Raw genomic sequence first — 72089 nt, forward strand, 5'->3', positions numbered from 1 at the left:
GCCAGCCTGTCCGCGCGGCCCCACTCTGGCGGCGCCTCCTGCTGCCGCCGCGGCCACGCCGGTGCCGTCCCTTGCCCGCTGCCGCTGCTCCACTCGAAGCGGCGCCTCTGCCGAGCCCGCCCACCGTTCCGGCCATCACCGGAGATGGCCGCGCCAGCTTGCCTCGCTCGGGTGCCCAGCCGGGTCCCGGCGCCCACCCGCGCCGGTGTGCCCGCAAGGCCCTGGACCACTTACACGCGGGCCCCAGCGCCCAGAACGTTTATAAAAAAAAAGGAGAATTAAAAATATAAATTATAAATAAAAATAAAAATGATTTAATAAAATTAATTATTAATTACTTAATTATCTAATGAATTAATTAAGTTAATTAATCCGGTTTAATTAATTTAATTAACTAGTTAGGTTAATTAAATAGTAATTAAATGAACTAATCTCTAGTTGACCTAAACAGTGTATGACAGGTAGGTCCCACTAGACCCACTGGTCAGGTTGACCAAGTCAACTCTGTTGACTGTTGATGTCAACATGACATCATGCTGATGTCATAATTCCATTTTCGAATTAATTTAAATAATTAATTAAATTCCAGAAATTAATAAAATCTTTAGAAAATCATATCTTTTAATCCGTAACTCGGATTAAAATATTTTCAACATGAAAGTTGCTTAGAACGACGAGACGAATCCGGATACACAGCCCGTTCGTCCGCCACACACCCCTAACATATCAAACTCGCAACTTTCCCCCTCCGGCTCCTCTGCCCGAAAACACGGAATACCGGGAATACTTTTCTGGATGTTTTCCCCCTTCGCCGGCATCACCTCATACTGCGTTAGGACACACCTAGCACCGCTCTTTGTCATGTCTTGCGTCGTCTTGCTTATGTTTGCACTGTATTTATTGTTTCTTCCCCCTCTTCTCTTTGGTAGACTACGAGACCGACGCTGCTGCTGCCCAGTTCGACTACGGAGTTGACGACCCCTCTCTCTTGCCAGACCAACCAGGCAAGCCCCCCCCCTTTGATCACCATATATCACCTATTCTTCTCTATACTGCTTGCATTAGAGTAGTGTAGCATGTTACTGTTCGGTTACTCCTATTCTGTTGCATAGCCTGTCATTGTTGCTACAGTCATTGATACCTTACCCGCAATCCTAAATGCTTAGTATAGGATGCTAGTTTATCATCATTGGCCCTACATTCTTGTCAGTCTTCCTCGCTATACTATTGGGCCGTGATCACTCGGGAGGTGATCACGGGTATATACTTTACATACATACATACTATACAGATGGTGACTAAAGTCGGGTCAGCTTGATGAGTACCGGCAAGTGATTCTGATGAGGGGGCTGAAAGGACAGGTGGCTCCATCCCGGTAGAGGTGGGCCTGGGTTCCCGACGGCCCGCGACTGTTACTTTGTGGCAGAGCGACAGGGCAGGTTGAGACCACCTAGGAGACAGGTGGGCCTGGCCCTGTTCGGCGTTCGCGGATACTTAACACGCTTAACGAGATCTTGGATTTGATCTGATTCTGGCCATTTGGTCTATACGCACTAACCATCTACGCGGGAGTAGTTATGGGTATCCCGGCGTCGTGGTATCAGCCGAAGCCTTCTAGACGTCAACGACTGAGCGGCGCGCGCCGGATTGGAACGTAAGCCTGCTCTTGTATTAAGGGGGCTAGTTCTGCTTTCGGCCACCCACGCAACATGCAGGTGTGCAATGGGCGATGGGCCCCCTGCGCAATAGGAGTTAGACCGGCGTGCTGACCTCTCTGTTAGGCCTAGGTGGGGCTGCGACGTGTTGATCTTCCGAGGCCGGGCATGACCCAGGAAAGTGTGTCCAGCCAAATGGGATCAAGCGTGTTGGGTTATGTGGTGCACCCCTGCAGGGAAGTTAATCTATTCGAATAGCCATGATCTTTGGTAACAGGACGGCTTGGAGTTGTACCTTGACCTTATGACAACTAGAACCGGATACTTAATAAAACACACCCTTCCAAGTGCCAGATACAACTCGGTGATCGCTTTTCCATAGGGCGATGAGGGGAGGATCTCCGGGTAGGATTATGCTATGCGATGCTACTGGAGGTGCTACTTGGAGATGCTACTTGGAGATGCTACTTGGAGGACTTCAGTCTACTCTCTTCTACATGCTGCAAGACGGAGTCTGCCAGAAGCGTAGTCTTCGATAGGACTAGCTATCCCCCTCTTATTCTGGCATTCTGCAGTTCAGTCCACTGATATGGCCTCCTTAGACTTATACCCATGCATATGTAGTGTAGTTCCTTGCTTGCGAGTACTTTGGATGAGTACTCACGGTTGCTTTCTCCCCCCTTTTTCCCCCTTTCCTTTCTTTCTAGTTGTCGCAACCAGATGCTGGAGTCCAGGAGCCAGGCGCCACCGTAGACGACGACCCCTACTACACCGGAGGTGCCTACTACTACTGGCAGCCCGCTGATGACGACCAGGAGTAGTTAGGAGGATCCCAGGCAGGAGGCTTGCGCCTCTTTCGATCTGTATCCCAGTTTGTGCTAGCCTTCTTAAGGCAAACTTGTTTAACTTATGTCTGTACTCAGATATTGTTGCTTCCACTGACTCGTCTATGATCAAGCACTTGTATTCGAGCCCTCGAGGCCCATGGCTTGTATTATGATGCTTGTATGACTTATTTATGTTTTAGAGTTGTGTTGTGATATCTTCCCGTGAGTCCCTGATCTTGATCGTACACGGTTGCGTGCATGATTAGTGTACGATTGAATCGGGGGCGTCACAAGTTGGTATCAGGGCCGACTGCCTGTAGGAATCCCCTTTCCAACTCTTTGGCCAAAGTCGAGTCTAGACTTTACAAAACTTTTACTAACATGGCTGTGCGGCCCATGGGCCCACGTCGCCATTGGGTGGTAGTAGGATCTTTTATTCCTCGACCTATACTCTGGGACTCTGACATCTCTTCTATTCGGGTTAAACGATTTTACTAACTTGGACTCTAGGTTCTCGATATTACTTTCTCCCGGAGAGCCCCTTATTCAGATGATCGTCTACTGCACCAGAAGGATCCGAAGATACTCTCCAATGTTCTCTTGAGACTTTATGGCATCACTTTTGCAATTCCCCTCCATCGATAAACCCCTATGGATAACCACGCATACTCGCCATTCATACAATGCTTCCTAGTCGATCTTGTTATTACAAGATACCTCGAAATTCTCTCTAATGTTCCGAGAATACTTTGTGCCTACTGCGATGCAGTTCTTTGCTACATGAATACCCCTACGGATAATTTCTCGCACTGACTGAGTATCCACTCATCCCCAGTTGATTCATGTATGTCACCAATCCTCGAAATATCATTCGATCTTTCGAAAATCTTGAGCATCCTATTGCTCTTGAAATTCTTGATCGCTTGCATTATGGTTGATCCCATAAGTCTAGAAATCTTATTGGCATCCTTTGTCACTATCATTTTGTGTCCGTTGATTCTATATGTGTGCGAATGCACGCAATCTTTAGTTGATCCTTATAAATTATATTTTCGGCTACTTTCGAACATGAGCTGGTTCTCGACCAAACTATCTATCGTCGATTGTGCCTCTGGTATATTCAAGTGATCCATCCTTGATCAGAACGTCTGCTTCTGATCCCTTGTTTTGGAAATCATAATTCCTTTGCATTTAAGCTTTGAACTATTCAGATGAATCCATAATCTGTTGCATTTGCATTCTTTTTTCCTCTGATTGGGTATCGATACTCACCTCAGCTCCACTGTGGATCGCCATATCCACTGTTGGATTATTATATCCGATAGTGTCCTTAATAATTAATCATCTTGTGAGCCTTTCCTCTGATACATAATGCCTTTGGTAAATTGTATCCTCTGCTTTCTCAACTATGCTCTGCCTTTGAGCTTGAGTTAATTACTTCTAAAGATTCTGGTATATGATTCTAAGATGCCCCGATGGGTTGAATCTATGCCTTCCTTGAACACTACAACTTCATTGAACGCGAGAAGTGAATGGAAGGTTGTGCATTGGAGAAGTGGGAGTCGACCTTGAACTTTGTGTTCATGCCTATGGACACGATGTACATCTTCTCATCGAAGCTTCTTTTAAGATTAATTATTCCCTTGGTATAAGTTCATCTTATATCTGAGATCTGGCCTATTTGCACTCATGGTTCCGACCATGTTCTCCTTTAAATACCATTTCTCGCGCAAGTTTAAGCACTTGTCTTCTGCAGAGCAATGCCCCAGTCCAACCTCTACTTTGATCTGTCATCGAGTATTAACCCCTGGTATCTCCAGATTATCATGGAACTGCATAACTTCTTAGGAGTTATTCATCAAGTTCTACCTTCCCACTGATTCCAATTTTTCACGGGCTCTGAGTTATTAAACACTCAAGGACACCGATAACTGAACCAATTCCGCACTACGGTTCAACAACTCTTCAGTAAGCTTCTATAAGTACGAGTTTGTACCCAATCACGCCATTCCTAGCCTATTTGACTATATCATTATCATGATGATTTTAAATGTGCTACTTGGTCCTTATTCCAGGAGCACAACTTTCAACGATAAGCTAAGCTTGCGTCGATTTTCGTCGTCATATAATTTCGCCTTGGATAACAAGCTTGATATCAAGTTTGTGTCCTACCCATGGTTCCAATAACCTTCCGCTTCATCATTCCTTTGACTTGATGTCGTCGCTGATTGATTACATCTTCATGAAATCTATCGACAAATGGGTCGTGATCATCATCAACCTTATGAGATCTTCCAGGATATCAATTGAGTTCATGATGAGAAATACCATCCTTGCCCCGATGATTTGTGTTATCTTTGACCACTTTATTTCCTTCCGTTCAACACAAACTTGTTTGTGTTTTGTGTTATACCTGAGTTCCTTGCTACCCAGCATTGTTCTTCTTTACCTTGGAATATTACCACCTTTTATGTCAAGAATGTCGTGAGAATTTCACCAACTCTTGAGAATTTGTGATACAGTGATACTTCTCACCGTCACCATTCCTTCTTGGCCCCGTGTTGTTTCCAATCAAAAAACCGACAATTGAACTTGGATGTGCGAATCAAAACTTCTAGCGGTCCTATTGCTTTGAAGTTAATGGTCGACATTTCATTCTTAGACCATTGGTTATCGAATCACCATTCTAAACATTGATCATGCTACACATCCCATATTTCGGGTGCACCTTCCAACCAATGTTTAAATGTGTATGTTTTCCTAGAGCATACATCATTATATCATTTGATCTGACTAATGTTATCTCCTTGTTCACATAGTTATGGAAATCCATCTTTTTGGATATCTTGTTGAATTATCACTGAGCCCATCAGCCACCTCCTCATCCTCTCCTTGGCTTAATGGTGAACCCTTCTTCGGAACTCGCTTCCATAGTTCACTTCCCGAGAATCATATATTGTCGTCATAAAATGTGTCGCACCTTTTTCTTCTCACGCATCCTGAGTCTGAGGTATCCTGACCCCAACCAGATCTGAAACTCGGTCAGATATGATGGTTCGGATATTTTCCAAGACTCATAACATTGGCCCTTATATGAACCGGTAAGGTGATTTCATGCCTAGCACACCTGGCCGGAGGACCTATTGTTATAGTTTCCTTTTTGGCAAGGTTAGTCATTCTTCCAAGAGCAAATTGTAAAACTTATTCTATAAGTTGTTCCTGATGGATCCTTTTTGATTCCAAAGTCTGATCTTCACCTATCGACCATGTCAATGCTATCTCGAAGCATGTCTATGGTACTCCGATTTTCAACAGGAACATTTGAAGCCCAATGCTAAATGTTTCTTGCTCAATTATCCAAACACCGTTGTATGGGTAATGTCATGAAAATTTCTCTTCCCTTTCCTAAAGGGGTTTTCTACGTTATATCCCGTCATGAATATCATGCTTTGCTTGCCCTTGGGAAGGATATACCCCCTGATATATGTGTTTTAACACATTTTTCTTTCCATTGTTTTGATTAAATCTGATAACCACTTTTCCTTTCCATTGGTTTGTTTAAACCTTCTTGTGATCTATATGATATAAGCATTAATATTTCCCTGCTTATGTAAACACCTCGTGTACAATTCTGTCAGTAAGACCCTATTACTTTTGTTGATGACATTCCGGTAGCCACCGAGGGACGAGAACTTTGCCTAATGGTCTGCCTTGTTCAACTAGCAGGAGAATGGTTCTCTTCGTCCCTCGCACTTGGTATCGACGTTGTTGCCGACATAACTAACAGACTACCCTCTGACATGCCTTGCTATCGTGACCGTGCGAGATGTCAGCCACCTTCCTACTTTTAACCCACGTGGTGGGCCCATAACCCACAGTTCCACAGGATCAAAACCTGACTGTCCTGTACACCCCCCTATTCCCAAAGTTATTCCTCGCGCGTGGCCTCGTATGTAATTCACGGGCCACCGTCCTAGTGATCTATTCTGGTATCAGACGCAATACTTACTCTCGCTACTTTGAACCCCTTTCTCACTCTGGTTCAGGCTTCGAGCAACTATCTATCCGCTTGGAGCCTCTTATGGTACCTTCGTACCTTACTCTCGAGGTATTTCATATGTTCAACTCGAGAGATAATCGTATACTCATTCATGGGTTAACCCCAGATTGTTTCCCTTAGAAGCATTATGTCGTAGTGAGCTGCCCCTTATCCTTTCGTAAGTACGATGGAGTTCCCGAAGAAATGATGACAAGTTTATCATGATGCATTGGAATAAAGAATTGAAGACATCAACGAAAGGGATTAACTTCTTCGAGAAGATCCGTTAGAATATCGTCACCAGAACTTTCCCCCTTACTCCCCTCTTAAATCTCGGGACGAGATTTCTTGTAGTGGAGGAGAATTGTGACACCCGGATAATTAAGCTACAGTGATCCCACACTAATGCTGCCACGTCACCACGATTACTGCTGCTAAGCTATCGTTAGGACAAAACCGGTCCAAAATTCAAAATTCAAATTAATGATAACAATAAAAGTTTTCAAAAATTAAAACAAAAATGCTTGGATTGTACTAAATATTACAAAGGTAATTATGGTGCAACAAACCCATTTTTATAAAATGCCTAAGTAATTTAAAACGATTTAAAACAGAAAAGTAAAATAAATAAAAAGTATATAAAAAAGGAACCCCACTGGCCCAGCTGGCCCATCCGTTGGCCAGGCCGGCCCAACTGGCCCAACCGGGCACCCCCACTCCCCATATCCCCACTACCCAAACCCTAACCGGCCGCTACCCCCCACTCCCCTGAAAATATCCCCTCCCTCTCCCCCGATTGGATCGGGATCGAGAGGAGGGCGCTCACCTCGCTGCGACGACTGTGCCAGGACGGCGACGATGCCCGAGCCCGATGCCACCTCCTCCGCCACCTCGCCTCCCCGCGTCGGCCTCCCCCACCCCGGCCTGAACCACCACCCGCAGCCCCGTCACCGGATCGCCGCCGCCCGGAGCTGCCCTCACCCTGGAACCACCACGCCATCGCCGGACCACCCTACCGTCGCCTCCGCCACGTCGCGCCAGCCCCGACTCCTACTCGAGCAGGCTTTGCTCAACTACAGGGCTCGGTGAGCCCCGTCTTCCCCCTCTCCCCTCGTTCTCTGTCGCCGGCGCTGTCCACCGCACGCCGACCGCGCTCGGCCCTGCGCCTCACCATGGTCCTTCGCGCCCCTGTATACGCACGCCGTGTCCACGTCTTCCTGCGCCCCCGACCAACCCCATGCGCACCTCTCCATCTCCTTGCGCGCCCCGTGCCGCTACTCCTGCTGGCCACAGCCCGCGCGCCCACGCCCTCCCATTGCTGCAGCTACCGTGGCCTCGCCCCTCACGCCAGCCTGTCCGCGCGGCCCCACTCTGGCGGCGCCTCCTGCTGCCGCTGCGGCCACGCCGGTGCCGTCCCTTGCCCGCTGCCGATGCTCCACTCGAAGCGGCGCCTCTGCCGAGCCCGCCCACCGTTCCGGCCATCACCGGAGATGGCCGCGCCGGCTTGCCTCGCTCGGGTGCCCAGCCGGGTCCCGGCGCCCACCCGCGCCCGTGTGCCCGCAAGGCCCTGGACCACTTACACGCGGGCCCCCGCGCCCAGAACGTTTATAAAAAAAGGAGAATTAAAAATAGAAATAATAAATAAAAATAAAAATGAATTAATTAAGTTAATTAATCCGGTTTAATTAATTTAATTAACTAGTTAGGTTAATTAAATAGTAATTAAATGAACTAATCTCTAGTTAACCTAAACAGTGTATGACAGGTAGGTCCCACTGGACCCACTGGTCAGTTTGACCAAGTCAACTCTGTTGACTGTTGATGTCAGCATGACATCATGCTGATGTCATAATTCCATTTTCGAATTAATTTAAATAATTAATTAAATTCCAGAAATTAATAAAATCTTTAGAAAATCATATCTTTTAATCCGTAACTCGGATTAAAGTATTTTCAACATGAAAGTTGCTTAGAACGACGAGACGAATCCGGATACACAGCATGTTCGTCCGCCACACACCCCTAACATATCAAACTCGCAACTTTCCCCCTCCGGCTCCTCTGCCCGAAAACACGGAACACCGGTAATACTTTCCCGGATGTTTTCCCCCTTCGCCGGCATCACCTCATACTGCGTTAGGACACACCTAGCACCGCTCTTTGTCATGTCTTGCGTTGTCTTGCTTATGTTTGCACTGTATTTATTGTTTCTTCCCCCTCTTCTCTTTGGTAGACTACGAGACCGATGCTGCTGCTGCCCAGTTCGACTACGGAGTTGACGACCCCTCTCTCTTGCCAGACCAACCAGGCAATCCCCCCCCCCTTTGATCACCAGATATTGCCTATTCTTCTCTATACTTCTTGCATTAGAGTAGTGTAGCATGTTACTGTTCAGTTACTCCTATTCTGTTGCATAGCCTGTCATTGTTGCTACAGTCATTGATACCTTACCCGCAATCCTAAATGCTTAGTATAGGATGCTAGTTTATCATCATTGGCCCTACATTCTTGTCAGTCTGCCTCGCTATACTATTGGGTCGTGATCACTCGGGAGGTGATCATGGGTATATACTTTACATACATACATACTATACAGATGGTGACTAAAGTCGGGTCAGCTCGATGAGTACCCGCAAGTGATTCTGATGAAGGGGCTGAAAGGACAGGTGGCTCCATCCCGGTAGAGGTGGGCCTGGGTTCCCGACGGCCCCCAACTATTACTTTGTGGTAGAGCGACAGGGCAGGTTGAGACCACCTAGGAGACAGGTGGGCCTGGCCCTGTTCGGCGTTCGCGGATACTTAACACGCTTAACGAGATCTTGGTATTTGATCTGATTCTGGCCATTTGGTCTATACGCACTAACCATCTACGCGGGAGTAGTTATGGGTATCCCGGCGTCGTGGTATCAGCCGAAGCCTTCTAGACGTCAGCGACTGAGCGGCGCGCGCCGGATTGGAACGTAAGCCTGCTCTTGTATTAAGGGGGCTAGTTCTGCTTTCGGCCGCCCACGCAACGTGCAGGTGTGCAAAGGACGATGGGCCCAGACCCCTGCGCCATAGGAGTTAGACCGGCGTGCTGACCTCTCTGTTAGGCCTAGGTGGGGCTGCGACGTGTTGATCTTCCGAGGCCGGGCATGACCCAGGAAAGTGTGTCCGGCCAAATCGGATCAAGCGTGTTGGGTTATGTGGTTCACCCCTGCAGGGAAGTTAATCTATTCGAATAGTCGTGATCTTCGGTAACAGGACAGCTTGGAGTTGTACCTTGACCTTATGACAACTAGAACCAGATACTTAATAAAACACACCCTTCCAAGTGCCAGATACAACCCGGTGATCGCTTTTCCACAGGGCGACGAGGGGAGGATCGCCGGGTTGGATTATGCTATGCGATGCTACTGGAGGTGCTACTTGGAGATGCTACTTGGAGATGCTACTTGGAGATGCTACTTGGAGGACTTCAGTCTACTCTCTTCTACATGCTGCAAGACGGAGTCTGCCAGAAGCGTAGTCTTCGATAGGACTAGCTATCCCCCTCTTATTCTGGCATTCTGCAGTTCAGTCCACTGATATGGCCTCCTTACACTTATACCCATGCATATGTAGTGTAGTTCCTTGCTTGCGAGTACTTTGGATGAGTACTCACGGTTGCTTTCTCCCCCCTTTTTCCTCCTTTCCTTTCTTTCCGGTTGTCGCAACCAGATGCTGGAGTCCAGGAGCCAGGCGCCACCGTCGACGACGACCCCTACTACACCGGAGGTGCCTACTACTACGTGCAGCCCGCTGACGACGACCAGGAGTAGTTAGGAGGATCCCAGGCAGGAGGCCTGCGCCTCTTTCGATCTGTATCCCAGTTTGTGCTAGCCTTCTTAAGGCAAACTTGTTTAAATTATGTCTGTACTCAGATATTGTTGCTTCCACTGACTCGTCTATGATCAAGCACTTGTATTCGAGCCCTCGAGGCCCATGGCTTGTATTATGATGCTTGTATGACTTATTTATGTTTTAGAGTTGTGTTGTGATATCTTCCCGTGAGTCCCTGATCTTGATCGTACACGGTTGCGTGCATGATTAGTGTACGATTGAATCGGGGGCGTCACAAGTTGGTATCGGAGCCGACTGTCTGTAGGAATCCCCTTTCCAACTCTTTGGCCGAAGTTGAATCTAGACTTTACAAAACTTTTACTAACATGGCTGTGCGGCCCATGGGCCCACGTCGCCATTGGGTGGTAGTAGGATCTTTTATTCCTCGACCTATACTCTGGGACTCTGACATCTCTTCTATTCGGGCTAAACGATTTTACTAACTCGGACTCTAGGTTCTCGATATTACTTTCTCCCGGAGAGCCCCTTATTCAGATGATCGTCTACTGCACCAGAAGGATCCGAAGATACTCTCCAATGTTCTCTTGAGACTTTATGGCATCACTTTTGCAATTCCCCTCCATCGATAAACCCCTATGGATAACCACGCATACTCACCATTCATACAATGCTTCCTAGTCGATCTTGTTATTACAAGATACCTCGAAATTCTCTCTAATGTTCCGAGAATACTTTGTGCCTACTGCGATGCAGTTCTTTGCTACATGAATACCCCTACGGATAATTTCTCGCACTTACCGAGTATCCACTCATCCCCAGTTGATTCATGTATGTCACCAATCCTCGAAATATCATTCGATCTTTCAAAAATCTTGAGCATCCTATTGCTCTTGAAATTCTTGATCGCTTGCATTATGGTTGATCCCATAAGTCTAGAAATCTTATTGGCATCCTTTGTCACTATCATTTTGTGTCTGTTGATTCTATATGTGTGCGAATGCACGCAATCTTCAGTTGATCCTTATAAATTATATTTTCGGCTACTTTCGAACATGAGCTGGTTCTCGACCAAACTATCTATCGTCGATTGTGCCTCTGGTATATTCAAGTGATCCATCCTTGATCAGAACGTCTGCTTCTGATCCCTTGTTTTGGAAATCATAATTCCTTTGCATTTAAGCTTTGAACTATTCAGATGAATCCATAATCTGTTGCATTTGCATTCTTTTTTCCTCTGATTGGGTATCGTTACTCACCTCAGCTCCACTGTGGATCGCCATATCCACTGTTAGATTATTATATCCGACAGTGTCCTTAATAATTAATCATCTTGTGAGACTTTCCTCTGATACATAATGCCTTTGGTAAATTGTATCCTCTGCTTTCTCAACTATGCTCTGCCTTTGAGCTTGAGTTAATTACTTCTAAAGATTCTGGTATATGATTCTAAGATGCCCCGATGGTTGAATCTATGCCTTCCTTAATATGTGTGAACTCGAAAGTTTTCACGAGTCGTACTCTTCTGGTATTTTGCCAGATAAAATTTCAACACTACAACTTCATTGAACGCGAGAAGTGAATGGAAGGTTGTGCATTGGAGAAGTGGGAGTCGACCTTGAACTTTGTGTTCATGCCCATGGACACGATGTACATCTTCTCATCGAAGCGTCTTTTAAGATTAATTATTCCCTTGGTATAAGTTCATCTTATATCTGAGATCTAGCCTATTTGCAATCGTGGTTCCGACCATGTTCTCCTTTAAATACCATTTCTCGCGCAAGTTTAAGCACTTGTCTTCTGCAGAGCAATGCCCCAGTCCAACCTCTACTTTGCTCTGTCATCGAGTATTACCCCCTGGTATCTCTAGATTATCATGGAACTTCATAACTTCTTAGGAGTTATTCATCAAGTTCTACCTTCCCCCTAATTCCAATTTTTCACGGGCTCTGAGTTATTAAACACTCAAGGACACCGATAACTGAACCAAGTCCGCACTACGGTTCAACAACTCTTCAGTAAGCTTCTATAAGTACGAGTTTGTACCCAATCACGCCATTCCTAGCCTATTTGACTATATCATTATCATGATGATTTTAAATGTGCTACTTGGTCCTTATTCCGGGAGCACAACTTTCAACTATAAGCTCATCTTGCGTCGATTTTCGTCGTCATATAATTTCGCCTTGGATAACAAGCTTGATATCAAGTTTGTGTCCTACCCATGGTTCCAATAACCTTCCGCTTCATCATTCCTTTGACTTGATGTCGTCGCTGATTGATTACATCTTCATGAAATCTATCGACAAATGTGTCGTGATCATCATCAACCTTATGAGATCTTCCAGGATATCAATTGAGTTCATGATGAGAAATACCATCCTTGCCCCGATGATTTGTGTTATCTTTGACCACTTTATTGCCTTCCGTTCAACACAAACTTGTTTGTGTTTTGTGTTATATCTGAGTTCCTTGCTACCCAACATTGTTCTTCTTTACCTTGGAATATTACCACCTTTTATGTCAAGAATGTCATGAGAATTTCACCACCTCTTGAGAATTTGTGATACAGTGATACTTCTCACCGTCACCATTCCTTCTTCGCCCCGTGTTGTTTCCAATCGAAAAACCGACAATTGAACTTGGATGTGTGAATTCAAAACTTCTAGCGGTCCTATTGCTTTGAAGTTAATGGTCGACATTTCATTCTTAGACCATTGGTTATCGAATCACCATTCTAAACATTGATCATGCTACACATCCCATATTTCGGGTGCACCTTCCAACCAATGTTTAATTGTGTATGTTTTCCTAGAGCATACATCATTATATCATTTGATCTGACTAATGTTATCTCCTTGTTCACATAGTTATGGAAATCCATCTTTTTGGATATCTTGTTGAATTATCGCTGAGCCCATCAGCCACCTCCTCATCCTCTCCTTGGCTTAATGGTGAACCCTTCTTTGGAACTCGCTTCCATAGTTCACTTCCCGAGAATCATATATTGTCGTCATAAAATGTGTCGCACCTTTTTCTTCTCACGCATCCTGAGTCTGAGGTATCCTGACCCCAACCAGATCTGAAACGCGGTCAGATACGATGGTTCGGATATTTTCCAAGACTCATAACATTGGCCCTTATATGAACCGGTAAGGTGCTTTCATGCCTAGCACACCTGGCCGGAGGACCTATTGTTATAGTTTCCTTTTTGGCAAGGTTAGTCATTCTTCCATGAGCAAATTGTAAAACTTATTCTATAAGTTGTTCCTGATGGATCCTTTTTGATTCCAAAGTCTGATCTTCACCTATTGACCATGTCAATGCTATCTCGAAGCATGTCTATGGTACTCCGATTTTCAACAGGAACATTTGAAGCCCAATGCTAAATGTTTCTTGCTCAATTATCCAAACACCGTTGTATGGGTAATGTCATGAAAATTTCTCTTCCCTTTCCTAAAGGGGTTTTCTACGTTATATCCCCTCATGAATATCATGCTTTGCTTGCCCTTGGGAAGGATATACCCCCTGATATATGTGTTTTAACACATTTTTCATTCCATTGTTTTGTTTAAATCTGATAACCACTTTTCCTTTCCATTGGTTTGTTTAAACCTTCTTGTGATCTATATGATATAAGCAGTAATATTTCCCTGCTTATGTAAACGCCTCGTGTACAATTCTGTCAGTAAGACCCTGTTACTTTTGTTGATGACATTCCGGTAGCCACCGAGGGACGAGAACTTTGCCTAATGGTCTGCCTCGTTCAACTAGCAGGAGAATGGTTCTCTTCGTCCCTCGCACTTGGTATCGACGTTGTTGCCGACATAACTAACAGACTACCCTCTGACATGCCTTGCTATCGTGACCGTGCGAGATGTCAGCCACCTTCCTACTTTTAACCCACGTGGTGGGCCCATAACCCACAGTTCCACAGGATCAAAACCTGACTGTCCTGTACACCCCCCTATTCCCAAAGTTATTCCTCGCGCGTGGCCTCGTATGTAATTCACGGGCCACCGTCCTAGTGATCTATTCTGGTATCAGACGCAATACTTACTCTCGCTACTCTGAACCCCTTTCTCACTCTGGTTCAGGCTTCGAGCAACTATCTATCCGCTTGGAGCCTCTTATGGTACCTTCGTACCTTACTCTCGAGGTATTTCATATGTTCAACTCGAGAGATAATCTTATACTCATTCATGGGTTAACCCCAGATTGTTTCCCTCAGAAGCATTATGTCGTAGTGAGCTGCCCCTTATCCTTTCGTAAGTACGATGGAGTTCCCGAAGAAATGATGACAAGTTTATCATGATGCATTGGAATAAAGAATTGAAGACATCAACGAAAGGGATTAACTTCTTCGAGAAGATCCGTTAGAATATCGTAACCAGAACTTTCCCCCTTACCCCCCTCTTAAATCTCGGGACGAGATTTCTTGTAGTGGAGGAGAATTGTGACGCCCGGATAATTAAGCTACAGTGATCCCACGCTAATGATGCCACGTCACCACGATTACTGCTACTAAGCTATCGTTAGGACAAAACCGGTCCAAAATTCAAAATTCAAATTAATGATAACAATAAAAGTTTTCAAAAATTAAAACAAAAATGTTTGGATTGTACTAAATATTACAAAGGTAATTATGGTGCAACAAACCCATTTTTATAAAATGCCTACGTAATTTAAAACGATTTAAAACAGAAAAGTAAAATAAATAAAAAAGTATATAAAAAAAGGAACCCCCACTGGCCCAGCTGGCCCATCCGTTGGCCAGGCCGGCCCAACTGGCCCAACCGGGCACCCCCACTCCCCATATCCCCACTACCCAAACCCTAACCGGCCGCTACCCCCCACTCCCTTGAAAATATCCCCTCCCTTTCCCCCGATTGGATCGGGATCGAGAGAAGGGCGCTCACCTCGCCGCGACGACTGTGCCAGGATGGCGACGATGCCCGAGCCCGATGCCACCTCCTCCACCAACTCGCCTCCCCGCGTCGGCCTCCACCACCCCAGCCTGAACCACCACCCGCGGCCCCGTCACCGGATCACCGCCGCCCGGAGCTGCCCTCACCCTGGAACCACCACGCCATCGCCGGACCACCCTACCGTCGCTGCTCGTCGCCAAGAACTCCTCCGCCACGTCGCGCCAGCCCCGACTCCTCCTCGAGCAGGCTTTGCTCAACTACAGGGCTCGGTGAGCCCCGTCCTCCCCCTCTCCCCTCGTTCTCTGTCGCCGGCGCCGTCCACCGCACGCCGACCGCGCTCGGCCCTGCGCCTCACCATGGTCCTTCGCGCCCCTGTACACGCACGCCGTGTCCACGTCTTCCCGCGCCCCCGACCAACCCCATGCGCACCTCTCCATCCCCCTGCGCGCCCCATGCCGCTATTCCTGCCGGCCACGGCCCGCGCGGCCATGCCCTCCCACTGCTGCAGCTGCCGTGGCCTCGCCCCTCACGCCAGCCTGTTCGCGCGGCCCCACTCTGGCGGCGCCTCCTGCTGCCGCCGCGGCCACGCCGGCGCCGTCCCTTGCCCGCTGCTGCTGCTCCACTCGAAGCGGCGCCTCTGCCGAGCCCGCTCATCGTTTCGGCCATCGCCGGAGATGGCCGCGCCGGCTTGCCTCGCTCGGGTGCCCAGCCGGGTCCCAGCGCCCACCCGCGCCCGTGTGCCCGCATGGCCCTGGACCACTTACACGCGGGCCCCAGCGCCCAGAACGTTTATAAAAAAAAGGAGAATTAAAGATACAAATAATAAATAAAAATAAAAATGATTTAATAAAATTAATTATTAATTAATTAATTATCTAATGAATTAATTAAGTTAATTAATCCGGTTTAATTAATTTAATTAACTAGTTAGGTTAATTAAATAGTAATTAAATGAACTAATCTCTAGTTAACCTAAACAGTGAATGACAGGTAGGTCCCACTGGACCAACTGGTCAGGTTGACCAAGTCAACTCTGTTGACTGTTGATGTCAGCATGACATCATGCTGATGTCATAATTCCATTTTCGAATTAATTTAAATAATTAATTAAATTCCAGAAATTAATAAAATCTTTAGAAAATCATATCTTTTAATCCGTAACTCGGATTAAAATATTTTCAACATGAAAGTTGCTTAGAACGACGAGACAAATCCGGATACGCAGCCCGTTCGTCCGCCACACACCCCTAACATATCAAACTCGCAACTTTCCCCCTCCGGCTCCTCTGCCCGAAAACACGGAACACCGGGAATACTTTCTCGGATGTTTTCCCCCTTCGCCGGCATCACCTCATACTGCGTTAGGACACACCTAACACCGCTCTTTGTCATGTCTTGCGTCGTCTTGCTTATGTTTGCACTGTATTTATTGTTTCTTCCCCCTCTTCTCTTTGGTAGACTACGAGACCGACGCTGCTGCTGCCTAGTTCGACTACGGAGTTGACGACCCCTCTCTCTTGCCAGACCAACCAGGCAAGCCCCCCCCTTTGATCACCAGATATCGCCTATTCTTCTCTATACTGCTTGTATTAGAGTAGTGTAGCATGTTACTGTTCGGTTACTCCTATTATGTTGCATAGCCTGTCATTGTTGCTACAGTCATTGGTACCTTACCCGCAATCCTAAATGCTTAGTATAGGATGCTAGTTTATCATCATTGGCCCTACATTCTTGTCAGTCTGCCTCGCTATACTATTGGGCCGTGATCACTCGGGAGGTGATCACGGGTATATACTTTACATACATACATAATATACAGATGGTGACTAAAGTCGGGTCAGCTCGATGAGTACCTGCAAGTGATTCTGATGAGGGGGCTGAAAGGATAGGTGGCTCCATCCCGGTAGAGGTGGGCCTGGGTTCCCGACGGCCCTCGACTGTTACTTTGTGGCGGAGCGACAGGGCAGGTTGAGACCACTTAGGACACAGGTGGGCCTGGCCCTGTTCGGCGTTCGCGGATACTTAACACGCTTAACGAGATCTTGGATTTGATCTGAGTCTGGCCATTTGGTCTATACGCACTAACCATCTACGCGGGAGTAGTTATGGGTATCCCGGCGTCGTGGTATCAGCCGAAGCCTTCTAGACGTCAGCGACTGAGCGATGCGCGCCGGATTGGAACGTAAGCCTGCTCTTGTATTAAGGGGGCTAGTTCTGCTTTCGGCCGCCCATGCAACATGCAGGTGTGTAATGGGCGATGGGCCCAGACCCCTGCGCCATAGGAGTTAGACCAGCGTGCTGACCTCTCTGTTAGGCCTAGGTGGGGCTGCGGCGTGTTGATCTTTCGAGGCTGGGCATGACCCAGGAAAGTGTGTCCGGCCAAATGGGATCAAGCGTGTTGGGTTATGTGGTGCACCCCTGCAGGGAAGTTAATCTATTCGAATAGTCATGATCTTCGGTAACAGGACGGCTTGGAGTTGTACCTTGACCTTATGACAACTAGAACCGGATACTTAATAAAACACACCCTTCCAAGTGCCAGATACAACCCGGTGATCGCATTTCCAAAGGGCGACGAGGGGAGGATCGCCGGGTAGGACTATGCTATGCGATGCTACTGGAGGTGCTACTTGGAGATGCTACTTGGAGATGCTACTTGGAGGACTTTAGTCTACTCTCTTCTACATGCTGCAAGACGGAGTCTGCGAGAAGCGTAGTCTTCGATAGGACTAGCTATCCCCCTCTTATTCTGGCATTCAGCAGTTCAGTCCACTGATATGGCCTCCTTACACTTATACCCATGCATATGTAGTGTAGTTCCTTGCTTGCGAGTACTTTGGATGAGTACTCACTGTTGCTTTCTCCCCCTTTTCCCCCTTTCCTTTCTTTCTGGTTGTCGCAACCAGATGCTGGAGTCCAGGAACCAGGCGCCACCGTCGACGACGACCCCTACTACACCGGAGGTGCCTACTACTACTTGCAGCCCGCTGACGGCGACCAGGAGTAGTTAGGAGGATCCCAGGCAGGAGGCATGTGCCTCTTTCGATCTGTTTTCCAGTTTGTGCTAGCCTTCTTAAGGCAAACTTGTTTAACTTATGTCTGTACTCAGATATTGTTGCTTCCACTGACTCATCTATGATCGAGCACTTGTATTCGAGCACTCGAGGCCCATGGCTTGTATTATGATGCTTGTATGACTTATTTATGTTTTAGAGTTGTGTTGTGATATCTTCCCGTGAGTCCCTGATCTTGATCATACACTGTTGCGTGCATGATTAGTGTACGATTGAATCGGGGGCGTCACAACAGTCGCAGGTGGAGGCTGGAGGAGGTCGGCGGTCGATGAACAATAGCCCGTGGAGGCTGGAGGAGGTCGACGGCGGAGATGAACAGTATCTCGTGGAGTCCCGTTTCGCGGTACGCTGCACCCCTCCCGATGAACAGGACCCCCGTTTTGACCGTAGGAGGTCCAACAGAAGTCTGTTTCCTCTCTTTTGCGATACGCCAGACCCCTCCCAATGAATAGGATCCCGTTTCGAACGTGGCCGGCCGTTTCCTCTGTTCTGCGGTATGCTAGGCCTCGTTTCCATCGGTTGTTCCATCGGAGCCCTCCCGATGAACACGACGATGCTTTTCGTTCCGACCCAGCCGGTTGGCTCCCCATGAACATGACGACAACGCAGTTTCTCCGTTCCGACCCAGCCATGTACACGAGCCCTGGCCGTACGTATGCACGAGTAGGTGTTCGAGACCCCGCCTGTATGTACGTACGTGGCTGTATTTACTTTCTTGCACCCTGGCCGTTGTACGTACGTGTATATGCTATGTGCGTGCCTCTACTACGACACGTGCGCGCCTCTACTATGACACGTGTGCGCCTCTACATCGACCAGTATGTACGTACATGTTCACGACCAGAATGACAATGCTACGTATGCTTTGACCAGGTGGGTCCCGACTGTCACGCACTTCCTTGCGTGTGAAGATGTAGCTGGTGGGTCCCAGCAGTCAGGGAGGCGAATAATTTTTTTTGCCCGTAATATGGACGCACTTCCTTGCGTGCGAAGATGTAGCTGGTGGGTCCCAGCAGTCGAGGGGAAAGGTTTTTTTTTGCGGAATACGTTGGCCCGTCCGGTGGGTCCCTGCTGTCAGGTGGAGGAATAATTATTTTGCGCGTAATAAGGAGGAACTTCCTTGCGACCGCCGTGGACCCAGCTGTCAGCCTATCCACGTACATTACTCTTCTGATGGAAGTCGTTCGTTGACCATGTCACGCTGAGAGCACCAGGGCAGTGGACAACGGCGAGGCCTAGGAAGGGGACGACGCACAGCCAGGGAAGATGCGGCACTGGAAGCCCGCGCAGAGAGGAGTACGAGGGTTCCCTGGTTCGGCTGCGGTGTGAGGCTGCCGTCGGTGTAGAATAACAGGGGGTGTGGGTGAGTAGAGGGATGCCATGGCCAGCGGTGGGAGTAGTAGGGGTGGTGAGGCCTGTGCGGCAGAACAGCTGGCCACGGGAGGCGGGAGCAGGCGGTCCCACCGGCACTGGATTTGGCGGCTGGAGCAAGAAGATCAGAGATTAAAGAAACGTGGCGACCGTTGGACTGACATCCAACGGTTACGTCTGCTAGAATTGTTTGTTGATGTATATAATAAATAAAAAATCTTGCATACGGTCAACTTAATAGGCCCACAAGTCAGACCATTCCCTCTTTTTTTAATAATTTATATATAGCTCATTGCAACTTCTTATGCAGTTTATTGCAGTCCGTTTTTTTGTTGTCCAGGGCCAGGGTTAAAAATTTAAACGAAATTTCGCATATTCTGTGGTTTCCAAACTATTTTTAATACCAAAATATCGAGCCAGATTTAAAGTACTTTGAAGATATATTTAAATTAGGTTAAAGCCCAGTGAAATAGGAATCTAAAAATGTGAAAAAATTCAAAAATTATAAAGTAATTGCCAATTTGTCATCTGTTTTTATATTTACAACCCATTTCATATTACTTTCAAGATTTCCAGGCGTCTTGAAAGAGTTGCAGCCCATCAGGGCATAGAAAAATAAGTAGGCCTAGATTGGGTATTCTTCAGAAACAATAAACTGGGCTCATTTTCACAAAGAAAAAATAGCTGGGTTGGTCACATGGTGAACATAAAATATAAGCCTGGGCTAGACGGGCCACATCCCAGTTCAAACCCTGCACCGTCTCAACAATAACAAAAAAATACTGCTCGAGCAGCTACGTCCCATGTGCCAGCCGATCTTGTGATGTTCTCTTGTCTATTGACTATATACGCTCACAATGTCATCGGTCCCAGATGTCTGGAAACCACTAGGAGGAAGCATTTTCTTTTTCCATACACTGACATGGTGGGCCCCTACTGTCATTCTCTGTCACATCCCTAGCTTCTGGTAATGCTCTAGGCTAGCTTCGTGTGTGCATCATGTTTAAATTCTGAAATTTGAACTGAAGGAAATTGGAAGCCTCAAAACCCTAAATAAAAGAAGGGCAAAAACCCTAAAAATCTCATTCATTGTTCCAAAATGTTCTTCTTAGATGTTTAATATTTTTGGCAAGGGTTTTGATCCAAACCAAAAATAATGAACATTTTAAAAGGATTTATTTTGAGACTTTGAATTTAAATCAATACTATTTTGAATTTGAACTTATATCCAAATATTACTGAATATATGTTCAAATAACTGAAACATTTTTTATGTGCTTTGGTATAATTCCATTGTGCTAAATAAAATGTTCAGGGGAATTTTGTCACTGTCTTTGAATTTGTTTTATTTCAAAACAGTGGCAAAAGATTAAATAAAAACAAAACAGAAGGAAAAAAATAATAAAAAGAGCAAAGCTTACCTAGCGCTTACCTGCCCAGCCCAGCCGGCCCAGCTCCCCCAGCGGCCCAGCCCGCCACCGCTACCCCCCTGTCGCCTTCCTCCTCTGCCAGGAGGACGGGCACGCGCCCGGCGCGCGTGGCCGCCCCGCGCCGGCCACCTCCTCCCTCCCTGCCTGCCTGGCTCTTCCCCGGCCCCTCCTAGCGACGCCACGCACCTCCGTGCCTCTCTCCCTCACTCTCCCGCGTCCTCATCCTCTCCCCTGTACCTCTCTCTCTCACTCGCCCGAACGGAGCCCCGTCGCCACCGACGCCGTTCGCCGCGGCCACCACCACCCTCTCGCCTCCCCGACGCCTCCCAGAGCTCCGCTGTTCCGCCCTCGTCCACCTCATCGTCTCACGCCACCAGAAGGGCCCCGAGCAGCCGCCATCAACATCGTCTTCAAGCTTCGGCCCCGGCGCCCTTCTCCGTCAATTCGGCCACTCCGGCCCGCCCCCGAGCCCACTAACCCTCCCTACAGCTCCGCGGTGAGCCTCCGTGCAGAACCCCTCTCTTTCCCCTCGCGTTTGCGAGCTCTAGGCCATAGCTCCGCCGCGGCCGAACTCCGGCCGCCGCTGACCTCGTCGCCGCCGTCACTGCAGCCACTGGAGCTCCCACCCGAGTGCACCATCGTGCTCAGAACGTTTCCACGAGCCCGTTGCCTGCCGCAGCTCGCCCTCTCGCGCTCCCTAGTGGTCGCCCATGTCTTACCCGAGCTCCGGCGGCCGCAACCGAGCTCGCCGTCGTCAGCTCCGGCCTCCCCACGACCCAGCAACCGCACCGCTCGACGCGCGGGAGCAAGGGCTCTCCAACGAGCCCAAGCACGGCCTCGTCCGTGCCCTGTAGCATGTTTCCGACGGTCGCCACCGTCCCGGACCTCGCCGGCGTCGAGACGCCGGTGGGGTTGACCCACTTGACCACGGCGGAACCCCCCCTGGGTCGATGACAGGTGGAGCCAGCCCCTGTTAATTAGTTTAGGAGTTAGATTAGTTAACACTAATTAAGTTAGTTAATTATTTAAGCCACTGACATGTGGGCCCAGCCCTGCTGACATTTTCGTTAGTATTAGTTTAACCCTAATCAACCCGGTTAACTAACCTGTGTCACTGACGTGTTGACCTGCTGACGTCACGGTGACGCACTGCTGACGCAGTAAATGTTTCTGGAATTTAGATAATTCTTAAATGATTTATTAATTCCAGAAAATGCCTAAAACTTCTAAAATTCATAGAAATTCAACCGCAACTCCAAATTAAATAATTTATATATGAAAAATTATCAGAAAAATTCAAGGAATCCATCTGTACCATTTTCATGCATGTTAGAACAACTTATAGCTGCTGTTTAGCACAAATCAATTAAATGGCATTTGAATAATCACATATGGAGTTTGAATTTGAATCTTGTATTCAAACCAACTTCATTTAATCTGTTGCTAGTTGCATTAGCCCAAAACACATTCATTTTGCCATGTCATGATCATGCATCATATTGTGCATTGCATTGATTGTGTTCCCTTCTGTGTTGCCGGTATTTGTCCCCTCTCGATAGACGTGATACCGATGATGTGATCGTTGACACTGATGAAGACTCAATGTTATCTTCAGAAGTGCCAGGCAAGCAAAACCCCCTTGTTCATTCCGATAAAATCCCACTCTCTCGCTCCTGCTCTCTTTTACTGCATTAGGACAACAACGACATATTTGTTACTTGCTGCGGTAGCTGAACCCCTTTATCCTTTGCATGACCTGTCATTGCCACAGTAAATAGATGAAACCCACTAGCATGAGTAGGAGTTGTTTGAGCCCTAATGTGCCTACTCATTCATGCTTGTTTGTTATGCCTGCTACTGCTTAGAGTTGAGTCAGGTCTGATTCATCGAGGATGAATCAGAGGTGTGTGAACATGTCCTACTGTGTGTGAGCTAAGTGTGTGAACACGATTTGGTAAAGGTAGCGGTGAGAGGCCATGTAGGAGTACATGGTGGGTTGTCTCATTGCAGCCGTCCTCAGGAACTGAGTTCTGTGTTTGTGATCCATGATTCAGCTACTACCACGCATTGGGCCCGAAACCAATGGACCCTCTCGGCTTCTTAATCACCCTTGTCCTCTGTCCAGGAGTTGCAAGTAGTTTCTGGTGTTTGTAGTATGCTGGAGGCCGTGCGCAGCGCTGACCGTAGGGGTGGGCTGTGATGCGGTAGGCACGTGGCCGGGTAAACCGGGCGCCCGTTTGGTGTCTCGGGAACCCTGTTCACATCGTTTGGGGCTGTGAGCGAAACTCCGGCCGGATCTCCTCATGGATGGAACCCGAATAGGCGATAAACCTGGACTAGAGACTTGAGTGTTTAGGCAGGCCGTGGCCGACACCCACGTTGGGCTTCCGCTTGAAGGTTGCCGAGTACATGTCGTGTAAACGGCGGTAAGTGGTGAGAGCATGTGTGAAGAAGTACACCCCTGCAGGGTTAATATGATCTATTCGAATAGCCGTGTCCGCGGAAAAGGACTTCTGGGTTGCTTATATCAGTTCATAGACAAGTGAAAGTGGATACTCTAAAATACGCAAGATAAGCGTAAGTGCTATGGATGGCGTTCTCGTAGGGAGACGGGAGCGGATCCATAGTGGTGTATTGATATGGTGAATATGTGGACTCGTGTGCGCCACCTCAAAAGAGTCGCTTGCAGTCGTAGTTCAGGATAGCCACCGAGTCAAAGCTGGCTTGCTACAGTTAAACCCCACCATCCCCTTGTTGAAAATGATGCATATGTAGTTAGTTCGGATGTAAGTCTTGCTGGGTACATTTGTACTCACGTTTGCCTATTTTATGTTTTTGCAGAGAGACTTCAGTCTCACTAGTAGTTCCACGTGGACTTCGACGTTTAGCTTGTTACCTCAGCTACGATCTTGTGCCTCGGCAGGATTTGGTAGATAGTCAGGCTTCTCAGCCTTTTTCAGTTATAGATGTCTGTACCCAGACATGATAGCTTCCGCTTGTGCTTTGACTTGTATGCTCTGATTGTTGGGTCATGAGACCCATGTTTGTAATATCTCGCTCCTCGGAGCCTATTGAATAAAATACTTGAGTCGTAGAGTCATGATGTGATGCCATGTTGTGATCGCACATATCGAGCATATTGTGTGTATGTTATTGAAATGCTTGGTATGTGTGGGATCTGACTATCTAGTTGTTTATCTTTAGTAGCCTCTCTTACCGGGAAATGTCTCCTAGTGTTTCCACCGAGCCATGGTAGCTTGCTACTGCTCCGGAACACTTAGGCTGGCCGGCATGTGTCCTTCTTCGTTCCGGTGTCTGTCCCTTCGGGGAAATGTCACGCGATGAATACCGGAGTCCTGTTAGCCTGCTATAGCCCGGTTCACCAGAGTCCTGCTAGCCCAGTGCTACAGCCTGGATTCACTCGTTGATGACCGACACGTTCGATGCTGGGTCATGGATGCCTGTCCCTGTAAGTCTGTGCCACTTTGGGTTTACGACTAGCCATGTCAGCCCGGGCTCCTTATCATATGGATGCTAGCGACACTGTCATATACGTGTGCCAAAAGGCGCAAACGGTCCCGGGCTAAGGTAAGACGACACCCGTGGGAATACCGTGCGTGAGGCCGCAAAGTGATATGAGGTGTTACATGCTAGATCGATGTGGCATTGAGTCGGGGTCCTGACAGCGTTGGTATCAGAGCTTGACTGCCTGTAGGATTACCAAGCCAAACTGGTCGAAGTTGAGTCTAGAAATTCTTTAGTTATATGTAGAGGAATTGATTGTGGGATGGAACGTAAGGCTCTTTTTACTCCTTATACTTTATGCCCTTCTGATCTGAGTCATCTTATCTTTCCTACGGGGATTAAGAACTAGGCTATCTCTTCTTTCTATTAGGATCACGTGTTACTAATCAGTGGACTTATAAGATTGTTGGATTTAAGTCTCAGTTCAGTTCCTACTACTTCCGTATGTTAATTGTTGATCTCGGAACCTTGGTATTGTGCTTCTGAGTGGTTATGCCACCATTTTTGTGAATGTCTCAAATCTTTTCCGAGCATTTACAGCCGTTATGCTGTCCGAGTCATCCCAGGTTTCTAAGTAGTCTGATGCAATTGCAAATCCTTTCTTCCCGTTTCAATGTTCCCATGGGCCAGATTAACCACACTAATCAGTGAGTTGAGGTACTTCGTTACCTTGACATTATGTTGGAGTTACTATTATGACCCTAGGTATTTAGGGAGTCACCTAGAAATCTAGCAACGTTTTGTGTTCCCAGTGTGATGATTCTGGCCTTTGTTCTCGAAAGCATCCCGTGATGCTACTTAGTAGTAGGTATTCTACTCCTGGGTTCTGAACCCGAGATTCACTCTACTTACTTCATGTTGATAGTGTTGCTAGTTCCTTAGGATATTAGTAACTTTGCGATAGTTCTCGAGGTTCGTGGTACATCCTTCTTCCAATTACCATGAACCATTCTTGGCAGAAGTTCTTCTGAACCAAAAGATGACAACAAGAGTGCTCTCGATGAGTTCTCCAATATATATTCTGGCTCTGCCAGTTCTACCTTTCTGCATGGGTTATCCGGAAGAAATATGTTGAACTTCGTTCGACATGCTAATCCATGCATCCACAACTCAGAAAATCATATGTTCCTTTGAGTTGTCCCTCTTTAGTTGTCTACTGACCTTCGTCTATCAATTGATAGTCAAGAGTATGCATGCATTCGTTTATTGATGCCTATTGCTCTTGTGGTCCGTCAAGCCATTCTATCGCGGAATGACTAGGAGAAACAAACTCCAGTAACTCTTCCATATCTAGGATTGGGTCAAAACAATTGTACTTCGCAGATCAAAATGCCAATCCAGCTTTTGCTCTGTTCTACCTTGGAGTATTACCATCTTTATATCAAGAATGTCATGGGAATTGCACACCATCCTATGAACTCTTGACACAGTGATACTTCTCACCATCATTGTTCATTCCTCGGTTCCTGTGTTATCGTAACCGGAATGTCGACAAGTGAATCGTGGTGTGTGAAATCAATACTGCTAGCAACTCCGTTGTTTGGTAGTTAAAGGACAATAATTTCATTCTTAGCATGTTGGTTAGTGAATCATCATTCTAAGATTGATCGTGCTACCTAGTCCTTGTTCTCGGTGCACTCCTCGATCGATGAGTTAGGGTTATTTCAAATCTTCGCTCCATTGATCATATCGTCTTGCCTCAAAAAGCAAGATTGTTCTCGAGCATAGTAACATATCGGTGGTTCGTGATTTCCCGAAGATCTTCTCGGAAGTATTACCAGGTTGTCACCTGACCGCTGTGTTGAGCTCGTGATCAAGTTGGTTCCTTCTGAACCATCCTTCTCCAAGGATCTGTGTTGGATATCCCGGAGCTAGTTGGTTAAGCTAGACAACAACTTGGAGAGTTGGAAGATAAAAGCTTGTCTGACTTAGTTCATGTTAAGAGATATCTTTCTGTGTATGTGTGTGTGTTGAAGAAAGATGATATCTTCCTCAATTGGTCCCTCTGATCAGTTGCTGGATCTATTGTCTTACCCAAACCTTTGATTGAGTATGGGCTATCATCCAATCAGACCAGAACCAACGATATTCGTAATGTTGTCTTACTCGTAGTTGATCCCTCGAGTATACACCATTACATCTTTTGGTCTGACCAATGCTATCACCGTGTTCACTTAACTATGGAATTCCTTTTAAAAGGAAACCCGGATGAATTGTTGTTGAGCCCATTGACAACATCCTTATTCCCTCCATGATTTATTGAACATTAACCTAGTGTTGGAAACTTTTGAAAGCATTTCTTCATGCTAGTTCATGAAGCATATGTTCGGATGAAAGAAGTGACTTCCTCCAGTCCATGTGCATTTGATGCAAGTTGCCGCCGTGGATTCGAGAAAGTCAATGTTGTTTCCTTTGGGATCATCTCAAATCAGTCATGCATACGTGCGAAGTATTCTGTGGTTCGGAGACTTGCAACCTCCATTCCATATGGGTCCCTAGCACACCAAGCCACTGATTGATTTGTTCAAGATTAATAAGTTCTAAGTGCTAGTCCCGAAGGTACCAGACGGATTTGTACAAAACTTCGATATCCTCGCTGATGGTTCCCCCTCCTGAACTCGGTAGTGTTTTATTATAAGACTACTTTGTGGTCATGCTTGTCTGGGACAACGTGTTCACATGTTTGTAGCAGAACCAGCTCATGTTTTGGAGCTTACTATCGTAGTTCATTTCCCGAGAATCTCGCAACGTCATCTCGTCGATTTGTGTTGCAAACTTTCATTTTTCTTCCTAGACTCGATGAGTCTGGAATATCCTGACACCAACCAGATCTGAATCTCAGGCAGATATGATGGTTGGAATATTTCCCAAGAATTATAATATCGGTCCCTCGAAAACCGGTAAAGTGGATGTCGTGGCCAACACACCCAGCCGGAAGACCTGTTATTATAATATCTTGATTGAGGAAGTTGGCCACCTCCCCATAGGGATTTCGTAGGATTTACTCCCTAGTTGCCCCTATGGATTTTGAGATCCCGAAGTCCGACCTTTTTACTTGATGTTCTAGTTATCAAACCATATCTATGAATGGGATACACTAGCATATCAAGGAGAACATTAGAAGTGGAGTGCTAAATGTCTCTCGGTCGATCATCCAGATTTTCTTTCCTTGGCATTGCTAGGGTGAAATCTGAGAAGGTGTTATCTTCCTTTGCATCTGCATCCTCCATCACCATTCATCATGGTAGTAAGTTGTGTTGCCAGGATTCTTGACACGGATGTTGGTAAAACCTTGATGAATATGGAAATGCTCAAGTTCTTGAGAGCACGCACAAGCGCTAGGTGTTATCTTCGGCACTAACTGGGGATCCTCTCCGTTTCCTCGGCAATGCTATGACCTCTTCAAACAGTGAATTCACTCCCTATTGTTGGGCTCTTCCCCAGTTACCAGAATCATTCCCAGCATTTGCATTTTGTTCCCAGCTTGCACCACCAATGTGCCATTCTACCATGGGTCTCTTCCATTTCCGGTGATAAGCAAATTCATCCATTGCGTTGTCTTCAACAAGGTAATCCACATCATCCAAGTTTGAGTATGCCATTCTACCGACCCCCTCCAAACAATCGCTTGAGAATTGTCTTAGGCTGGTTTAAAGAGTTTCAATGATCTCTGAATCAAAAGTAATTCTTTTTGCCACTTAAGATAATAATCTACGAATCACCCTTCTCCAGGATGTTTTGTCGTGGTGTCATGGCAATTCAACTCCTCGCTACGTTGACAACCGATCGCCACCTTCTTAAGTCTGGAATTGTTGTCTACCTAGTGAACCTTCGTCATCTGCCTCACTCCATTCTTATGGATGTGTGCTTCGTCCCGCAGCTCGAGAGATGTTGCTATGTCTCATTCCATGAGTTAATCCTGAGTTGTTCGACCTTCGAGAAGAACGATTCTTTTAGAGTTTTTCCTTTCCTCTCGTTGTCATGTTAGTTGGAGTTCTCAGAACAAGACGACAAGACAAAGATGGTGATTGAATCAACGCTCTTATAAAGTGCACCCTGAATCGTGAAGATTATACTAGTCTGCGTTACCCTTCACCTTACCCTACGCTTGAATCTCGAGACGAGATTCTTGTTTAGTGGGGGTGAGTTGTCACATCCCTAGCTTCTGGTAATGCTCTAGGCTAGCTTCGTGTGTGCATCATGTTTAAATTCTGAAATTTGAACTGAAGGAAATTGGAAGCCTCAAAACCCTAAATAAAAGAAGGGCAAAAACCCTAAAAATCTCATTCATTGTTCCAAAATGTTCTTCTTAGATGTTTAATATTTTTGGCAAGGGTTTTGATCCAAACCAAAAATAATGAACATTTTAAAAGGATTTATTTTGAGACTTTGAATTTAAATCAATACTATTTTGAATTTGAACTTATATCCAAATATTACTAAATATATGTTCAAATAATTGAAACATTTTTTATGTGCTTTGGTATAATTCCATTGTGCTAAATAAAATGTTCAGGGGAATTTTGTCACTGTCTTTGAATTTGTTTTATTTCAAAACAGTGGCAAAAGATTAAATAAAAACAAAACAGAAGGAAAAATAATAATAAAAAGAGCAAAGCTTACCTGGCGCTTACCTGCCCAGCCCAGCCGGCCCAGCTCCCCCAGCGGCCCAGCCCGCCACCGCTACCCCCTTGTCGCCTTCCTCCTCTGCCAGGAGGACGGGCACGCGCCCGGCGCGCGTGGCCGCCCCGCGCCGGCCACCTCCTCCCTCCCTGCCTGCCTGGCTCTTCCCCGGCCCCTCCTAGCGACGCCACGCACCTCCCTGCCTCTCTCCCTCACTCTCCCGCGTCCTCATCCTCTCCCCTGGACCTCTCTCTCTCACTCGCCCGAACGGAGCCCCGTCGCCACCGACGCCGTTCGCCGCGGCCACCACCACCCTCTCGCCTTCCCGACGCCTCCCAGAGCTCCGCTGTTCCTCCCTCGTCCTCCTCATCGTCTCACGCGACCAGAAGGGCCCCGAGCAGCCGCCATCAACATCGTCTTCAAGCTTCGGCCCCGGCGCCCTTCTCCGTCAATTCGGCCACTCCGGCGCGCCCCCGAGCCCACTAACCCTCCCTACAGCTCCGCGGTGAGCCTCCGTGCAGAACCCCTCTCTTTCCCCTCGCATTTGCGAGCTCTAGGGCATAGCTCCACCGCGGCCGAACTCCGGCCGCCGCTGACCTCGTCGCCGCCGTCACTGCAGCCACTGGAGCTCCCACCCGAGTGCACCATCGTGCTCAGAACGTTTCCATGAGCCCGTTGCCTGCCGCAGCTCGCCCTCTCGCGCTCCCTAGTGGTCGCCCGTGTCTTACCCGAGCTCCGGCGGCCGCAACCGAGCTCGCCGTCGTCAGCTCCGGCCTCCCCACGACCCAGCAACCGCACCGCTCGACGCGCGGGAGCAAGGGCTCTCCAACGAGCCCAAGCACGGCCTCGTCCGTGCCCTGTAGCATGTTTCCGACGGTCGCCACCGTCCCGGACCTCGCCGGTGTCGAGACGCCGGTGGGGTTGACCCACTTGACCACGGCGGAACCCCCCCCTGGGTCGATGACAGGTGGGGCCAGCCCCTGTTAATTAGTTTAGGTGTTAGATTAGTTAACACTAATTAAGTTAGTTAATTATTTAAGCCACTGACATGTGGGCCCAGCCCTGCTGACATTTTCGTTAGTATTAGTTAAACCCTAATCAACCCGGTTAACTAACCTGTGTCACTGACGTGTGGACCCCACACGTCAGGTTTGACCAGCAGCAGCGTCTATTGACCTGCTGACGTCACGGTGACGCACTGCTGACGCAGTAAATGTTTCTGGAATTTAGATAATTCTTAAATGATTTATTAATTCCAGAAAATGCCTAAAACTTCTAAAATTCATAGAAATTCAACCGCAACTCCAAATTAAATAATTTATATATGAAAAATTATCAGAAAAATTCAAGGAATCCATCTGTACCATTTTCATGCATGTTAGAACAACTTATAGCTGCTGTTTAGCACAAATCAATTAAATGGCATTTGAATAATCACATATGGAGTTTGAATTTGAATCTTGTATTCAAACCAACTTCATTTAATCTGTTGCTAGTTGCATTAGCCCAAAACACATTCATTTTGCCATGTCATGATCATGCATCATATTGTGCATTGCATTGCTTGTGTTCCCTTCTGTGTTGCCGGTATTTGTCCCCTCTCGATAGACGTGATACCGATGATGTGATCGTTGACACTGATGAAGACTCAATGTTATCTTCAGAAGTGCCAGGCAAGCAAAACCCCCTTGTTCATTCCGATAAAATCCCACTCTCTCGCTCCTGCTCTCTTTTACTGCATTAGGACAACAACGACATATTTGTTACTTGCTGCGGTAGCTGAACCCCTTTATCCTTTGCATGACCTGTCATTGCCACAGTAAATAGATGAAACCCACTAGCATGAGTAGGAGTTGTTTGAGCCCTAATGTGCCTACTCATTCATGCTTGTTTGTTATGACTGCTACTGCTTAGAGTTGAGTCAGGTCTGATTCATCGAGGATGAATCAGAGGTGTGTGAACATGTCCTACTGTGTGTGAGCTAAGTGTGTGAACACGATTTGGTAAAGGTAGCGGTGAGAGGCCATGTAGGAGTACATGGTGGGTTGTCTCATTGCAGCCGTCCTCAGGAACTGAGTTCTGTGTTTGTGATCCATGATTCAGCTACTACCACGCATTGGGCCCGAAACCAATGGACCCTCTCGGCTTCTTAATCACCCTTGTCCTCTGTCCAGGAGTTGCAAGTAGTTTCTGGTGTTTGTAGTATGCTGGAGGCCGTGCACAGCGCTGACCGTAGGGGTGGGCTGTGATGCGGTAGGCACGTGGTCGGGTAAACCGGGCGCCCGTTTGGTGTCTCGGGAACCCTGTTCACATCGTTTGGGGCTGTGAGCGAAACTCCGGCCGGATCTCCTCATGGATGGAACCCGAATAGGCGATAAACCTGGACTAGAGACTTGAGTGTTTAGGCAGGCCGTGGCCGACACCCATGTTGGGCTTCCGCTTGAAGGTTACCGAGTACATGTCGTGTAAACGGCGGTAAGTGGTGAGAGCATGTGTGAAGAAGTACACCCCTGCAGGGTTAATATGATCTATTCGAATAGCCGTGTCCGCGGAAAAGGACTTCTGGGTTGCTTATATCAGTTCATAGACAAGTGAAAGTGGATACTCTAAAATACGCAAGATAAGCGTGAGTGCTATGGATGGCGTTCTCGTAGGGAGACGGGAGCGGATCCATAGTGGTGTATTGATATGGTGAATATGTGGACTCGTGTGCGCCACCTCAAAAGAGTCGCTTGCAGTCGTAGTTCAGGATAGCCACCGAGTCAAAGCTGGCTTGCTGCAGTTAAACCCCACCATCCCCTTGTTGAAAATGATGCATATGTAGTTAGTTCGGATGTAAGTCTTGCTGGGTACATTTGTACTCACGTTTGCCTATTTTATGTTTTTGCAGAGAGACTTCAGTCTCACTAGTAGTTCCACGTGGACTTCGACGTTTAGCTTGTTACCTCAGCTACGATCTTGTGCCTCGGCAGGATTTGGTAGATAGTCAGGCTTCTCAGCCTTTTTCAGTTATAGATGTCTGTACCCAGACATGATAGCTTCCGCTTGTGCTTTGACTTGTATGCTCTGATTGTTGGGTCATGAGACCCATGTTTGTAATATCTCGCTCCTCGGAGCCTATTGAATAAAATACTTGAGTCGTAGAGTCATGATGTGATGCCATGTTGTGATCGCACATATCGAGCATATTGTGTGTATGTTATTGAAATGCTTGGTATGTGTGGGATCTGACTATCTAGTTGTTTATCTTTAGTAGCCTCTCTTACCGGGAAATGTCTCCTAGTGTTTCCACCGAGCCATGGTAGCTTGCTACTGCTCCGGAACACTTAGGCTGGCCGGCATGTGTCCTTCTTCGTTCCGGTGTCTGTCCCTTCGGGGAAATGTCACGCGATGAATACCGGAGTCCTGTTAGCCTGCTACAGCCCGGTTCACCGGAGTCCTGCTAGCCCAGTGCTACAGCCTGGATTCACTCGCTGATGACCGACACGTTCGATGCTGGGTCATGGATGCCTGTCCCTGTAAGTCTGTGCCACTTTGGGTTTACGACTAGCCATGTCAGCCCAGGCTCCTTATCATATGGATGCTAGCGACACTGTCATATACGTGTGCCAAAAGGCGCAAACGGTCTCGGGCTAAGGTAAGACGACACCCGTGGGAATACCGTGCGTGAGGCCGCAAAGTGATATGAGGTGTTACATGCTAGATCGATGTGGCATTGAGTCGGGGTCCTGACATTCTCTCCATGTACTTTTGTCGATTCCGGTTTTTTGTTGACCATGTTTACAACGCAAGAGGACGGTGCCGCAGCGAGCACACCAAAGCGCGCGGAGGATGCCGGCAAGGCCTCGGACGTCGGCGTTAACGATTTAGGAGACAGTGGGGCAGCGATGCATGCACTGAGGCACAGCCAGCCATGGGAGGCGGAAGCAGGCGGCCCCGCCGGCGCTGGTTTGGTTTTGGCGGCTAGAGGAAGACAGGATTGAAGAAACATGACAGACTGTAAAAGCAGCAGGAGTACTTAACAACCTTAACTGAAACCAGCAGGGGCACTTAACAACCATAGCTGAAAGCAGTATGAGTACTTATACAGGTTCAACCGTACAAAGCACGCCTCGAGCAGTGCTACTTTGCCTATAGTTAACCAAGGGTGAGCCCGCCAAGCCCCAGGATATTCTCTTTAGAGCCATGGAAAAGTAGGAACATAATATTCTGTCCTATTCTTCAAGATGGACGGGCCTTCATTATTTGAGACCACCCATGAATAAGTATCTTTTCACTTCCAGGGGGAATGGAGTAGGTTGACATAAACACCATGTTGTGACCAAGCGCAAGTCTGACCCGACCATGGTCAGGCATCTGTATAGGAACAATAGAACTGGGCAGTTTCTGTTTCAAGAAGATCACAGTTGTAAAACTGTGTATAATCAATAGTTTATGAACAACATATATAATAGAAAACAGCTCGTACCATAAGTTTCTCGACACAATTGGACCTGTTCAACGAGTGCAGTAGTGGCACACATATCCCATGTGGCCTTCCACCATTGAAACGCCCCACAAGGACCTCAAGACGATCAATAAAGTGTAGGAACTTGTGGATGTCGTCCCAGTCAACTTCAGTGCCATCAGTAACAGCCGAGTTCTTACAGAATAACAAACGAGCAGCCTGCTTAACTCTAAAAAAACCTACACGTGCCACCAATTATAACAAAATATTAGTTGGAAGTAGCATCTTCGTGAGAGATTCGTTGCTACTTCTAAAGTTAAATTGTGATTAGTTAGACAGAATGGGTGGATTAAGAAGTAATCGAGGCAACAAGAAAGAACCAGATACAAAACTAACATGGATGAACAATTGGAACAACGTCGGGGTGGAAGATCGTAATGAAGATGAGACTAGGTTCTGCTATTTCCATCAACATTCGTGCACCAACTTTCAGTCTGCAACACTTGAGAAAGTTTATCCAAGTTCGGCCATAAAAAAAGCAGCGATCTTCTTGGTTCATGAGCCCAACTCGGAACTTATATCCATGGCTTGTCTTCACTGTGACCATTAAACTGGTGTATTCAGTTATGGCAACGCCGAGCATCTTGAGTACATGTGTTCTAGCAGAGCAAATAATGCACTGCAGGAAAAATAATGTGAGAACACAATGTATTCCCTATACAAATCTAGAAATAATTTCCTCCTTCACGTTAGTGTTGACCATCGTACTATGATAATCCCCAAGTGCAGGGAATCATCGTAGAAATTCCCAAAGGTGGAAGTGATAAGTATGGAGTGTCGAACCCACAAGGAGCTAAAAGTAAGATCAATATTCTCTCAAGTCATATCTGCCACTGATACGACTCTACGTACATCGAACGTTTGCTTCCAACTATAAACGAGAAATAAAACTACGTTGTGGGTATGAAGAGGATAACTTTGTATGATATCGGAGAGCTAAAATATAAAAGTAGGTGTTGTTATCATAAAGTTAGAATATATTACTAAATATTATAAATAGCGAGTGTGGAATAATGATGGATCGGTGTGCGGAATTGTCCTAGGCAATTGTTAACAAGACCAGAAGTCGTCATTGCGATTTCATATGAGGGAGAGGCATAAGCTAACATACCTTCTCTTCTTGGATCATATGCACTTATGATTGGAACTCTAGCAAGCATCCGCAACTACTAAAGATCATTAAGGTAAAATCCAACCATAGCATTAACATATCAAGTCCCATTTATTCCCATACGCCATGACCCACTTATCCATGTTTATGCTTCTGTCACTCAAGCAATGCAGACAATAAGTAAACCATGGACATATGCAACACCCTACAGCGGGAATCCCTCACGCTTGCACGACGCGGAGGGCGCAATAGGACAGCACCAAAATAAAACATACAACTCATACCAATCTAGATCATCAATCAACCCAAAGACAAAGGATATCTACTCAAAACATCATAAGATGGCAAAACATCATTGGATCATAATGTGTGGCATAAAGCACCATGTTCAAGTAGGGATTACAATGGAGTGCGAGAGAGTGGACAGCGTAAAAGAGATGAGGATGGTGATGGTGATGTTGATGAAGACGATCACTGCAGCGATGATTCCCCTTTGATGGCACTCCGGCGCCATTGAGAGAGAGGAGGAGAGGTTCTCCCCCTTGTGCTTCCTCATCCATGGCCTCCCCCCTGGATGGGGAGGGGTTCCCCTCTGGTACTTGGCCTTCATGGCGATGATGGCCCCTCCGAGATCCTTCCCCATGGCCTCCGGTGATGATGGCCCACTCCGGAAGGGTGCCAGAGAGGGCCTAGATTTATTTCTCATGGCTACAGAGGCTTTCGGCGGCAGAGCTTTTGATCTAGGTTTCTTTCTGGGGATTTCTATATTTATAGGAATTTTTGGCATCGGTTTCACGCCAAGGGGGTCTCCAAGTCGTCCACGAGATAGGGGGTCACTCCCAGGGGGGTAGGGCGCGCCCTCCACCCTCGTGGATGGCTCGGGACTCTTCTGGTCCATCTCCGATGCTCCGTGGGCTTCTTCTGGTCCATACAAAATCGTCAAAAAATGGCACTTCAATTGGACTATGTTTGGTATTCCTTTTCTGTAAAACGAAAAAACAAGGAAAAAACAGAAACTGGCATTGGGCTCTAGTTTAATAGGTTAGTCCCAAAAATCATATAAAATAGCATATAAATGCATATAAAACATCTAAGGTGGATAATATAATAGCATGAATACTTCATAAATTATAGATACATTGGAGACATATCAGCATCCCCAAGCTTAATTCCTGCTCGTCCTCGAGTAGGTAAATCATAAAAGAAATAATTTATGAAGTCTGAATGCTAGCAGGTGCACAAGTTTGATCAATGATAATTTCAATCACCTTTTCTAGCTTCATTATATATCATAACAGTAGCTCAACTCTTAAAACTTCTCATGATCAAGTAACAAGCTATTCACATGTTAAAGTATAGATCATAAACTTTCTTGAAAACTAACAAATCGTGCTCTTAGTCATCGAACAATTCCAATTAATCTTATTTTCAGGAAGGGTCTATGTAAGAGCTTTGATTCAGCAAACTCCACATACTCAACTATCATTTAATCTTTCACAATTGCTAACACTCACGTGATATTTATGGGTTCAAAGTTTTAATCGGACACAGAGAAAGATAGGGGTTTATAGTTTCGCCTTCCAACATTTTACCTCAAGGGTAATGTCAACAATAATACTTTATGAAAACCTACATCCAAGTCGATATATATATCCTGATCTCTCCAACACAAGGTGCTTGCCAATGGAAAAATGTAAAAAGGAAAGGTGAAAATCACCATGACTCTTGTATAAGGGTAGAAGGTAAAAGTAAAAGATAGGCCCTTCGCAGAGGGAAGCATAGGTTGTCATGTGCTTTAATGGTTGGATGCACAAAATCTTAATGCAAAAGAATGTCACTTTATATTGCCATGTATGATAGGGACCTTTATTATGTAGTCTGTCGCTTTTATTTCTTCCATATCACAAGCTCGTATAAAGCTTATTTTCTCCACACTAATATATCATACATATTTAGAGAGCAATTTTTATTGCTTGCAACAATGACAACTTACTTGAAGGATCTTACTCAATCCATAGGTAGATATGGTAGACTCTCATGGCAAAACTGGGTTTAAGGAATGTTTGGAAGCACAAGTAGTATCTCTACTTGGTGCAAAGAATTTGGCTAGCATGAGAGGGAAAGGCAAGCTCAACATGTTGGATGATCCAAAACAATATAACGTTTCAGATATAGGAAAACATAACTTATTAAGTTGTCTTCCTTGTCCAACATCTATTTTTTAGCATGTCATATTTTAATGAGTGGTCACAATTACAAAAGATGTCCAAGATAGTATATTTATATGTGAAATATCTCTTCCTTCAATATTCTTTCATAAATTGTTCAAGTGACCAATTCCGCGTCTGCTAACTTTCAATAAGTTTACTACCTATACTCATTATGTGTGAAGTCATTAATCCCCATGTTATAAGCGTATATAAATTCAGATTTATGGTATTCAATTCATTCAACCATTTACTCATAGGATATACGTGAAACACGTGAGTAAATGACAAACTAGTCCAAAAAGATATAAGTGAAGAATATTGAGCAGCCAAGTAATTAACAAGCCATGGGAGGATTCTTTTTCATTCAAGATTTCAGATCCAATGATTTTATTTAAACAGCAAGTAAAATTGAAAATACGCTCCAAGCAAAACACATATCATGTGACGAATAAAAATATAGCTCCGAGTAAGGTATATCGATAGTTTTGAAGACGAACGAGGGGATGCCTTCCGGGGCATCCCCAAGATTAGGCGCTTGACCTTTCCTTGAATATTACCTTGGGGTGCCTTGGGAATCCCCAAGCTTAGGGTCTTTCCACTCCTTATTCTCCTCATATCGATATCTAAGACAAAGCTTGAAAACTTCAATCACACAAAACTTAACGGAACTTCGTGAGATAGGTTAGCATGATAAAGAGTAAACCATTCACTTTGGTACTGTCAAATACAAGGTTCATAATTGTTCTCACACAATGCCTACTTTACCATATCATTTCTACAATTTATATTGAGAAACATAAGCCATAGAAATTAGAAAACAAGCAAACTATGCAATGAAAACAGAATCTGTCAGAAACAGAACAGTCTGTAATGATCTGAACAGAAACCGTACTTCTGTCACTCCAACAATTATGGAATAAATTGGTGGACGTGAGGAATTTTTATATGAATCTTCTTCAAAAAGAATCAACTCAAAATCACTCTTCTGTAAAAAATGACAGCTAATCTCGTGAGCGCAAAGTTTCTGTTTTTTACAGCAAGATCACATTAACTTTCACCCAAGTCTTCAAAAAGGTCTTACTTGGAACTTTATTGAAACAAAAGCTATAAAACATGATCACTACAGTATCTTAATCATTTAAACACACAAAAACAGTAAGGGTAAATATTGGGTTGTCTCCCAACAAGCGCTTTTCTTTAATGCCTTTTAGCTAGGCATGATGATTTCAATGATGCTCACATAAAAGATAAGAATTGAAACATAAAGAGAGCATCATGAAGAATATGACTAGCACATTTAAATCTAACTCACTTCCTATTCCTAGGGATTTTGTGAGCACACAATTTATGGGAACAAGAATCAACTAGCATAGGAAGGTAAAACAAGCATAACTTCAAAACTTCAAGCAAATAGAGAGGAAACTTGATATTATTACAACTCCTACAAGCATGTATTCCTCCCTCATAATAATATTCAGTAGCATCATGAATGAGTTAAAGAATATAACCATCACATAAAGCATTCTTTTCATGATCTACAAGCATATAAATTTTACTACTCTCCACATAAGCAAAATTCTTCTCATTCAGAATAGTGGGGGCAAACTCAACAAAATAACTATCATGTGAGGCATAATCCAATTGAGAATTAAAATCATGATGACAAGTTTCATGATTAGCATTATTCTTTATAGCATACATGTTAATAATCATCATAGGTAGCAACTTTGTTCTCATAATCAATTGGAACCTCTTCCAAAATAGTGGAATCATTACTAACTAAAGTTGACACTCTTCCAAATCCACTTTCATAAATATCACACTAAGATTCAACACCCTCCAAAATAGTGGGATCACTAATTCCTAAAGTTGACACTCTTCCAAACCCACTTTAGATGATAGTATTATTCATGCCCCAAAAGATATAAGTGAAGTTCATGGAGCATTCTACAATTAATATAGACTAACCAATATCCAAGCTCAAAATATATAAGTGAAGCACACGAAGCATTCTATAAAACCATACTCAAAAGATTTAAGTGAAGCACAAAGAGCATTCTATATAAGGTCATACTCAAAAGATATAAGTGAAGCACATGAATCATGCTATAAATCAATGAAGTGATATCTCATACTAGCATGGTTCTTAAAGAAAAAGAAAAACACAAAGGACACAAATCATGTGAACAAAACAAAAACCGAGGTATACCGATAATTGTTGAAGAAGAAAGATGATATTTACTTGGGGTGCCCTGGCATCCCCAAGCTTGAACTCTTGCCTCTCTTTATTCTTCTCACATCGGTAACTCCTCGTTCTTCGATCACTTCATCCACACAAAAACTTAACAAAAACTTTGTGAGATCCGTTAGTATAATAAAGAAAATCACTACCTTTAGGTATTGTTGCAAACTCATTCCAATTTCATATTAGCACTTTATATACTGTATTCCAACTTCACCATGGTTCATACCCCCCGATACTACCCATAGATTCATCAAAATAAGTGATCAACACATAGAAAATAGAATCTGTCAAAAATAGGACAGTCTGTAGTAATATGGAAATTTAGTAAACTTATGTAACTCCAAAAAATTCTTAGAAAATATGAAAATTCAAAATATTTGTACAAAAGTAATACGAAAAAAAATTAGACCCATTTGACTTTCCAGTAAAAATGTAAAATCACGCGCTACAGCCAAGGTTTCTGTTTTTGTACTGCACATAGCAAACAAGCGATCTAATCATCCTAAAACCAAAGCTTGGAATATTATTTTTATAATACAATGGATATACACAAAGGGATAATTATTTTTAGAGAAGCTTCCATGAACAAATTTACATTGTTTCATGAGCATGAACACAAGTGCTCAAGGTCAACCCTCACTTCTTCAATGCATAACCTTCCAATCACTTCTCTTATTGCAAAACTTTTTAGGCAGGACAGGCAAATATTTTTTTTTGTATTTTCATTCTTTTAATTTTTTTTGTATGTTTCACACACAACTAAACAGAAACAAAAAGGAAAAACAAAATCTACTTAGTGAATAAAGCAAACAAGCACACACGAGAATATCAACCCCACGCTATTGCTCCCGGCAACGGCGCCAGAAAGGTAAAATCATCGTAGCAATTCCCAGAGGTGGAAGTGATAAGTATGGAGTGTCGAACCCACAAGGAGCTAAAGGTAAGATCAATATTCTGTCAAGTCCTATCAGCCACTGATACGACTCTACGTACACTGAACGTTTGCTTCCAACTAGAAACGAGAAATAAAACTACGTTATGGGTATGAAGAGGATAACTTTGTATGATATCGGAGGGCTAAAATATAAAAGTGGGTGATGTTATAATAAAGTTAGAATATATTACTAAATATTATAAATAGTGAGTGTGGAATAATGATGGGTCTGTGTGCAGAATTGTCCTAGGCAATTGTTAACAAGACCGGATGTCGTCATTGCGATTTCATATGAGGGAGAGGCATAAGCTAACATACTTTCTCTTCTTGGATCATATGCACTTATGATTGGAACTCTAGAAAGCATCCGCAACTACTAAAGATCATTAAGGTAAAACCCAACCATAGCATTAACATATCAAGTCCCCTTTATTCCTGTTGGGGATATTACCACTAGGCGTAAACCGGCCTACTTGGGCCGGGTTAACTTCATTAGTGGCGTAAACGGATGAAGGCCCAAGGCCTGTAGTCGGTTAGAGCATGTAGCCGTAAACCGGCCTGATGTATGACTTGTATTGTAAGCAAGGAATAGGGAGATAGCAACCGGAATACGAGTATGAACCGGTTAGGACTCTATGGACCGACGGGCGTCACCCGTGTATATAAGGGGACGACCCGGTGGCGGTTCAGGATAGACAACTACAACTCGAGCCTAGGCGAAGCGTGTTTGCTCCCTAGCCATCGAGATCATATCAATTCCATCACAACTAGACGTAGGCTTTTACCTTCATCGAAGGGGCCGAACTAGTATAAAACCCTCGTGTCTTTGTGTCCGCTTTAAACCCCTTCAAGTAAACTCGTAGCGATGGCTCCACGACTAAGTCCTTTCGCTAGGACATCTGCCGTGACAAATCCACGACAGTTGGCGCCCACCGTGGGGCTATCGCACGATGGTTTGACGATCTTGGAGGGCAAGCTCAAGGGACTCGAAGGCTATGTTGTGGGCCGGATGACCAAGAGTCGTCGGGGCAGGATCTACATCGACGATGCAGGATGGGGTCCCGAGGCCGAGTCAATCGAGTACGGGTACCGGGTCCCCTTTGGTGGCATACACGTTTTCATTGGCAAAATCGGTGAGCCTGGGCCTGAGCCGGACATCGGCACCAACCTCATCGAGACAGCTCAGCGTGCGAGATCTACCCGGGTTAAACCCGCCGTGAAGCGTGTCTTCGTTGGAGTCGTCCACGAAGGTGAGCGTGAGGACGAGTCAGAACACGGTAATGAGACCGTCGTCTATTCTGATAATGAGTCCTCGACCGGAGAGACCGAATCGCTATACCAGTTGCAAGATGACCTGATTAGGGGCTGTTCCGATGGCGACAGTATTCCGGACCCCCCGGGCCAGGTCAACCGGGTTGGAATATTCATGGCCGGCACACAGGCGGTGAATCACTCTTCGACCGCCGCAGCAATGCTCTCCGGATCAGCAGCGGCAGCCGCAGTTGGGGCAGGAGCCCTTGTGCGCCCGCCAGTTCAAGTTCTATCTGAGTTGTTTGATGCACTAGCCGCGCTCATGGCAGAGGACAATTCGGCAGATCAGGAGGCCCATAATGCAGAAATTGCGAAGGTGAGAGAGCAGATCGTGCAAGCTAAAGCGGATCTGGCAGCAGAAAAAGACCGGATGGCTGCAGAGCGGGCCGCTTTGGACGCACAGGCCTATAAACTCATGCTTGACTAGAATGCATCACAGGAGGTTTTGAAGCGGAAGCACAGATCACGCCTGCCGTTAGGGTTTGACCCCCGAAATCTCTTTCACACTCCAGGAGCTGGACCCAGTAATCCGCCGCGGTACCCGGAGACAAACCGGATTGAGGCGCCAGGGCCAGGAGCGATGGTCCAACCTCGCCTGATGGAACCTCCTCGCCAAAACATTGCGGTTCCTCCACCGGTCCAGACACCCCCGGGTCATTATTCGAATCCTATGGACAACCTTGTTGCGGCCGCTGCACGGCTAGAGGCCATCCCAGTCGAAGGGGATTCTCCGCAAGCGATAGAGACGCGCCGGGTTAAGGAGCTTCTCCGGACTGCGCTGATTCAGCAGGAGGCATACTCGTACAGCCGTGATCGGGTTCATTCTACGCCCCGTCCGAGCCGGAGCTATAGCAGGCGCATGGATGAACCGGCCATATCAAGCAATGCGCGAGGCCGTGAAGCGGCCCATGGTAATGCCCCGGCAGGTGGTGTTGGCGATGCTCGGGATATGGTGGACCGGGCCCGGGCACAAAGGGAGGCCGAGTTAGCAGCACGAGATAACGCGGCCAACTTACACCGGTTCGTTCTACCACCTTTGCCGGACCAGGAATCACATCCACTTTGGGAGTGCCTTGCTTAATCCCAGCTTTACGTAATGTGCGCCTGCCCAAAGATTTCAAGGGTCCACGCAAGGTGTCGAATTACACTGCTGATTTACCCCCTGAAGCATGGGTAGAGAGTTATGAGATGGCCATGGAAATGCTGGATGTGGATGAGGCTGCATGTGCAAAATACTTCACCATGATGCTTGAGGGCACGGCTCGTACTTGGTTAAAGAACCTACCCCCCAATTCTATCAGCTCATGGGCCAAGTTGCGGGCCCGGTTTATACAGAATTTTAAGGATACCTGTAAGCAGCCCAAGTCCATAGTAGATCTGGCAGCTTGTGTCTAGGAGGAAGGAGAATCAACGACCCGTTGGGTACGCCGCGTTTCGGAAATTTTGCACTCGTCTGACAGGATTAATGCCGACTCTGCGATCTTAACTCTGGAGGGCAACTGCCGGTTTGAGCCTCTAAAATTGAAGTTGGGACGCATGAAGCGGTTTTGTAATGACATGGGAACCCTCATGGCCGCTTTAGTGAAGTATGCCGATTCAGACAGTACCAAAGATCCCGAGCCTAATGATGATGAAGCAGGGAAGGGAAAGAAGCACAGCAACTCCAAACAGCAGCAGTACAAACTAGCGGGTCATGGAAACGGGACTTTGTGGCCAACACTAATGCACAGGACCGGGGTCAGCGGCGCAGAGGTAAAGCGGCAAATCGTAATGGGGCTCCCAATCCTAACGCAAGACGTTTGAACTATTTGTTGAATCAGCCTTGCCCGTAGCACGGGACGAAGGAGGCGCCGGCTAACCATCTTTGGAAAGATTGTTATATCATGCAGGAGTTTAAAAACTCTAATACCTTCCGGTATGACCATGGGTCAGGTGGCGGTTCAGGATCCGGTTTACCCGGTCCGGGTCACGATGGAGCTTCCGGTTCAGGTTTCAATCAGGGCGGTCACAATAGCCAGAATAATCGGAACGGCCAGCAGCAGCAGCAGCAGCAGTAGCAGCAGTCAGGTTATCAGAGTCAGCCAAAGCAGTTGAGCAATGGGCAATATCATGTTTTCACAACTAGTGTGGATAAACGCGACCGAAAGCTTCACAAGCGAGCGGTGAATTCTGTTGAACCGGCCTTACCACGTTACTTGCACTGGTCGGAGCAGCCTATCGTGTGGAGCAGAGAGGATCACCCGCTCCGGATTGATAATCCGGGCCAGCTAGCATTAGTGGTAGACCCTCAGGTGGGGGTTATAAATTCACCAAAGTACTCATGGATGGAGGAAGCAGTATTAACATATTGTACTATGAGACATTTTGCCGCATGGGTTTAACAGACAAAGATCTCAGACCGTCGAATACGGTGTTCCATGGTGTGGTGCCTGGCAAATCTGCATATCCTGTTGGTAAGATAGCCCTGGATGTGGCCTTTGGGGACGAGCACGACTCCCGGTCGGAAAAGCTAACATTTGAGGTGGTGAAGATCCGGAGCCCGTATCACGCCTTATTCTGCCGGCCGGCTTACGCCAAGTTCATGGCGCGGCCTTGTTATATTTACTTGCAGCTCAAGATGCCGGGTTACAAGGGGACCATAACGGTTCATGGGAGCCGTAGGGTCGCTTTGGAATGTGAGGAAGGTGATGCGGCTTATGCGGAGTCAGTCTGTGCCACGGAGGAGTTGAAGTATTATAAGGACAATGTTGATCCAGCGGATATGACCCCTTTAAAGAAGCCAACTACAGAGCATGATTCAGATCTGAAGTTCAAATCGGCAGCTGAGACCAAGCTTGTTGACTTCATGCCCAGCGATTCGTCCAAGCAGTTCACTATCAGTGCCAACCTGGATCCCAAATAGGAAAGCGCGCTCATCGAGTTCATCCGTGAGAATCGGGACATTTTTGCATGGAAGCCGTCTGACATGCCAGGTGTACCGAGGGAACTCGCTAACCACACTCTTAATGTGGATCCTAAGTATAAACTGGTGAAACAGTTCCTCCGCCGGTTTAACGAAGAAAGGCGCAAGGCCATTGGAGAGGAAGTGGCCAGGCTTTTAGCAGCTGGTTTTATTATTGAGGTGTTCCATCCAGAGTGGCTTGCTAATCCGGTGCTGGTTCTTAAGAAAAATGGCACTTGGCGTATGTGTGTGGATTACACAGATCTTAACAAAGCCTGTCCGGCAGATCCTTTTGCCCTCCCCCGTATTGACCAGATCATTGATGCCACGGCGGGTTGTGAGCGTTTGAGTTTTTTGGATGCATACTCTGGATATCATCAGATCAAGATGGCGGTTAAGGACCAGGAGAAAACAGCATTTAGTACTCCCTTTGGAGCCTTCTGCTATGTATCTATGCCCTTCGGGCTTAAGAGTGCCCAAGCCACCTATCAACGGTGTGTACAGAATTGCCTGCATGAGCAGATCGGCCGCAATGTGCACGCCTATGTGGATGATATTGTAGTAAAATCAAGACAGAAGGAGACGCTGGTGGATGATTTGAAGGAGACCTTTGACAACTTGCAAGCTTACAGGATGATGCTCAATCCGGCCAAGTGTGTTTTTGGTGTTCCGGCAGGCAAGTTATTGGGTTTCCTGGTGTCTAACAGAGGAATTGAGGCTAATCCGGAGAAGATTACGGCTATTACATCCCTAGCTAAACCGAAGTGTATCAACGATGTTCAGCGTTTGGGAGGCCGAATCACTACGCTGAGCCGGTTTATCAGCCGCCTCGGGGAGAAGGCTATCCCTTTGTACCAAATGCTGAGGAAGACGGACAACTTCGTCTGGAGTCCAGCTGCTGATGAGGCATTTGAGGACCTGAAGCGGCAGTTAGCCAATCCGCATGTTCTTGCAGCTCCGGTCGACAAGGAGGCACTATTATTATACGTAGCGGCCAATGCTCGGGCAGTTAGCGTGGCTATTGTGGTGGAATGCAAAGAGGCAGGCAAGGAATATCCGGTTCAGCGGCCGGTTTATTATATCAGCGAGGTGCTTATTGAATCCAAGCAAAGGTATCCGCAATGGCAGAAGTTGGTCTATGGTGTTTTTATGGCCAGTCGGAAGTTGAAACAGTATTTTCAAGGGCACCCCATCACAGTCGTCAGTTCAGCTCCTTTGGGTGATATTATACAGAATCGGGAGGCGAGTGGCCGGATTGCCAAGTGGGCTATAGAGCTGGGGCCACACGGACTGAAGTACGTGCCTCGGACGGAGTGAAGTCTCAAGCACTTGTTGATTTCATCAATGATTGGACGGAATTACAAGCGTCGGAGGAGAAGCCGGATCACACATATTGGACTATTCATTTTGACGGATCCAGGCAATTGGAAGGCTCGGGGGCTGGAGTCGTATTAACTTCCCCGCGAGGTGATAAGTTTTGTTATGTTCTTCGCTTAATGTTCCCTTGTACTAATAATGCAGCTGAGTACGAAGCCTTGCTCCATGGCCTCCGGATGGCTAAAGAGATGAATTTAAGCCGGGTTAAGTGTTTTGGTGACTCGGACCTAGTGGCTCAACAGGTGTCTAGCACTTGGGATTCTAAGGACCCGCTCATGGCTGCATATCGTCGGGAAGTGGATAATATTGCAGGTTGTTTCAAGGGTTATCAAGTGGATCATGTGGACCGCCGGAAGAATGAAGCGGCGGATGCTTTAAGCCGGTTGGGCTCTCAGCGTAAACCGGTCCCGCCTAACGTCTTTTTGGACGTGTTGCACAACCCGTCAGTCAAGCTCCCAAGTGAGGTGGATTTGGCTATCCCTGATCCGGAGGCTCAATTGGTGGCAGCCCTGCATGTTATTCCGGATTGGACAGTTCCTTATCTTGCGTACATGAACCGGGGGGAGTTACCAGAGGATGAGATTCTGGCCAGGCAGATAGTCCGGCGATCCAAGTCTATGACGATTGTCAATGGTGAATTACATCATTGCAGTGTATCAGGGGCGTTTCAACGTTGTGTTTCTCCTGAGGAAGGCTGTGAAATCTTAAGAGAAATCCATGAAGGGGATTGTGGACACCACACCGGTTCAAAGTCTCTGGTGGCAAAGGCGTTTCGTCACGGGTTCTACTGGTTGACAGCGCACGCTGATGCGGAGGACTTGGTTAAACGGTGTGATGGATGTCAGAAATTTTCAAGGCGTGCTCATGTGCCGGCTCAAGAATTAAGGATGATCCCAATAACATGGCCGTTTGCAACTTGGGGGTTGGATATGGTTGGGCCTTTTAAAAGATCCAAGGATAAGAAAACCCACCTTTTGGTGGCAGTTGACAAATTTACCAAGTGGGTTGAAGCGGAGCCTGTCAGCAAGTGTGATGCAGCAACAGCGGTGCAGTTCATCAAGAAGGTGATTTTCCGGTTTGGTTTTCCACACAGTATCATTACTGACAATGGTACCAATTTATCCAAGGGTGCTATGAAGGAGTTCTGTGAACGTGAGCACATCCGACTTGACGTGGCATCAGTAGCACACCCCCAGTCCAATGGACAGGCAGAATGAGCTAATCAAGAAATCTTACGAGGCATCAAACCCCGGCTTTTTGTCCCATTGCAAAGAACACCAGGATGTTGGGTTGAAGAGCTACCATCTGTATTATGGAGTATCAATACTACGCCAAATCGGTCCACAGGATACACGCCATTTTTCATGGTCTATGGAGCAGAGGCAGTTCTCCCTAGTGACATCCGGCACGATTCGCCTTGTGTGGCAGCTTATGTTGAAGCAGACAATGAGACAGCACGACAAGATGCTTTGGACCTATTGGACGAGGAGCGTGATATAGCGGCTGCCCGTTCGGCGATTTACCAGCAAGATCTTCGTCGCTATCACAGTCGCCGGGTTAGAACCAGAACTTTTCAAGAAGGAGATTTGGTGCTTCGACTCATCCAGGATCAAACGGATATGCACAAGTTATCCCCACCTTGGGAGGGACCTTTCGTGGTCAGCAAGAATTTGCACAACGGGTCGTACTATCTGATTGATATTCGAGGACATCAAGACTCACGTACATCAGAAGAGGAGACCAACAGACCGTGGAATATAGCTCATCTTCGGCCTTATTATACTTGAGCCATCGGCTCTATCTATGTACATATCATGACAATGTATATATTATCTTTGATATATCAAACCGGAGCCTCAGCTAAAGCGGGGTCTATGTCTTTCTCATCATGCGAGGTTACACGGAGTGATTCTGTTTAAAGCAGCCTCCGGTTTACCCCTTGACATTTGTCTTTTATATATCACTGGGGGCCTTGGTCGTGTCCGAACCAACGAACACCCTTTGATAGGCGACAGCCACCAGATCATTTGGGGACTTGGTCAAGTCTGAACCAGTCACGCCTCTTGGTCGGCCTAAGGCCACAAAATCACTTGGGGGCATGGTCGGGCCCGAACCATTGTCACGCCTCTTGATCTGGTATATATGCCACGAGTCATTTGGGGACCTGGCTGACTTGAATCATTGTCACTCCTATTGGGGGCCTTGATCCTGTCCGACCATGGTAATACCATCTGAACAGCTCAGTATAGCATATTTTTGCAAATGGTTTTTATCATTACTTTTGCTTCCATGTTGTTTTCATGGTTTGTTCGTTCTTTGCTTTTGTTGGATTTCTTTGTGTCAACAAGCATATTTTTTCCGGTTCAGCCAATGATTTTTGATCCCCCTTTTAATCCGGAGGAGTCTGCCTAGTTTACCTTTTCCCTATTAACATCATGGAGTAACCAGGGGGCTCGTATTAAGTCAGTACAGTCGGTACGGGCGCTACTTTCTCCCCTTTTGACGGTAATGGTTTAGAAAACCGCCGCTTCAGGCTTGGCTAAAGCCAGCTTTATGATCAAACATGGCAGGTATTTATGTATCATCTATTTGTTGTATTACTAATACACATATCAAGATCATAATCCGGCTGACGGTATAACCGCTACCGAAGTTCAATTTTTTCTGATTGCAGGAAATATGAATTAAAGTTTTTTCAAGCAAAAGCTCCAGTACTTATGCACGAAGGCATATTCCAGACAGAAGTTTTAACTATCCTATTACAAGGCGGCATGGTGCTCAAACAAAATCATTGTTTTGTGGAAGGATGTTGCAAATAGCTCTTCAAATCGGCTTCCGGTTCAAGCCTGCTCCTCATCCTCCGCCGCTTCAGCTTCCTCGTCTCTACCCATTGGCTGGAAATCAACAGTGGTCCAGTCGATTCCCATTAAAGCTTGGAAAACAGCCTCTTCATGGATCAGGGAAGATGGCTCAATATCAGGGGCGTAAGTGTGCTTACGGGTTGGAGGAATCAGATTCTCCGCTTCAACAGTTGGGGCCGGCACTCGCTTGTTTTGATTATTATATTCCGCTTGATAATGCGTCAAATCTGCCTCTTCAGCTAGCTGGCAAGCCAGCGGGCGCACTGCACGGTTTATGGCCCTTAAATCCTCTTCGTTGAATTCAGAGCCATCTTCTTTCAGACTGGGATAGCCTTGAGCTGCTTCCACAGGATCAAAGTCGGCCACCCATGCCTTTGCCCGGATTAAGGCATTGATGGCTCCGGTTCGGGCAGCGGATTTTTTCAGCTCCTCAATCCGGGCTGGAAGCATTGACAGCTTGCTAAGAGTGTCCTGGATTAAAGAGGGCGCTGGGTTGTTGTAAGAAGCTGTGGTGATGATCCGTTGGGCTCCGGTATATAATTGTTCCACCAAGGTGTAGGCAGCTTTCAATTTTTTCCGCACATCATTTCCTAAGTGCCCAATACGTGTGCCTACAAACAAAATTGGAATGGTCTCAAACCGGATTTACAATACAGCAGATTCAAATTTATCACAGAAGTTACAAGGAGCTTACCAAAGATTGCAGCAGTCATAGAGTGTATTTGTCGCTGTACGGCGTCAGTTCATCCACTACCGGTTTAAGGGCCGCTTCAGCGTTTTCTGCTCTTTTGGTTAAACCGGCCTTCTCAGTGGCCCAGTCAGCCCGCTCTTTCTTGAAGCCTTCTTTCAGCCGTTCAGCAGTGCTCAAAGCGCTGGTCAATTCTTGCTTTGCCTTATCTGTTTCAGCCTGCTGGGTCTTTAGGGCCTCCTGCAAATCGGCAATCTGGTCCTCCTTGATTTTCACTTCAGCCTGCATACAGATGGCATTTTAAGCTTTGCACAGACGATCCAAGAAATGGAAGTATCAACCACATAACAAAAGTTATATGCCTGATACTTGGGGGCTAATGCACCTTCAATTTTTTGTATATTGCTAGATTACAAAGTCCCAAGCTCAATACAAGTATTCAACTTGGCACTTGGGGGCTAATGGCTATTTGATCAAGTTATGTTCTAAGGACAGCTTTTTATTTTTGAGCCCCGGTTTACTTATGCTAAGTTAGACCGGCCCTCGAGGGTTATGCCGACGGATTTCAAAAATGTTTAGGATCAAGTCCCGGTTTGACCAAGGTCACAAACCGGCCCTTGGGGGCTACAAGGATGAATGCAATGGCAGAAAGGAAAGAAGGAATTTACCTCAAATTTATCCTCATCATTTTGACCAAGCCGGCTTCACAGTCACGGCTAGTATAAAGCCAGTTTAAATAGCCAGAGTGAAGATCTTGAGCATTCAGATTGGCGTATGTCTCTAATTCAACATCCCATTTTCCTTTGTTCAAAGGGGAAGAATCCTCTTTGATGGTATGCTTGGTAAGGGTGGCAGGATTCCCAGGTTCAGAGCGGCCTACGCCGGTAATCACAACATCATCATCTTTTGACTCGCCGGTTTGGGTTGGTGCGGCCGGTTTGTCAGCAGGAGTGTGGGATTTCTCAATCTGGACAGAGCTGGCAGGCGGATCAGCAGAGGCTGGAATATGAATAGGACCTTTTTCAGGGATAACATCGTCTTGCAGAGGAGGATCATTGGGGATATCTTCACAAGTAAACACTTCATGATCAGGTGCTTGGTCATGTTCTGGGGCCACATCTTCTTCAGCCGCTCTATCCAGGCGGGCCTTCTTGCTTGGTTTCGGTTTAGCCCTGAAAGAAAAATAAAAGTCAAGGAAAAGTGTAAGCCATTGCGCAGTATACTGGAAGCATATGTTCGGTTTAACTTACCCATCGACTGTTTTCAAAGGTGGTAGCTGGGTGGCCGATGATTCACCAGACGATGAATGAGAAGTGACCTGGTAATCGGAGTCGGATGGATTAAGAGGTTGACGGAAGAAACCCGCTTTAGGATTTAAATCAATAAAAAGGTCGGAGACCTCGGAGCGGCGTTTTCAAACCGGACTGTTTGGTAAACCGGCAGAGGTAACTACCTGGCCACTGTGCCGGGTTGTGCGGCGAGCTTCGTGTTGCTGGGTCTTCATAAGAAATTGGGAATCCAGATAAGCAAAAGGATGAGAAAATTTAACTTTCCGGTTTGCCCGGCGAAATTTTGGCAAAGGAAGGATTTCTGAATCGGAAGAGAGAATGGTTACCTCAACAAAACCCGCATTGCTGGCCTCAGCGTCATCCTGACAAGCATTATCATCAATAAGGCGTGTAAAAAGCAAGCCAAGTGAATCAAGTTCTACCTCAAGATCCGGATTACCCACATCATCATCAATGGCTGGGTCAGATGAAGCGGTGGTTTTTCTCTTATGAGCTGGCTTCTTGATAACCTTGGTCTTGGGCCGGGTTGGCCGTCCTGCCTTTTCCGTTTTGTCTTGAGGAAGTTTCTTGCTCCAAAATGGATTATCACCCTGGATCAGCAGTAATTAAATGTTGAGCATATAAAATAGTAACCGGTTCAACAATAGAGCAATTAAAATATTACCGCTGGCGGTTTGTTGGTGGTGCAGTAAGGAGGCAGACCGGTTTGAGCACAGAGGTGCTCCGGTTCATTCAGCATCTTTTTCACAGATTCTGTGACTTCGTCATCAGGGAGCTGGATTTTAGTGTGTCAGAGTGGGTCATCGACACTATCAGTATACTCGCACATCAAATTTGGGCGCCGGCTTAGAGGCAAAATGCTCCATGATATCCAGCAGCGTGCAAGGTCTATTCCTGTTAAACCATTGGCCATGAAGGCCCGGAGCTTGGATAGTTGAGGAGCGTATTTAATTCTCTCCTTGGCGCTTAGCCTTTGTGGAAAAGGGTGAGTGCTGCTGAGCCGTTCCGGATGGAAACCAGGCAAGGGATTTTCATTGTCAGGAGAGGTATCCTTGCAATAAAACCAAGTTGCGTTCCATTCCTTAGGGTGAGTATGGAGTTTGACGTGGGGATAGGTGATTTCTTTCCTTTTCTGAATGGCCATACCGCCAAGTTCGGTATTAGGGCCGTCAGTGAATTCAGTACGGCGGTTCAGATGAAAGAGATCTATAAATAACTCGACTGAAGGCTCCTCTTGAAGGTATGCCTCAGAAAGTACTTGAAAGTGACATAGATTGGTGACGGAGTTGGGGCCAATATCCTGTGGACGGAGTTGAAAGTTGGCTAACACATCCCGATAAAATTTGGAGCCGGGCGGTTTGAAGCCCCGGGCCATGTGATCTGCGAAGACCACGACCTCTCCTTCCTGGGGCGTAGGAGGACATTCATCTCCAGGAACCCTCCAGTGAATCGTATCTTTGTTATCCAAAGCGCCGATCAGGACTAGATCATTCAGCTGTGATTCTGTGACACGGGAGGGAACCCAGTTGCACTCGTACACTTGTTTGGCCATGACGAGATCCACAAGAAATAAGTGATCCGGTTCAAGGACATGCCGGATAAAAAGGTGTTGATCTAATTTCGGTAAACCGGAGGCAGTACCAATAATCCGGTCTTCTACAATGCAGAATCAGATGGATTCTGGCGGTTCAACCAGGGGACTAATGACTATATACCGGTTTAGCAATTTTTTTTCTTTATGGTGAAGTTAAACCGCCTGGCCTAAGCATCGGAAGCAATTGAAACTATGGATAACTAGTTATGCAGAAACAAGTTTCACAAAATCATGTTACAGCCGCGGATCTACAGCAAGCTCATAAAAACAGGAAATATTTCGAAGACTAAGGCAGAAACAGAAGTGAACCATTGAGCGGATATGTGCGGGAGATCTATGCGCTTGGAGGAGAGATAGCAGGCGGATGCTAAAGGGATCGCTACTAAGCACGGCAAGAGTCCACAGATGCATTCCAGGTCAGAGAACAGCTATGAACGCGCAATGAACATAGCAAGAACATGGAACCCTAAGAACAGATCTAGGTTAAGAAGGAGAGAGGACTTACCGGGAACGGAGAAGATGCGGAAAGACGCCGTAGCACTCTGGTACGTTCAGGTTGATGCAGCGGCCCGAGACGAGGCAGAGGTCGATGGTGGTGGCGGAGCTGCAAAGCCAGCGACGTGAGGAAGAAGAAGAAGAAGGGACGAAGGGGAAGAGAAAGGAAATGACCCTTCGGTCTTATTTATAAGGCAACCGAGCTAGGTCAAACGCGCGAATCCAGGAGCTGTCACTAAGAGGGCGTTATGAACTTCATAATGACGTCATGCCGGTTTACAGTAACCAAAACTGATGACGTCATGCCGGTTTACAGCAACTAAAAATAATGACGACATGGAGATTTGCCAATTAAACAGAAGATATCCAAGACGCAAGATGGTGTGAAGGATTGACATGAACCAGTTCAAATCAATCTGGGGCCTAATGTTGGGGATATTACCACTAGGCGTAAACCGGCCTACTTGGGCCGGGTTAACTTCATTAGTGGCGTAAACGGATGAAGGCCCAAGGCCTGTAGTCGGTTAGAGCATGTAGCCGTAAACCGGCCTGATGTATGACTTGTATTGTAAGCAAGGAATAGGGAGATAGCAACCGGAATACGAGTATGAACCGGTTAGGACTCTATGGACCGACGGGCGTCACCCGTGTATATAAGGGGACGACCCGGTGGCGGTTCTGGATAGACAACTACAACTCGAGCCTAGGCGAAGCGTGTTTCCTCCCTAGCCATCGAGATCATATCAATTCCATCACAACTAGACGTAGGCTTTTACCTTCATCGAAGGGGCCGAACTAGTATAAAACCCTCGTGTCTTTGTGTCCGCTTTAAACCCCTTCAAGTAAACTCGTAGCGATGGCTCCACGACTAAGTCCTTTCGCTAGGACATCTGCCGTGACAAATCCACGACAATTCCCATACGCCATGACCCACTTATCCATGTTTATGCTTCGTCACTCAAGCAACACAGACAATAAGTAAACCATGGACATATTGCAACACCTTGCAGAAGGAATCCCTCACGCTTGCGTGACACGGAGGGCACAATAGGACAGCACCAAAATAAAACATACAACTGATACCAATCTAAATCATCAATCAACACAAAGACAAAGGATATCTACTCAAAACATCATAAGATGGCAACACATCATTGGATCATAATGTGTGGCATAAAGCACCATGTTCGAGTAGGGATTACAGCGGGGTGCGAGAGAGAGGACCGCGTAAAAGAGATGGTGATGGTGATGTTGATGAAGACGATCATCACGATGATGATTCCCCTCCTGATGGCACTCCGGCACCATCAGAGAGAGGAGGAGAGGTCTACCCCTTGTGCTTCCTCCTCCATGGCCTCCCCTCTCGATGGGGAGAGGTTCCCCCTCTGGTCCTTGGCCTTCATGGCGATGATGGCCCCTCCGAGATCCTTCCCCATGGCCTCCGGTGATGATGGCCCCCTCCGGCAGGGTGCCACAGAGGGCCTAGATTGATTTCTCGTGGCTACAGAGGCTTGCAGTGGCGGAACTTCCGATCTAGGTTCTTTCTAGGGGTTTCTGTATTATTAGGAATTTTTGGCATCGGTTTCACGTCAAGGGGGTCTCCGAGTCGTCCACGAGATAGGGGGGCGCACCCAGGGGGGTAGGGCGCCACCCTTGTGGACGGCTCGGGACTCTTCTGGTCCATCTCCGATGCTCCGTAGGCTTCTTCTGGCCCATAAACAATCGTCAAAAATTGGCACGTCAATTGGACTCCGTTTGGTATACCTTTTCTGTAAAACTCAAAAACAAGGAAAAAATAGAAAGTGGCACTGGGCTCTAGGTTAATAGGTTAGTCCCAAAAATCATATAGAATAGCATATAAATGCATATAAAACATCTAAGATGGATAATATAATAGCTGAATACTTCATAAATTGTAGATACGTTGGAGACATATCATACTAGCAGTACCTTTTATCCAAATATAGCGATCCAAATTTCCAAATTAGCCGACAGCATGTTCAAAAAAACCCACCCTCCCGGATAGAAAAGAGGATTCTAGGAACATATTGTGCACGTTTTAAAATCTTGTGTTAGGATGAGAAGGAACAAGTGTGTCACCTCGCCGAGGGCGCAGAAACCTGTAGGGTCCTTGCACTTTTGGCGCTGCAAATGAAACACACTAGATTCAGTAGGAAGAAAAATGCATCACCGACAGCGGCTGCCATCCTAGGATTACTCTTGACCAAGGGACTTGGATTTATCGGGGATGGATGAAGAATTCGTACCTGGTTCTCCATGAGAAAACCCTATGCAATCTCCGAGAGGGGGTTTTCTCTGAACAAGCAGACGAGGGAGAAGGGGACTCAGGTGCAGTGAAATATTGTCGCTTCGTTTGTCCAGCTTACTACTAAAGCTGGAAAGGGGGGTTGTGATTTGATGGCTCATCGGGCATTACTGCGGCGCTACGACCGGGGTGTGTCTACCGTGCAGTTGTGCACTCTAATTTGCTGCATATGGCACGTGGACCCCATTTCCGAATGCCCCATATATTAGCGAAAGGAAGTAGAAAGACAGGAGTAACTAGTTACACATGAATATATTTTTGATAGAGAGATACTCCCTCTGTAAAGAAATATGAAAATCTTTTATATCACAACTTTATACATAAGAAAAATCAAGGGGAATCTATATAACATATATAATTATAAAAAACGGAGTTGTTTTTAACACAGCATAATCAAGTTGGTGATGATGGTGTGCCTGCCATCTTGCAATATAGGTCGTCCGATTTATATCTGACGGATAGAAAGGAAACTATGGCAATTTTGCAAAAAGGTACCCACACACCTCTCCACATTTGCAAATAAGGCCTTCCCTCGTTCATCCTTTTTTTCACACAAGATAAAATACTCATACAAATGCATCTTCATGTTACGTGCAATGCACGGGCATTATGGGGGGTCAGCTGAGAATATAATACTCAAACAGGCTCACAATTCTGGACTTTGGGCCGCAGGCTCACCCTGCATGTTTGGGGGCCCATGTGTTCTACCTTAGTGCTTATCATATTGCAAGCGATCGGTACGGCACTGGTTTAAGATGTTGTCGTGAGGCGAATACACAAAATTGAATAAAGCACGGCAGATGTTGGAATGAAATTGAATGACTGTTCCTAACCAGCAATGAGAGTTGCAATTCTATCAACGATATATCATGTGATAAATAATACTGGCGTACTACTTATACACACAGGACACTTGTTTCACCATGCCAGATTATTACATCAAAATCTCTCGGAGGATAGATCAGTTCGGCAGTTGCGTGCTGCTACTGAAGAATTTCAAAGTTGATTTGGACTAGCTCTCATTGCCGAGAAAGTTCGGTTTTGACATCATTCCCTACCGCAAGATATGATTTAGATTTGAACCTTGACCATCCTTTAGCATCAACCATCATGCGACCATCCTTTGTACTTACGGTATATTAAGAAGGTTCATTCACACCAAGGCTGTGCATGGTAAGAGAAACTTGGCCACGGTCGCCCAGATTATTGAACGACTCCCTCGTTGCTCTAGGAATTCTCTGTTTGCAAACAAGAAGACATACACAAATAGTTAGATCCACACAGTGAATCATGTGAAACAACATGGAAAAAAATAACGAAGCACTTGGGCGGCCAATGCTTACCAAGAAGGTGGATATGTCGGTTTTTGTAAGGACTTTGGTATATGAAGTGTTAACTGCAGCCCAGTCTGTTTCTGATGCAACTGCTCATTCGGTTACCGTTGCACAGGCCGGAGCAGATGCATGTGCAAGTGTTGGTGCAGGTGTCGAAGCCATTGCTGGTGCCCGTGCCGGTGCGACTGGTAGTGCCGCTGCTGCTGCCGGAGATGGTGCTCCTTGTAGAGCTGGTGCCGGTGTTGGAGCAGGTGCCGGTGATGATACCTGATCCTCCAGTAGATCAGCCTGATCCACTGACGCGGTCGGTGCCCAATCCTCAGCTGGATGAGACTGAGCTGCTGCCACTGTCAGTGCTAGAACAACTGTCGGTGCTCGATCCGTTGCTGAAGGTGGTACTAATGTGCGAGACAGCGGCAATCGTGTCTGGTCAGCTATCATCAGCTTTCTAACTTGACTAGGCTCCGTGACCGTGATCCAGTTTTTTTCTTCATTTCTTTTAAATGCGAGAAGGACTAATTGTGGCGTTTTTGTTAAACCAAACTGCAGTTCATCATAGGGATTCAGCTTGTACTCAGACAACAAACTGATCCAATTTTTTCCAGTAATATAAGTGATGGACAGTGCCTTCGTTACTGACACGACATAAGAAGTGAAACCTGCAAAAATAGCCATCATAGAGCAAACCAAACGGTTTATTCTGTGAGGATGTCACATGGCAAAACCTGCATCGTAAAATTGCAGGAAAAGAAAGAAAACATGACATTAAATCAATAAGATTTAGACAGTAAATCAATAAGATTTACTTGATGTGACACGAGTGAATCCTTACAAGGAAATCACTATGTTGAAGTACTAAACAGAAGATTGATCGTCCAACTACGGGTGGCATGCAGGGCCCCCGCCTACTCCCACAAGCAGGACAGTCCAAAGGTCGTGACAAATCGTATGGACCGAACATCCATGGGACTGGAAATCTTGGTGGGTGCGATAAACCCTGCAATGCATACAGATATTGGAGTGTAACCATAATTGATAAACCGTCCTCACAAAAAAGATGATCTGGATACTTCAAAATATACAGACTGAATTTATTGGACATATATTAACATAGACTATTCTCAGGACTCAACACACACCAAAAGCGGCAGTACTAAACAATACAGGGTCCACAAACACAAATCAAGTACTGAACAATAGTACTTACTATAGACAAGCAAAGTTGCACTAATTAAACTCTGCAGACTATTTCTTGCCACCGACCTATGGGATGAACCCCGCATAACTGACTAGGCCATGGACTTTGTGAGAGATGTCTACCTGCACCATCACCATCTCGTCAACCATGGAGAACCTAACAGAGTGGTCTTTCCACTCATAAACATGATGATGAAGACAGGTCGCATCAGATTTGTCGGGAAGCTTTACAAGAACCACACCCTTCGTAATCGAAGGCACAACCAGGAAATTGTTGTGGTCAAGTACAGCCTCGAGAACACGCCTAACAACAATGCTACAGGAAAACACTAGTTCAGGACACGTGGCGACAAGGACACTGCAGCTGGATAGTTTAGCAGTAGAACTCATCCTCAGGTCTTCCAGTTCACACGACATGACTTTGAGAACTTCATCTCCACCACGGACCTGGTTCTAATTCAAACAGAAACCATATTTTATTACTACCTCTGTTCAGAAATATAAGATGATTTTTGATATTATACTCCATATATGACTACATATACGCAAAGAAATGAGTGAACAAAGACACTAGAACATGTCTTCAAAGGCATGAGAGCAGAGGGATTACTTGCAATATCCATAACACAAGTTACTGAGGCAAATATACCCTCTTCAAAGGTAGCATTGATGTTCATAAAGTACTCCCTCTGTCCCAAAATTCTTGTCTTAGATTTTTCTAGATACGGATGTATCAAGTAACATTTTAGTATTAGATACATCTGTATCTAGACAAATCTAAGACAAGAATTTTGGGACAAAGGGAGTAGTTGAAAGTAATCTATAAGAAATCAGTGTCAACCTCTCGCATATTTTGGTCAAAAGAGGAATTTAGAACCATCATTTGGCACACAAACATCACATGCAAGATCACCCAGAAAGTTGTACTACTAGTACTAGTATTGCATGTTAGATGAAAAAACACGATCAAGATCGAGAAAAAGATCGTCAAGAAGAGATATTACTTGGAATTGCTTAATGAGGGATCCCGGAGAGGGGGGCTTGGACAGGGCGATGGCTTTGAGTTTGTCTACGGTAGTCTCGGCGGGGTGCTTGAGCTTCTTCGTATCATGAGCCTTGACAGTTTTGGCCAGAGCCATAGACATCACGTCGGTCGGTGCTCCAACGTCCATCCAAGAGAGGAAGCTGAGAGAGAAGAGCGAAATGAGGAATGAGATGAGGGAGAAGCGAAGCGAGTGGGGGTTTTCTTCAAGAGAGGAAGCTAAGATAGAAGAGTGAAATGATGGTTGCTTCGTCCGTCCAACTTACTGCTGGAAAGGAGGAGGTTTTGTGATTTGACGGCTCATTGGGCATTACTGCGGCGCTTCAGTCGGGGGAGTCTACCATCACTCTACGACGGAGTTATTTAGTGCATGGCTGGTGGACCCCGATGTTGGTTGTCCCACACGTCGGCGAAAGTGAGTAATTTAGTGCATGGTTGGAGGAGGATCCGCACGGTAGAGCGTGTCCACTATTTTTCTAAAGAAAAAAATGATTACAGCAAGCATTTCCACTCTTACGACGGAGGAGTGCAAAACATGGCAGCCACTTGAACATACACAGTGCTCCTACTACTAGGCATGTGCAGTGGTTCATACGTCAGTACTACCTAATCTTGTTGCTAGTGTAGTAAGATATGACGATAACAAATGATGTTGTGCGCATGTCAACTATATGAACAGTAATGTAGTAACATAGTACCGCTTTTTCGACTGTCCGATCGAGAATGAACGGTGAGATCAATGTTAATAGAACTAGGTCTACAGTGTATGGACAGTACGGTGCTACAGTACTCCACGAAACATGAACCATATGAAGCACGAATGAGTGTTAGGCAGGGTGTATGAAGGGTGCACGGGATGGGAGCAAAAGTTCCCTTCTCGACCCACTTTGGGCGTTTGGCAGAGTGCATGAAGGGTGCATGAGTGCACACTAGTAGGTTAACACAAATACATGAAGAGGGAACAATTGTATTGAGATGAGAATGCAACCAAACACCCCACACGCTTTGTGCTACAATGACTGATCTGCATCGTCTGAGTTTGCTCCAACGGTCATGTTGCACCGAGACATGAACATGCCCATGCAGAGGGCGCCTAAACACCACCGAAGTCCCTCTTCTTCTCGAGGCGCACGACGTTGGTGATGTAGGGTGCAATCGCCCGCAGAGCCTGCTCCCGGTCAACGGGAACCAACACGTCAAAGACGGCGTCCAATGGCACGAATGGATTCCGATGACGAAGCCCTGAAAGGATTAGCCCGACAACAGCGACGGCAGCCTGCAACCCCTCCTTGTCCAGCTTTGCCCCCACCATCGCGCGGAGACGGCTCAGCTCCTCGGAGATATAGGTGAAGAAGGAGGCCAGGTCAGGAAGTCGCAGCTCGTTGAAGTCGACCGGGTGGTCGAACAGGTTTAGCCCGATGGCCGGCATGGTCGCGCTGGCACGACGGTAGGCATTGCGCAGCTGCAACATGTGTGTGGCAAATTGGTTCACCAAGTGGTTGAGGCAATCCTAGACCTCATCAAGATTGGCCCGCTCACGCTCCAGCCGTCTCCCCTAACGGCCTATCGTATCTCCCGCTTTCTATAGCAAGCCGCCGACGCCTTGAGCATCTTTGTGGTGGACGCCTGCCTCTTTTGAAGCTCTGTGAACTCTCGCACATAACGGAGGAGCATGGAACTCCTCTCCTCCTTGAACTCACGAAGCTCCATGTCCTTGGCCCTGAGCTCCGCATCCTTGGCCTAGAGCTCCTGTGTCAGGCGCCTCACCTCGGACTCCGTTATCTGCTGCACCGCCATGGCACCAGGTAGAAGCAATGGGGAGAGGAAGCAAAGGGGGCGAAACGGCTGAACGGCAATGCAATCTACGGGAAGGCGGAGGGAGCCAGCTGAGGAGCGGGGAATTTTTTGGTTTTCACCATGGTAAAACACCAGTCGACGACTTCTCATGTCACGGAGCGGCGGGTTTTACAGGTGGAGTCATCGTGACTAATTACTGCCGCGCCTGCTCCCGTCAATCAAAAAAAATTAAAAATCATGCCGCGCCTGCTCCCATCAATCAAAAAATTAAAAATCCTGCTACACCCAAACACCAGAGCAACGCCGCGGTGGATATTTAAATTTACTTGTCGGCAAGGAGATAAAAAAGGGGTGAAAAAACAAATGTGGTGGAGGCCTAGCTATTCAGTCAAACTAGCCCAACTATCTAGCCACCGTGCTTCGCTGATGTACTCGGCGGGAAAGGTGGTCTTTGGTGATTTGTTGACTCATTTAGTTGCTTCGGCGCTACGACCGAGGAGGACCCAGAAAACGTGCGGTAGGGCGTCCCACGTCAGGCAGAATATATCCGTGCACCACCCGGGAGGACCCGGAAACCGCGCAGTAGGGTGCGCCACATCTCGGCACGGAGGAAAAATGTGCGTGTAAAAATATACTGTATCAGACATAGTACCTATGGTTCGACCTCGGGACCCAGCCAGTCGGTCGAAAACACCCCACTAGCCACACAACTTCATCATGCTAACATGGCATGGAGGATAGCTGTGGTTAGCTCCGTCTCGACCAGCCACAACGTCTCTTGTTCTAGGCGATTCTTCTATTTTCCAAGCTTTTTTTTAGTTATAATAACACCTCGGCAAGCTAGCGCCGCTCTTCATGTGTGCCCGTGCAAAGGTTAGACGATGGAGAGGAGAGAGAGATCACAGACCTAGGACCCACCAGTAAGTGAGCCAACGGTCATGCACGTGTTGACGAGGCACTCCCTCTACTCTACCCAACGTAATACTATATAAAATCAAGTTATGGGACAAAGCCAACAGTTGTTGTTTCAGGCTATTGACTTACGCTTTGTAGTCCAAGTTGCCAGTTCGAATCTCGTCTTTCAGATGTGTTAGTTTTAGGTCCAAATTTGATTAATGACAAGTGGGAACCCCGTGTGTTATTCCGATATTTCAGTGTAGGTTGGTTTTTTTGAACAAACCCTTTGCGCGGTTAGACAAGTAACGGCACGAGTAAACGTATTTTGCAAGTTTACGAACAAAAATGACAGTGGCATAGAATATCACATCCACCCCGCAGCTTAGATGCTATGGTGATACGAGTTTTTACATCATTGGAAGTCACATCCAATGGCTTGGGAGTAGTCTTTGTAATTATGCGCAATTTCGAAACTCTCCAAAGGTTTTTCTTTGCAAATAAAACATTCAGGCCTCATGTGTGTCGCTGCATCTTGGATCCAACGGCTCCCCGTTGCTCACATTAGGTGCTCCCCGTAGCTTAATTACCCGCTATGGTGATACGAGCATCTAGGTCGTATGATCAGTGATCAGATGGCACATGCGTAGTACTTGTACTTTCTGCCAAACTCTCTCAGCCGTATATTGCAAAAACATTCAAACCTCCTATTGTGGGCCGTTAGACCTCCATGAACTCGTATCACCACAGAATCTACGGTGCGGGAGCACCTCATATTCTCCCGTGCGACAAAACATAAGGTGCTCTCGCAGCTTGGATGCTACGGTGATACGAGCTTCTAGGTCGTTTGATCTGAGATCCAATGGCATATGAGCAGTCTTTGTGCTCATAAGAAGTGGCCGAACTCTTTGGGGGATTTTCTGCAAAAAACCATTCGAACCACCGAGGAGTTGTTGGGTCACAATCCAACGGCTCCGAAGAGCTTGTATCACCAAAGCATCTAAGGTGTGGTAGCACATGATATTCTTACATACAAGAGAATATGATGTCCTCCTTCATCTTAGATGCTATGGTGATACGAGCTTTGAGGTCGCTGGATATGGGATCCAAGGGCATCTGAGTAGTTTTTGTACAAATTGTGTGCAATTCTCACACTCATCAAGGTTTCCTGTAAAAATATTAAGACATCATGTGAGCTCCTATATCTCAGATCTACAAGCTCCAAGCAACTCGTATCGGCATATAGCATCTAAGGTATGGGGGCACATGATATTCTCCCGGGGAGGACGGGTGGGGGGTGCACAACCAATCGGTGTTTGGGAGGGTGGGGACAAATATAATCTAAACAATCCTAAACAGAGCTTCACAATTTTATTTAAGGTCGAGGGGTTGACCCCTGACAATCTACATAGCTCTGCCTAAACACAACATTTGTATGTACTGTAGTACTAGACTTAATATTCATGTTTCAGTTTCCTTTTCATTTTAAATATTGAATTGAGGACCATGCATGTCTTATATTTTACTCCCTTCGTTCCTAAATATTAGTATTTTTAGAGATTTCAAATGGACTGGCACATACGGATGTATATAGACATATTTTAGAGTGTAGATTCACTCATTTTGCTCTGTATGTAGTCACTTGTTGAAATCTCTAAAAGACTAATATTTAGGAACAGAAGGAGTATTTTTTAATTCGTGTCATACATGCATGGTTTGGAAAAATAGATGCACTATACTTATTGGATTGTTGTTGTGTTCCTGGGTGTGTGTGTGTGTGTGTTCGTGTGTGTGTGTGTGTGTGTGTGTGTGTGTGTCCGTGCGCGCGTGTGTGTGTGGTCATATGATTGATACATACAAAGTTTTCTCACCTCCATATTGTTCATTTTTTAAATTTGAATTTGCAATGAAAAACTTACTAGGGATACCATGAAATCTGAAATCCACACTGAGATCACTATATCACAAACTCACTCTAATTCAAGAACTCGTCATAAATCAATTACCACATTGAGATTAGTATTTGCAAGGAAAATACAGGCATTGTAATACACATAGATTTGTTTGGCAATTTAAAAGCTTCCTGTCGTATTCTCGAATGGTAGGACCCAACGGCGTACCAGCCAGACCTTGGCTCGTGTTAATCCTAAAAAAACCGGGCTCGTGTCCTTCTGGTGGCGTGCGTGGTACGCACATTAGGCAACCCCAACTAGTCGAGCCTCCGTGTTTTGAGTCGAAATATCTGGCTGCAAGAATTCCAGCCCTAGGAAATTCCCCTCATGTCCTAGGTCCATAATGACTACCGATGAACAGTGGAGGAATGCTTTAGTAACTAGACAACGTTACCTACCATGCCGAGCACGGTTCAATTCCCTCGATCACCGCTCCCCAAGGTCACCCGTCAACTGCATTGCCTAGTACTACTACTACTACTACTACTACTACTACTACTACTACTACTACTACTACTACTACTACACCAGGATGAGCACAGAATTGAGCCCGTTTGTTCGTGCCTAGTACTTGAGTTAATATATCGGGCAATGCACTGGTACGGAGGGATTATCCTTTTACTATGAATATATAACTTGTCTGAAGTCTAACTAAGAAAAATGTTTGACCAAATCCTTTCTTAAGAAATACAACAGGACATATGTATGGCTTGAAAATTATTGCATGATGCACGTTATGATATTGTTTCGAATCCTGGATTTTAAATTTCAGAAAATCCAAAAGTGACCAGAAATTCTTGAAACTGAGCATGGTCACATGATATGGCACAAATATTCCTTTGTAATTTTTTTCTTCAATTTGAGACAAGCTGCTTATGACAAGTTGCACAAATGAGAGCCAAGGTATTTTGGAACAAAGACATGTCACGATAAGGCAAACGCTTTCACTATTGAAACCGTGGGCGTTTACGTGCCGCCACGAGTCCCGCTTCTCATCGGTACGTGTCGTCCGATCAAGCGTGTGAGTCGACGGGAGGCGTGCGAGCAGACCGCTGCACCGGCTTACAGGGAGGCGTGTGAGCAGACCGCTGTGCAGGCTCACCAGGAGGCGAGCTCTTTGACCAGGCTCCGCCGCCCACCTTCGTCCCAACTACTCCCACTTTTATTGTCGCTGGTGCCGCAGTTTAAAATCAACCCCACACTACCCGGTATCGCTACAATCTTCTCTCTTCCTCTCTGATTCTCCTGTCGTCTATCTCCAACCAGCCTGACCTAAACATATGCCATGCTGCATCACGATGGTATGCCCTTAGTCTTCCAGTTTCCTGAGGAAGACACCCAGCCGGAGTCTCAAGAACATAAGGCGCTTTGGGACGAGCTTGAACTGGCCTTGCGGGAAGACGTTGCGCCTGTCCTCGCTCCCGTTCTGGCTCCCATCGCCCCGACTGCGCCAGCGCCCATCCCCGTGGCATTGATGGGCTGGGAGCCGCACATTGTCGCCGAGCTTGATGCCACGGGATTCCACGAGGTCCCCGCCGACTTTCACGCGCCCATGCACCTGCCAGTGCATGCGCCTGCGTGTGCACTTACGCGCACGCCCGTGTCATGCCGTGCACCTGCCAGCGCATGCGCCTGCGCGTGCACTGACGTGCGTGCCCATGCCGGTGCCCATGCACACAAATGTCTCCGTCACGCCGTTGCCAGCGCTTGTCCCCATGCGGGTGCCAGTGCCCCCATCAGCGGCATGGATGGCCGTCGTCGACCGCTTCCTTGCACCAACGCCAGTCGCCTCCTGTCGCCAGTTGACTCGCTCCAAAGTCCAGAACATGTTGGCCTTCCTTGAAGCTAGGCCAACATGCAGGAGTACGCCAACAACAGCGCAAGATGCCGCCGTCGCCGTTGGTCAGTGGCCCGACGACACACAGAGCATGACAGAGGAGCCGCTTCCCACCGCAAGACGCCGCCGCCGCCACCGCATAATCTAAATTTTCCATGAAAAACGTTCGGATTGTCATGCTTAAAATCTGAACGTTTATCATTTCCGTTTATTTCAGATTGATCGTCATATAATTTAAAGTTGGAGTCAGACTGAACGAAATCTATGGTTTGATCGATTGAATGTTCTGCTAGAGCCGAATCAAATTAAATAAAAAACGTCATCAAGCCACATGTATTCCTTATCATCCAACGACCTAGACTGCTTCAATGTCGAGCGCTCAACACATTTAGTGTGCGGTTACTTTCATGCCAAAAATAGTGTTAATCACATAATAACACGCAAAAAATATCCTACCTAATATCCACATGCACTTAATATACTTCCAAATTAACGTGTATTGCACGGACAAATTGACTAGTGCTAATAGTACGTGAAACTGGTGTCGTAACTTGTGAACGCGTCCAGATATGGTCAACGGCAACATCGCCCGTGAGTTCTTCGTGTTTGCCCGTGCGTCTAAATGCAGAAGGGGAGGAGAGACAGAGAGAGAGCACACATGGAACCCACCAGTAAGTGAAGGCGAATAGTACGTGCTAACGAGCCGGTCCCACTAGTGTACTAAAAATAATATCACATGTTATCCATTAAATAGGCCGTGGTAATATAAAAACATTATATGAACAAAGGGGGGTACAACAAACATTGTCGTTCTACATATGTTGCCTATTGACGTGCGGCTTGAAGGCCCTGGTCGCATGTTCGATCTTCGTCCTTTATTTTTTAATTTGTATATGGGTCCAAATTTGTTTCATGACAGGTGGGCCCCACTGTGTGTAGTTTGTAGCACTTTAATTTGTGGGTCGAAATTTGTTCCATTCCAAGTGGACTATCGGTGTGTAGTTTTGTAGCTTATTTATAATAATTAAAGAGAACAACAGAGTTTTTTGCAATAATACCATGGTGCGACGTTGAAGGTGAAAAAGGACGTGCGAGAGAGCAATGACCGAGCCAGAGGGAAATCAACTGGGAGAGGTGCGAGGGTTGCAACGGTGTTTGGAGTAGTTCTGGGCCGAATGCTACGAAAATATAATCTAAACCCATCGGAATAAATGCCTACACAAATTAATCCAAGGTTGGAGTGCCCCTCGCAATGTAAATAGCTCCGACTTTGCGAGGGATGGAGAGGTAGCTTCAATGTGTGGAAGATACGGCGTGAGAAAGCGAGGTCAATCGAGAGACATATCGATCGAGAGACAAAGTGAGTGTGGTCCGACATTCATTGAACAGATATATATGCTCTGGAGAGATATTGTCCGATTGAGCTTTTGGCAAGGGTGAGGGCTGTAAGAGCTTGAGAGATGATCTAGTCACAGACATGTAGATATATTTTGTGCGTGGGAGGAAGCAAGGTAAATTGATTACATATATAAAGGGAGAGAGATTGAGAGAGTGTGGGTCGTCGTGCAATCGAAAGGGTGAGACGGATTGGAGAGAGTGACCTAGATAGACAATGTGAGTGAGAGAGTATACAATGTGAATATGTCGAATTGGGCTCAAACATGGTGATATATCGTTTTTGTCCGAGAAAAAGCGAGGTCAACCGAGACATACAGAGAGAGAGAGGGAGATATATATATATATATAGAGAGAGAGAGAGAGAGAGATTGTGCGAGCGTGGCCCGCCATGAGGTCGAAAGAGTGGGGGCGGCTTGAATGGACTGACCTAGATAGACAATCTGCGTGAGAGAGTATAGAGTGTGTCGATCTAGGCCTGAACAAGGAGATATATCATTTGTGTGTGAAAGAAAACGAGGTTAATTGAGACTCAGATAAAGAGAGCGATATTGAGCGAGTGTGGCCCGCCGTGCGGAAGAAAGAGTGAGACAGTCTCGAGGGAGTGACCTAGATAGACAACGTGCGTGCATGCGCACGAGAGGTTGGGGGCTAGATAGGCAATGCATGTATCTATCGCGAGACGGTGGGACGGAGAGGGAGAGAGAGAGAGAGAATTCGGCATGGGGTGCAATGGCGGGTGTGTGAGGTAAATACATTTGATAACAGATTGGAAAAAGGGGGTTGTCTAGTTGAGAGAGTTAGAGATCGAAACATGGAGAGAAAGAATGAACGTGTGTTGGAAACTGATAGCTTCCTAAGGTGGTTAGGAGAGGAAGATTGACCGATACAGGAAGTACGTAGCGTGTGTGCCGAGGGGGGGCTAAAAACAACATTTGAATGTAGATAGTACGAGACTTAATATCAATGTTTCAATTCGGTGTACATTGTAAGATTTGAACTGAGGACCATGCATCTAGGTAATTATTTTGAATTCGTGCCATACTAGGTTTCGAAAAGTTGACATTGACTCGATTTGTTGTGCTATTTTGTAGGTCATATGTTTGAATCCATCCAAAAGTTTTCTCACTGCCATGGTGTTCATCATATACATATGAATTTGTATTAAAAAAGTAGTGCGGATACAGTGAAATGTGAAATCCACGTTAGAATTAGAGATCGCTATGTGACACACACTCTAATTCAAATAACTAATTATGTGACACACACTCTAATCCACGTTAGCGTGGATACCGTGGATACTGTTTTGATTTTTTTTTTCAAATAACTCCTCATTAATTAATTTATAGTATCTCGTTTCGAATGACTAATTATTTGCAAGGAAACACGGGCATGGTAATACATACAGATTCATTTGCAACTGAAAGAAGATTCGTTTGCATTCTCAAATGTAGGCGCACCAGGCAGACCAGGGTCATGTCATGGTGGTCGCGTGTGTCAGACGGACGCTTAGCACCCCCCCTCCCCTACCCCCCAAAAAAAGGATGACGACAAAATAAGTTCGCACTTCCACGTTTCGGATTGAAATATCTGGCGGCCCCAATTCCAGCCCTGCAAAATCTCCCTTCTCCACCGTCCCCTTCCGCGCCCAGATTGCTCAAATGCCCAATTCGCCGCCAACCCAAGCAAAGTTTGAATCGCCCCTCGTCTCATCTCTTTCCCCACCTCTGTGTCGGACAACGACGACGAAGATGACGGTCGCGCTTCACCACCGCACCGGAGCTACCTCATCTATGCCCTCGTCCACCGCACTGGGTGTTCCACCGACAACGTCAGCCACCGCAACCGACGTGCCTCATAGACACCTACTTCCACCGCATCAGGTGCGCTTCACTGACGTCGTATCCCACCTCTCCGGGGCTACTTCCGAGCACATCGTCGCACCTCCACCCCCCGAGGTCGTTGGGGCTTCACCAACGGTCTCGTCCACCGCATCGTAGCGCTCCGCTACCACCCAAGATCTGCATCCATGTGCGGCCAGCGAACGCCAGCGCATCATCTTCAATGGCTCTAAAGTGACCCGCACTCTAGCTAGGCGAGCATGCCCAAACGCCGGCCCGAACTAGGTATCCACACATCACTCCCTTGTGCACTGTTCTGATGATGTTTGGATATCCTTTTACTACTCTCTTAGCTTACACGCCTATGCAACTCTGACTTTAACTCTTATTTCTTCTAGAGATATCATCTGAAACAAGTAAAATCATTTTTTAGCGTAGCATGACGGCGCTACGGGGTCTGGTACACATCCTGCACACCCGTATAACCTTGTAAGTATCTGTCCTCCGGTAGCAAGGTCGATTCCTCTTATTTGATCAACCATTCGCCGTGTCAAAAATGCAGAGGGGGATGCAAGGAGCACCAGGCCTGCACATCCAAGCAAGTGGTAACATGGAACATCCCAAGCACAACCAGAGCTGCAGTGAGCCTATACAACGAGCTAGCGTAAGTCCCTGCATTTCATTTAATTCGTACTGACATCGTGTATGATTTGTGTGCAGTGGTGGATCCACGAATTCAAGTTACTAGGGGCGAATATTTAACTTAAAAAATATGAAGGCACTTGCACTCCGGAAATCAACATAACTTGAGAAATGTGAAGCTACATGCACTTTGAAAACCAGCTAATGATCCAAAGTAGTTCAGATTATAAACACTAAATGATGCAAGCACTAAAAACACAAAATGCAACATGGTGTACAAGGACTACAAACATGGTCTGTACCTGCTTGAATTATTCGTTCTCTGGCTGAAAATATTGAAGTGTAATTGCACCTATAACCAGTGCGCAAACTGCATATCAGTATATCTATCCTGCACAAGTATGCCAATAGTTTCAAACAACAGATTAGAAAAGTATTTATGCTATGTTGTCATGATACGGGGACTTTCTGGTAGATGGCCTCGACGTTTCCTCAAGCCTTGAAAATGCACTATAATTTGCGTGTCATCAATGCGTGCAAATCTCTATGTCTCTCTCAACATAGCAGATCATCATTAGACACTAAATCCTTCAATGGGAGCTTGCAAAATGCTTGCATTAGATCCCTCATTGGACACTATATGTTCATCACCAGGAGCATGTAAAATGTTTGCATCAAATCCTTCATTAGCAGTCTATTCATTAGACACTTCAGGCTCAAGAACAACATGAGCTTGTATGTTTGCACCAGAAACTTGATTAGATACATCAGATTCAGTCAGTTCAGTATTGATTAGGGGAGTTATAAAATAAGCAGAAATTGGTTTCATTTTCTCATAGATTCCCTACATACAAGAAGTTTTACAACAGCGTCAGGTTTAACTATTGGCCAGAAATAAACAGTTGAATTAGATATAATCAGGGATGTGATGTACCTGCTCGTTACGCATGCTACTCTTGCAAGCTGTGACTGTCTGTTTGCGCAAGCTCGATGCCATGCCCGTGCTGCCGTCGTTGCCTCCCACGCATGCTACACCCATGGTTGGATCTTCATCTTCTTGTCCTTCCGTTCACTTGAAGCCCGGTGACCTCCCTCCAACGAGGGCGTGAGGAAGTGCTGTGTCGGTCTGTCCAGCGGTGGCTAGGTTAGGAGCGAACCAGACTGGAGGCTGGAACGAATGAATTGGGAATTTTCCTGCTGTTGATCGATATGGGAGGCGCTCGTTTGTGCCGCGAGCCTGCTATAGGGCATGCCTTGCACTTATGTTATTGGCACATCCAAATTGAAACATTTTTCTTCATTTTTTACATTGCATGCTCGTGCATTGGGACGAACAAAACTAGCCTGGGCCAACCTGGACAACTCAAATTAGGTGCACACTTTCCAGCCACCCGAGGCGGCCGCCCATACCAGCCCCTATGGTGGTGTCGCCCCTTTTGCGTGTATGATTGGGGTAGTGAAAAATATTCTAGTGGCGGTTTTGATTTACCCACATAATGGTTGAATTGCTTGTTTCTTTGAATTGAGTTTGCCAATAATGTGAAGGATGCCAGTCTTTTCATCCTATTGTAGATTGCTTAGATCTTGATATGCCGAATGTAATCACATGAAATATACAGTAAAAGCCAGTGTGATGTGTGTGGCTACAACTACTCTGACTACATGTCCTCATATAACATATCAAGGATGCACCATCTTACCAGATTAACCATTCGACTTACCAATGCAGTGTGGGAAGAAAGAAGTATTGGGACTACGTATCCAAGCAATTGATGCCATGGACTCCTACGTAGAACCTTGTAAGCGAAAAAGAAGTTGAAGTGTGTCTGTACAAAGAGCTAGTGTAAGTTCAGTTACCTGCTTGTCGGAATTTTAGTTATCCACTTATTGCAAAATTGTTCGATTATGTTGCTTGGCTTAATTTGTTTGCTACTGGTTACATAATGCCACAACCTGTTAATCCTATTATAGACTGCGCCTATCTATGTGTTTGATACTTATTGGTAAGAATTACCTGTTTGCCTGAACTTAAATAGCTACTTGTTTGTTTAACTACTTTGCTGCTGCAACAACGAGTTACAATGATGTTAATAACTGTTTTTCAGCATCCAATTGAAACTCTTTAATTCCTTGTTTGTTTAACTAGTTTGCTGTTATAACTCCCAGTTGAGATGTTTTGCTAACTTCAACTTTTCTGAATCCAATCGGAACTTTAATGGCAAAATAGGTTCGCCCAAGATCAAAGAGCAAGGTCCCCATGGACGTTGTATCATCCCATAGCAGTGGCACCAGCCCAATCGTGCATTATGAATTGCCAGCTGCTGATGCTCTAGAGGCTAAACTAGTGGTAGAAAGAGATTCTGCTTCTGCACTTAGAGATGAAGTTCACATGTTGAGGAAGCAAACAACACAATCACAAACAGTACTCAAGGCAACCATTAAATATTTGGTGGATTTCAAAATGAAGCAAGCTAAGACTAACCGCATTGTTAAGGTCCTGAAGAAAAAAAGGAAATTAAATTCCCACTTGGTAAATAATAGGTGAAATGTTATTTCCATCGTTGAATAACATTTGTGTTGTTTGTTCATGTAATCAATCAAACCATTTGTATTAGAGATCGTGTAATAATTGTTTTTTGTTTTTTGTTTTGTAATTTTATTTGAGCACAAGTCTGTGTTAATTGATAAGACTCGGAGACATTTCATTTTGATTGTTGTGCCAGACTTACAAATATGCCAATGAATGTGCATTCAACAATAATAGTAGTATAGATGGACCATAAGTTGCACGCATCGGAAAGGGCCAAGATTTTGTAGTAGCTTGGCTAAAACAAGGATGTTGTTGTAGCAAAAAAAAATACCGCGGCCTGGCTTATGTATGTTAGTTGATATTATTGATCCATATACTCTATAAGTGTTTATATGTCTATTAGTTCTGTACGTTCTTGGTTGATTGACTCGGTATTTGAATCTTGATA

This window comes from Triticum dicoccoides, chromosome 3B (assembly GCF_002162155.2).
Source record: "Triticum dicoccoides isolate Atlit2015 ecotype Zavitan chromosome 3B, WEW_v2.0, whole genome shotgun sequence".
In the NCBI taxonomy this organism is placed as follows: domain Eukaryota; kingdom Viridiplantae; phylum Streptophyta; class Magnoliopsida; order Poales; family Poaceae; genus Triticum; species Triticum dicoccoides.